Source organism: Maniola jurtina, chromosome 12 (assembly GCF_905333055.1).
Source record: "Maniola jurtina chromosome 12, ilManJurt1.1, whole genome shotgun sequence".
NCBI classification, from domain to species: Eukaryota; Metazoa; Arthropoda; class Insecta; order Lepidoptera; family Nymphalidae; genus Maniola; species Maniola jurtina.
The window spans coordinates 9,800,710-9,861,657 of record NC_060040.1 but is presented as its reverse complement, the minus strand read 5'-3'; the positions used below and the strand labels follow the sequence as shown (position 1 = coordinate 9,861,657).

Genomic DNA, 60,948 nt, shown 5'->3' with positions numbered 1-60,948 from the left:
AATATCGATATCGTCAACAGAAAATACATTGCTTGTTCGCTAGCACACATTTCACGACGATGCGTTAGCAACAGTAGTACAATAATTATATTCGTTTCGTTGAGTGTGGACAAAGACAATGTTTTAAAATAAGTACCTACCTATAGGTACTCTGTGTCAAAGAGTATGACGTATGTAATCACTATGTCTGTGCAGGGTAGATTATTGACATTGGTTAGGTTTTTGTCATTTTTATGTGGCTATAAGGTGGCTTTATTTTCTTTTATAATAATCCCATGTAATAATCTGAATATAAAAAATATATTTTGATGTTAATATTTCTTTAATGTTTCTTAATGTTTACAATTTATTTATACTTTGCTTTAATTTTAATAAATAATTTGGACGCAACTTCACGGAAAAGTGAAAATGGATCTGTTGACTATTCAAGTGACTTCGTACCTCGCGTCGTCAACGGTTGGCCGGCCAAACTGGGTGATGTTCCCTATCAGGTAAAAAAACTTCAAACCAAGAGGTCCCGGGTTGATTCTTGGTCAAATATGAGAAGATTAGATGAATTATGAGGAAAGGAATGAGAGAGCAGCTATGCACGGAGATTTTTACGTGATCAAGTCAGAAGTGAAGAGATCCGTAAAGAAACCAAAGTAATTGCATAGCCCTACGAGTTGCGAAGCTGAAGTGTTAATGAGCAGGGACACATAATAATATATAGTTTGAAAGAAAGATTGTCATTGGAATACCAAGATGTTAGAATAACAGCCTCGCATTGGAAATCGCAGCGTAGACAAACCTTCCACTAGTTACACAATGGTATGGAAGTATTTAAATTTTAAACCCATACCACTTATCGGTTTCTACACGGTATCGTACTGCAACACTAAATCGCTTGGCGGCACGGCTTTGCCGACAGGTTGGAAACTAGTCATGGGCGAAACCTCCAACAAACCAGACCAGAGACAATATAGAAAAAACCTAAACCTCCCACTTTTTTCTTTCTTTCTTCTCTCTGGGCTGGTTTTCGCACTTAAACGTTTGCGTCTGTTGTGTGTGAGTTGCTCCTCCCCGCCGAAGTCACTCCAGCCATCCAAGCTCGCTCCAGAAGCCGAGTAGACGGCCCAGGTTGCCGAGGGCTTCATGAAGTGAGGTTGGGGAGCCCAGATGGCGTTCTCGTTGTTCTGCTACGCCCGTGCATTCCAGGAGCACGTGCGTCGGTGTTTCATCGACCTCCATGCAGGCCCTGCAGAGGACTGTCGGTAACACCTATAAAGAAGAGGTTTTTGTTGAGTGGGCTATGCCCTGTTATGAGTCCCACTATATCTTCCTAAGTTTACCTTTGTTCAGGCGGAGTAGTTTGTTAGTTTGTCGTTGATCTATGTTAGGGAAAGCCTCTTTGAAGCCTCCCACTTATAAGACCCCAGCGTCGACCACTACGCCAGGGAGGTTGTCAAAATCATTATGAAAAAAAAATATCTTAAAATTAGTTCGTTTTTTGGGAAGACAGTTGGGGTTTTTACCCGACTGCGGCGAAATCAAAAGGAGGTTTATCTGTTTGATCTTAATTTTAATTGTTTGTGTTTAGATAGCATTCAAGAAACTGATCAGAAGGCCTCGCACGTACATCACTTTCTGCGGAGGCACCATCACTTCTCCAACCAAACTACTTTCAGCAGCTCATTGCTTTTCCCGCGAGGAGACAAACATTTGCCTGAAAATATTTGGTGGCGCAGTGTATGAATTATTTTCTACATTATTATAAACAAAAGAGCTGACGAACAAAGCAGTGTTATTACCTACATGAAATTAAATTTCACAGAAGGAACAAAAATCTATTGAAGTTTACTGTAATTGTACCGTTTAGATGAAGGTCTAAAATCTAAATCACGACCTTTTTGGTTGACGTGAGTTCGGATTACTTATTTTCAGTGCGCCAAAAATATTCGAATTAAAAGCAAAGCATTTTGACCTGATTTTGATTGGTACACAGTTTTGTTTGTCAGCTACTCCATTATCACCCATTATTATTATCCTTATTATCGCCCATTGCTGGACATTGGACAATCGATAAGTGTCTGACCAATGCTGCCACGGTCCACATCTTCAACTTTCATTAGGGCTTACTAAGGTATTCAACCTTTCGAATAATTGTATATTATCAACTAAGTAATAGAAAAAAAGAACCTAAATTAAGCGCAGTGTGGGAAGACCTCTACCCCGCTGGACTGAGCTCAAGAAGATAACGGGAAATGGGTGGATGAGGAAGGCAGAGGATCATGTGTGGTGGCTCGCTCTTGGGAAGGCCAACGTCCAGTGGACGTAAACAAGCTGATTGAATGATTGACTGAGCAACCTAAATTATATAAAATGTCATACTTTTAACCCCCGACCCAAAAAGAGGGGTGTTATAAGTTTGACGTGTGTATCTGTGTATCTGTCTGTGGCATCGTAACTCCTAACTTTTTTTGTTTGAAAGGTGGCTTGATCGAGAATGTTCTTAGCTATAATCCAAGAAAATCGGTTCAGCCGTTTGAAAGTTATCAGATCTTTTCTTGTTATTGTAAATCTTCACTTGTCGGGGGTGTTATAAATTTTTAATTTACACTTGTCACTTTAGAAGAAAGAGGTCTTTATCGAATATAGCTGCAGTGGCTGGCAACTTGAGAAATCTTGGTGACTACAGCGAAGTGGATACCAATGAGCAAGGCCAGTGGCGGAGATTGAAGTCAGTTGTCTATCCAGTTACATACAAGTTTCCAAAAGATGACATAGCCATTGTGGTAAATATTTAAAAGATACCTAACCACATCCATATAGATATCCTTATGTTTTCATTATACTTACCTATCTTTTTTGAATTAGAATGTTTAACAATTTTGCTGTGACAGCGAAAAATCACGAAGGTTTACATTGGGTTTGATTTCCCTTCCTTGATTCACCTTCTATGATTGTAAACCTAATTTACTTATAAGCATATTAAATTCCGGATCCAAAATTGAGAATTTGCTAAATGCCATATTTAGGTAAGGACTTACTTAGTGTACCTACCTATTTATCGTGAACCGTACGTCCAAATCCGACGTATACTTAAGCCATATTGTTTCGGCCCACCGGCAAAGCCGTACCGCCCAGCGATGTAGCGTTCCGGAACGATGCCGTGTAGAAACCAAAAGGGTATGGGTTTATTAAAAACTGCCGCACCCCTTCCAGGTTAGCCCGCTTCCATCTCTCTGCATCATCACTTACCACCTGGTGAGATTGCAGTCAACGGCGAACTTGTATCTGAATAAATAAAAAAGCCAATGATAACAGTTACCTACCCAATAATAAACTACAATAAATTATTTTATTGCAGTGGACTCGTGAACCGTTTATATTTAATAGTAACGTCAGCCCCATACCAATTGCGCGGAAGTACGTAAACTACAATGGAAAATGTCTGGTGTCTGGTTTTGGGCGGATATCTCAGAGTAAAAAGGTCATTCACAAATTCATAACATCTTAGGTACCAAACAATAGGATTATCAAAAATGTTTGGATGATTTCAGTACCTGTTTCATCAAGACTAGGGGTAACTTTTAGCCATAGAGGTGTTGAAAATATTTAGGTACAATTGAATACCTACAATTGAAAACTCAAAATTCAGGTTTTTAAATCAGATGAAAAGATAATAATAATCACACTTCACACTAATATTATAAAGGCGAAAGATTGTGTGTATGTGTGTGTGTATGTTTGTTACTCCTTCACGCAAAAACCACTAAACGGATTTGGCTGTTTGGAATGGAGATAGATAATGTCCATAGGCTACTTTTAATCCCGGAAAATCAGAGTTCCCACGGGATTTCGGAAAACCTAAATCCACGCGGGCGTCGCGAGTCGCGGGCATCGGCTAGTACAAGATAAGATGTCCGAGCAATGAAAAGGAATAATACCTATAGTGCATAGATCTACCTACCTGTTCATTTAGTTCCAGTTAGATACCTCTACCTACAGTGGCAGGTTTCGTAACGATCAGTCCGGGTATTGTGATCGTTGTACACAAACTACATAGGTACCTACTTACTTAGTTACTTACCAAGTACCAACTGATATACTTAGTTACATACTGCAACTTGCAGTTTTACGACATGACTACCATATTATTAGTAAATTGGTAGATGCCTGCCATTATGCATGCATATAGTTACTTTAGAATAATAACTGATCATATTTATTATTGCTGGATTGAACATACAGAAGCAACGCAAGAGCCGACACACAGTAGGGGGTAATTTGAATGCACCTACAATACTGATCGAACAGCAGTTCCTGGACCCTGCTTTTGATTTTGTATGAAACACTGCGTGTTCGTGGTGTGTGACCTGTGATAATATAAATTAAATGACCATATTTCTATCTTACATCCGCAGACAAGTCAGATGTGGTGTGTTGTAACGCTAGGTATACTTATCGCCTTCTGTTGTATCAACACAACACAACATAACACAACACACAAAACTATGACGTGATTGTTGCATAGTAGGTACCTCGTTTAAATCACCTCACTAATCGCTCTGAAAATTTTAACCTATCTATAAGAAAGAGTTCCTGCTTACCTAGCTTGATATAAGCGTAATTATTAACTACCCACTGTTTTTTTAGATTTCATCAGGCAAACTCCTTTTAGGGCATTTAGACCTCGTCCCTGCAAACAGATGCAACAGATTGCATAAAAAAAACATGCGGCGTTTTGTATGCACTTCTAGCGCTATGAGTGACGTTGGAAAGGTAAGAACTAATAATGTTAGTAACAAAATTATTAAGAAACATAGTTAACTACAGTTTTATAAATTACCTTGTGTAAGGTTATTTTTAAAAATTGATTTGAGTTGTCAAAAATAATATAAAATTATTAATTTATCTAATGCAGGTAGTTTGATAAAATCGATATTTGGCTCATTCGATGTCATACAATCTGTTGCTAGGCGGCCAACAAGATTGAACTTGCATAAATACGGGTGTTTCGAAGGTTTTAGTTCAGTCTCCTTCCGAGATTCGGAGCGATATCGCATATTTTCGGTATTTGGATTGTGAACTGAATAATTAGATGTTGTGATAGCAATCACGCTCTAATTAAATTATTTATTTTGGCATTAGTTTGTTTAGATTAAAACTCTCGGATAACCTTGCACATTAAACTTGTGTTTTTTTGTGTTGGTTTTGGAGAGGACATTCCAATAATTCGATAAAAATATTTAAATAATACCTGCTTTTCTGAGTGACGCCAATACTTGATTGATTTTTATAGCTTGCGAGATATTTCGACCCTCGATGATCGTAGATAATAAATTCACACCCTCTTTGGAATTTTTCATTAGTGTTCTCGTTTAGAAGGACATACGAGCAGTGACGGATTAAGACTACTTGGTGCCCTAAGCAATCCATGCCTATGGGCCCCCATATCCGTATGTCAACTAGAATCGGTCTTTAAACCTTTACCGCCTAAAAACATTAGTTTTTTGTAAAATAAGATGGTGAGATGTAACGTACTTTAGAAGTGGAGTAGTTAGGTGCGACAACAATAAAAACCAAAGCATAATTTATTTATTTATTTATTGAAATGCGCCTTGCGGCTTTCGGGGGCATTCGAATTGTCGAATGCACAAGCGGGCAGCGAGTGGGCAAGCGGGAGTGGGGTTATGACTCTAGATCGGACTCTATGTCAACTTAAAACGCGCGAATTTTCAAATTAGTCCTAGAAACTCTTTTTGGTGTGGTTTTTGGTGACGTGAGTGAGACTCGATGCCCTAAGGGCGGATTTTTTTTGTGCTTCTTCTGGTGCCCCCTCAGACGTGATGCCCTAGGCAATTGCTTAATTTGATTAAGGGTTAATCCGTCACTGCATACGAGTATGTAGGTATAGATTCTTAACTATGGAACTCGTGAAAGCAACTTTAGAGTTTAGCAAATGAAAATACCAACTGGAACCCCACTCAAGAAAGATTTTTTTTTACTTTTTTGGTATTCAGCGGAGAACCCTGAAACATTGCATAGGTACCTTACACATACCTATGTCCTCATTTCTGATTTGATCACTCCAAGCAATGTCTTTCCTTCGCTCGCTGAGTGACTCTGAGCTTTCCCACGAGGCTCATAGTTAGGGACTATGTCTCGGATCTCGTATGTTATAGTACGGAACATTAAGGACGTATTTGCACACTTGTATAGATTTTCGGTACGCTTTGTGGCTAAAATATACTAAGTAAATTGGAACTACAGATTGCTAAAAATAGATTGGTCCTTTATCTCCAGGGGTCGAGTAATTTTTTGATAAAATCATTAATTTTGATACTATAAGAACGATTTTCCTTCACCTCTTCCACGCAGAATTAACGATTTAGGGTCAAGTTTAGGTACATTTTTCTCAGTTTACGTACGGATTTTATTCTTCTAATAAATATTTTCCGTTAGCACATAATGTGCACCTCAAAATATAGGATTATTATATTAATAATAGTATAAAAATAAATAAAAACATCGTGTATAAATTTTTCACGTATTTTGCTTCAACCGCAAACCTTAATACAGTGCACTAAGGGTTATTTTGATATTGGGCGGGCAATGGTATGATTTCAAAATTATATCAGTCAGCGGCCAGCCGCCTTCGTGGGTGGTCTCTGCGTCGGTTGCTATAATTTTTTGATGTGGAAAAGATCGCTGTATGAACACAAAATAGTTCGACAAAACCCTAACTGATATTTATAGGTACTTATTCCGTAATTGTGCTGATATTTTGGCAAGGTAAGATAATAATGATAATATTATGTACCTATTATCACATTTTATGGTTAGCTGGATTTTTTTCTTGAGCATGATAGTGATCTGATAGTGAACTTCGAAGGCCGCGACAGGAACTTGAAGACTAGAAGAACTAGATGTGTCCAGTTTGGGCTCGTTTTCTTAGTCATGACGAGATCTTACCTCCGGATTTGTGGAGTGACCTGATGGTATACCTCGAAAGTCACTATTGGAACTCGGAGACGAATAGAGCTAGGTGTTTCGAGTTTGGGCTCGTTTTCTTAGTCATGACGAGATCTTACCTCCGGATTTGTGGAGTGACCTGATGGTATACCTCGAAAGTCACTATTGGAACTCGGAGACGAATAGAGCTAGGTGTTTCGAGTTTGGGCTCGTTTTCTTAGTCATGACGAGATCTTACCTCCGGATTTGTGGAGTGACCTGATGGTATACCTCGAAAGTCACTATTGGAACTCGGAGACGAATAGAGCTAGGTGTTTCGAGTTTGGGCTCATTTTCTTAGTCATGATGAGATCTTACCTCCGGATTTGTGGAGTGACCTGATGGTATACCTCGGAAGTCACTTTTGGAACTCGGAGACGAATAGAGCTAGGTGTTTCGAGTTTGGGCTCGTTTTCTTAGTCATGACGAGATCTTACCTCCGGATTTGTGGAGTGACCTGATGGTATACCTCGAAAGTCACTATTGGAACTCGGAGACGAATAGAGCTAGGTGTTTCGAGTTTGGGCTCATTTTCTTAGTCATGATGAGATCTTACCTCCGGATTTGTGGAGTGACCTGATGGTATACCTCGGAAGTCACTTTTGGAACTCGGAGACGAATAGAGCTGGGTGTTTCGAGTTTGGGCTCATTTTCTTAGTCATGACGAGATCTTACCTCCGGATTTGTGGAGTGACCTGATGGTATACCTCGAAAGTCACTATTGGAACTCGGAGACGAATAGAGCTAGGTGTTTCGAGTTTGGGCTCGTTTTCTTAGTCATGACGAGATCTTACCTCCGGATTTGTGGAGTGACCTGATGGTATACCTCGAAAGTCACTATTGGAACTCGGAGACGAATAGAGCTAGGTGTTTCGAGTTTGGGCTCGTTTTCTTAGTCATGACGAGATCTTACCTCCGGATTTGTGGAGTGACCTGATGGTATACCTCGAAAGTCACTATTGGAACTCGGAGACGAATAGAGCTAGGTGTTTCGAGTTTGGGCTCATTTTCTTAGTCATGATGAGATCTTACCTCCGGATTTGTGGAGTGACCTGATGGTATACCTCGGAAGTCACTTTTGGAACTCGGAGACGAATAGAGCTAGGTGTTTCGAGTTTGGGCTCATTTTCTTAGACATGATGAGATCTTACCTCCGGATTTGTGGAGTGACCTGATGGTATACCTCGGAAGTCACTATTGGAACTCGGAGACGAATAGAGCTAGGTGTTTCGAGTTTGGGCTCATTTTCTTAGTCATGATGAGATCTTACCTCCGGATTTGTGGAGTGACCTGATGGTATACCTCGAAAGTCACTATTGGAACTCGGAGACGAATAGAGCTAGGTGTTTCGAGTTTGGGCTCGTTTTCTTAGTCATGACGAGATCTTACCTCCGGATTTGTGGAGTGACCTGATGGTATACCTCGGAAGTCACTATTGGAACTCGGAGACGAATAGAGCTAGGTGTTTCGAGTTTGGGCTCATTTTCTTAGTCATGATGAGATCTTACCTCCGGATTTGTGGAGTGACCTGATGGTATACCTCGAAAGTCACTATTGGAACTCGGAGACGAATAGAGCTAGGTGTTTCGAGTTTGGGCTCGTTTTCTTAGTCATGACGAGATCTTACCTCCGGATTTGTGGAGTGACCTGATGGTATACCTCGAAAGTCACTATTGGAACTCGGAGACGAATAGAGCTAGGTGTTTCGAGTTTGGGCTCATTTTCTTAGTCATGATGAGATCTTACCTCCGGATTTGTGGAGTGACCTGATGGTATACCTCGGAAGTCACTATTGGAACTCGGAGACGAATAGAGCTAGGTGTTTCGAGTTTGGGCTCATTTTCTTAGTCATGATGAGATCTTACCTCCGGATTTGTGGAGTGACCTGATGGTATACCTCGGAAGTCACTATTGGAACTCGGAGACGAATAGAGCTAGGTGTTTCGAGTTTGGGCTCATTTTCTTAGTCATGATAAGATCTTACCTCCGGATTTGTGGAGTGACCTGATGGTATACCTCGGCAGTCACTATTGGAACTCGGAGATGAATAGAGCTAGCTGTTTCGAGTTCGGGCTCATTTTGTTAGTCATGATGAGATATTACCTCCGGATTTGTGGAGTGACCTGATGGTACACCTCAGAAGATCTCATCATGACTAAGAAAATGAGCCCAAACTCGAAACACCTAGCTCTATTCGTCTCCGAGTTCCAATAGTGACTTCCGAGGTATACCATCAGGTCACTCCACAAATCCGGAGGTAAGATCTCATCATGACTAAGAAAATGAGCCCAAACTCGAAACACCTAGCTCTATTCGTCTCCGAGTTCCAATAGTGACTTCCGAGGTATACCATCAGGTCACTCCACAAATCCGGAGGTAAAATCTCATCATGACTAAGAAAATGAGCCCAAACTCGAAACACCTAGCTCTATTCGTCTCCGAGTTCCAATAGTGACTTTCGAGGTATACCATCAGGTCACTCCACAAATCCGGAGGTAAGATCTCATCATGACTAAGAAAATGAGCCCAAACTCGAAACACCTAGCTCTATTCGTCTCCGAGTTCCAATAGTGACTTTCGAGGTATACCATCAGGTCACTCCACAAATCCGGAGGTAAGATCTCATCATGACTAAGAAAATGAGCCCAAACTCGAAACACCTAGCTCTATTCGTCTCCGAGTTCCAATAGTGACTTCCGAGGTATACCATCAGGTCACTCCACAAATCCGGAGGTAAGATCTCATCATGACTAAGAAAATGAGCCCAAACTCGAAACACCTAGCTCTATTCGTCTCCGAGTTCCAATAGTGACTTCCGAGGTATACCATCAGGTCACTCCACAAATCCGGAGGTAAAATCTCATCATGACTAAGAAAATGAGCCCAAACTCGAAACACCTAGCTCTATTCGTCTCCGAGTTCCAATAGTGACTTTCGAGGTATACCATCAGGTCACTCCACAAATCCGGAGGTAAGATCTCATCATGACTAAGAAAATGAGCCCAAACTCGAAACACCTAGCTCTATTCGTCTCTGAGTTCCAATAGTGACTTCCGAGGTATACCTTCAGGTCACTCCACAAATCCGGAGGTAAGATCTCATCATGACTAAGAAAATGAGCCCAAACTCGAAACACCTAGCTCTATTCGTCTCCGAGTTCCAATAGTGACTTCCGAGGTATACCATCAGGTCACTCCACAAATCCGGAGGTAAGATCTCGTCATGACTAAGAAAATGAGCCCAAACTCGAAACACCTAGCTCTATTCGTCTCCGAGTTCCAATAGTGACTTCCGAGGATACCATCAGGTGACTCCACAAATCCGGAGGTAAGATCTCATCATGACTAAGAAAATGAGTCCAAACTCGAAACACCTAGCTCTATTCGTCTCCGAGTTCCAATAGTGACTTCCAAAGTATACCATCAGGTCACTCCACAAATCCGGAGGTAAGATCTCATCATGACTAAGAAAATGAGCCCAAACTCGAAACACCTAGCTCTATTCGTCTCCGAGTTCCAATAGTGACTTCCAAAGTATACCATCAGGTCACTCCACAAATCCGGAGGTAAGATCTCATCATGACTAAGAAAATGAGCCCAAACTCGAAACACCTAGCTCTATTCGTCTCCGAGTTCCAATAGTGACTTCCGAGGTATACCATCAGGTCACTCCACAAATCCGGAGGTAAGATCTCATCATGACTAAGAAAATGAGCCCAAACTCGAAACACCTAGCTCTATTCGTCTCCGAGTTCCAATAGTGACTTCCGAGGTATACCATCAGGTCACTCCACAAATCCGGAGGTAAGATCTCATCATGACTAAGAAAATGAGCCCAAACTCGAAACACCTAGCTCTATTCGTCTCCGAGTTCCAATAGTGACTTCCGAGGATACCATCAGGTGACTCCACAAATCCGGAGGTAAGATCTCATCATGACTAAGAAAATGAGTCCAAACTCGAAACACCTAGCTCTATTCGTCTCCGAGTTCCAATAGTGACTTCCAAAGTATACCATCAGGTCACTCCACAAATCCGGAGGTAAGATCTCATCATGACTAAGAAAATGAGCCCAAACTCGAAACACCTAGCTCTATTCGTCTCCGAGTTCCAATAGTGACTTCCGAGGTATACCATCAGGTCACTCCACAAATCCGGAGGTAAGATCTCATCATTACTAAGAAAATGAGCCCAAACTCGAAACACCTAGCTCTATTCGTCTCCGAGTTCCAATAGTGACTTCCGAGGATACCATCAGGTGACTCCACAAATCCGGAGGTAAGATCTCATCATGACTAAGAAAATGAGCCCAAACTCGAAACACCTAGCTCTATTCGTCTCTGAGTTCCAGTAGTAGGTTCCAAAGTATGCAATTTCATCAAGTCGGGAGGTAATGTAATGCTATCCTTCTCAGATTATTTTAGTCATAGTAGGAGCTCATAATTTCATAAGCATGGAAATGTTGTTCATTGCCAAGAAGTCATGGTGAAATATTTCATCATCAGACCCTTAGTCTGTAGGCACTGTTCTACTTACTGTATTATTGTCAAGATACATATTTTAAAAAAAAACTGTTTAAAAAAATAGATGACCAAATATAAAATAAAATAAAAATATAAAAGTATCAAAATCAAGTCGATTCACTCATTTTGACGCAGCTGTGTGCGTGTGGGCAGTGTACTTATGTAGTAGTGCAATTTTGATACCTATTCATTTTGCAAAGGCGTCCTTAAGAGCTCATTCACACAGGCTGCGTAAGCGTAGATGTAGCGCGTACCATTGCGTTGTAATGTATGAAATTGTATGAGACATGGCATACCGCTTGCGTGGCGTGAACGTTCACGTAGACGTAATGCGTGCGTAAATATTAATTACGTCTACGGGTTCACGCGCGTTACTACGCCCGTGTCACGTGTACGTGCTGCATACGCAATTAGTGTGAATCGGCCATAAAACATCAAAAACCTAATCGCATTTTCATGATTTTAGGGAGATTCTGGTGGACCTCTTGTATGCACTAACACGGGCGATCCCAATGAAGTGGGAGGAAAAGGAATACTTGTTGGAGTGGTCAGTGGACACCGATACCATGTAGGGTCATTCTTTACAAGGGTCTCGTCCTACTACTCATACATCGAACGGGACAAATGTTCTACATACGAACTAGACATCAGATTATTGTGTTTGATCATGACAATACATAGTATCTTGTTGCTATTTTGATTGTTTTATTTACCATCTGCAGATCAGCTGAGTTTGTGGATAAACTACCTACTTTCCTAGGTTACGATCTTTGCCTATGGTTGGCAACGAAAAAAAACTAAGTTTCAAGTCATAGGCTCTTGTTTTACTAGGTTAGGTTTAACTAAAAGCCGATTCACACCAAGCACGTACACGTGACACGCGCGTGAATCCGTAGACATAACTGTACGCATTACGTCTACGCGAACGTTCACGCCACGCAAGCGGTATGCTATGTATCATACAGTTCCATACATTAGAACGCAATGGCATGCGCTACGTCTACGCTTACGCGACGCACACGCGGTCTGTGTGGCCGGCGCGTAAGGTTTATTAGGGCTTATTCCGCGATTTGCAACGGTGCCAACATGACGTCAGCTTAGGGGACAAGTTATAGTGAATAGTGAACGCGTCCCATCTTAGGCCACATCATCACTTTCCATCAGGTGTGATTGTGTTTAAAAGCTTGCCTATAATGAATAAAAGAAAAAAAAGTTAGTAGATATTAAATACATATGTGTTGGACCGTATTATATTTTATAGATTTGCTAATGCTAGCTCGAACAAATATTAACAGATATCCTAATTTTATAATATTTTAATGTACAAACTATATTAACACTACACAATATTATGGACCATACAAATCACAATACAAGCAAAAAGCAGGTAAATATTAATAATAGCAGCTTCATAGCAGTCATCTGTTATCCATTTGTGGAACAGTCCGACGCGATTGTGCAGGGAGGGAAGACCAATGTTGATGAGAGATGATACTCCGACTAGAAGACCCAGCTTTTCGTCTTCTGCCGGATCCCCTGTGCCGTGGCATATAAGACCACCACCTTCTATTTCCTGCAAAAGCATTCATATTTTTGAAGACTTTTCGTTGAATCATCATCATTTTATAATTTTATTATACTTAGTACTAAATGATGCCCACGACTGTCCGCGTGGATTTAGTTTTTTTTTTAAATCCCGTGGGAACTCTTTGGTTTTCCGAGATGACAAGTTGCCTAAGTAAGTATGCAAGCTCCGGGCTACAACTTTCATGAAAATCGGTTAAACGGATGGGCCTTTAAGAGTCCCGTGGGAACTGTTTGATCTTCCAGGATAAAAAGTAGCCCATGTCCTTCCCCGGGATGTAAGCTAACTCTGCACCAAACTTTTTGATAATCGGTTAAACTATGTTGGGCTGTGAAACGTTTTCCTTCACCATTCAAGCGAGTAATTTTTAATTGCTTAAAATGCACCATAGCTTAAGAAAAGTTTAGATAAGTTTGAGGGATGTGCCTGGAAAATCTTGACATCCTAAATAAGAGGATGAAATCTTAGCCAAAGGCACAGAATATATAATAATAAGTAATTAAATAATAATATTACTACGTACCGCAGGCTCGTTGAAGTCTTTACTATCGAACAGCGCGTCCCGTCGTCGGTCGTCCAAAGTTATCTACATAATGTACCTACTCATACTAATAAATAATAATAATTAAAGAGGAAATATTTGTTTGTAATCGATACACTTGAAAACTACTGAACCGATTTTAATAATTCTTTCACAGTTAGAAAGCGACTTTATGCATAGGTTATAAATTATGTACCTACCTATGCAAATCTAGTACCTAAATAATTAAATAGATAATAATGATATACTCGTAATTACGTACTGTGGATGAAGACATTGAAACATCATAGTCCGTGCAATAATATAACAGACAACTTCTCAGCAATTGACGTTCACACTTTCGTCTCTGGGTCAAGTAGAAATTGGCTGCGTAAAGATACCTGTCTCTGGACCAGCTCTATAAAAAGAACAAAATTTAACTTTCTTTTCCATACAAGTTTTTTTTATAAATTCGCTAAAATTGACAAACAACTACCTAACTATTTATTACATATTGATTTTCACCAGGCAGACCTAAATAGGGGCGCCAGCCAGGTAACCTCCCAGTGTGCCTGGATGATGCTGGTCCCTTTTGGATGCGTCCGAGGGGAAGAGCAGTGTTCGGGCCGGTGCGCCCCGGTCACATGGCTAATAATTTCTCTTCGGAGATATTGTTGGCTATGGCTAATGACCTGGCAGGGAGGGAGGTTTCTCCGCGTGTCCCTCTGACTAGCAGAGGGCACAGTGGACGAAGCGTAGGATGGGACACGGGCGACGTGCGCGTCCCAGGGTCGGGGGACGCACTTGTGCGTCCCGGAGGTGCGGTGGTGGGGACCGAGCAGGTCCCCGCTGGCTGGGTCGCGGTTGTTTGCTTCGGCCGTTCCCGTGACCCAGTCGCCAGGCGACGCGCAGTAGCGCCGCTGGGGTTTAGTGGGTATTCCGGTCGCCTCTCGGCCGGCGAGTCCCACATACCCTCCCTCAGCTGGCTGGCTGCCTCACGGCTGGCTGGCTAGCTTCCGGGGGGGATGCGTAAATGCATTCCCCAGCGTCAACAAAAAAAAAAGGCAGACCTAAATAAAAAAGGAAATAATATCTATTAAAAAAGCGGTGATAGCCTAGTAGTTCTAATCGGGAGGTCGAGAGTTCGATCCCGGGTACGCACCTCTAACTTTGCGTTTGTTTTAAGCAATTAAACATCACTTGCTTTAACGGTGAAGGAAAACATCCTGAGAAGACCTTCTGAGAGGACAGACGCGTGCTCAGTAGTGGGACGGTGATGAGGATCATGATCATGATGATGATGAATATCTATTACCTTAGTAGTCTTCACTGCGGTGCCAATGCAAACGCCATCAAAATCTTGATCTAATGTAGCGTATGGTATTTTGTTAACAAATTGGTTAAATATCCATGGCGTTTTTACTCTCTGCAAAATCAAAATATCTTAGATTCATAGTCGCTATTACTATATGGGCCTCAAAAAAAAAATTCAGACAATGGGCGGTGGAGAGAGCTATGCTCCGAGTTACATTACGTGATCAAATCAGAAATGAGATCCGGTAGAAGAAACACAGTACCTAACCGACATAGCTCAGCTGGTTGCAAAGGGCATTAACTTAAGAGCAGTGGCGTGCAGGTCATAGAGGTACAAAAGTACTGCCTACCCCAGTTGTAATAAATCAACACCTACTACTACTGCCTACCCTGGCTTTAAACCTGTGCACGCCACTGCTTAAGAGTAGGTACAAGTAAAACTCAGGCCGCTGTAGCAGCTGTAGGCAGCCTTTATATTTCTCAGTTCATCGGTTTCCATAAAATTGGCAAACTACACATGAAATTCTTATAAATGAAGTGTTGTTGGCTGCGCATCATAGGCTACGGTAAATATAAATACTTAGGTAGCAACAGAGTGATAAATCCTAAATGGTGGATACATGAATACCTAACCTAAATATCTACGCCAAGATATTTTTTTATATTATTAAGGCAGAATAGGAGTATCTAAGTTCCTACTTAGTCGAGGTATAAATTTTTTAAGTTGATCATGTCTTAGTAAAAATCATAAAGTTTAGTCAATAAGTTAGTAGGCTTACAACAATTGCCAAGTTGTAAGCTGGGAACCTAAACAGCTTTTGCGTGTAGAGATGATCGATCATTCGCCACTGCTGGACATCGTCGTCGTACATTAGCTGCGGAGCTTGCACGTGTAAAATTCCCGCTACAACTCTAATATCGTCAAAATTATATTTTCTCCTGAAAGTAATAATTAGTAAGTAAATTGATAGAGCCAAGGTAAAGCATACTCTATTGTAAATCATACCAACTCGTCTCGTTCCTACATACTTAATTCACGTCAAAGCTACGATTAAAAGAAAAAGAAATAGAGATTAAGAGATTAATAGCTCGTTCACACAGGCTGCGTAACCGTAGACGTAGCGCGTACCATTCTGTTATAATGTATGGAACTGTATAAAACAAGGCACACGGCTTGCGTAAAGCGTGGACGCATGCGTAACCCGGTGTGTTAGGATTTACACTCATCACTACGCACGTGTCACGTGTACGTGCTAGGTGTGAATCGGCCTTAAAGAGTAAAGAGAGAAAAAATATTTACCTATTAGATAGCCTTATGTTATAACATATCGCCATTCCTGATAATAAGCTTTGCTTTATCATATTACTCGGGCGTGGAAATGGGAACCATTCTGAGTAGTGAGTATCTACCGTTTTTCGCGACTCTAGGAACCTATTATTTCATTTAAATGGAATAGCAAGTGGATCGATGGTGATTGTCATGGAAATACTATGCATGGTAGGACTCCTGCGGTAGTGAAGTGGTGGAGGGATGACAGTTATTACAATTAGTTGATGAATCACTGAGCTCTAGCGTCACGTCCTCACACCCCTCCAATACTACAGGAACCAACTCAGTTATGCGTTATGCATTGCTTATGCAGATGGCCCTGGTTAATATCCCAAGAGAGTCTCAAGCAACGGGGATTACAGCGCCAGTAAAGTTTTCTATGGTTATCTAATGAAAAGGAAAGAGTTAACAAACCTTTTTCTATTAGTAAGGAAACAGTGCGCCGATGTTAGAACCCTCACGTGAGTTATAATACTCCCAGCACAGAAGGCCCGGTACCACAGATTCCACTTGTTAGATAACCGAAAAATAAACACCTGCAATATGATCAGTAGTAGGTATAGAATTGATTGGTTGACTTACAGACAGTCCAAGCTTCTGCTGAAAAACCGGCCAAGTGCGAGTCAGACTCGCGCACCGAGGGTTCCGTACTCGGGTATTTTTTTGCACGTTAACTCAAAAACTTATGCATAAAAATATCCAAACTTCTGCTGAAAAACCGGCCGAGTGCGAGTCAGACTCGCGTACCGAGGGTTCCGTACTCGGGTATTTTTTTTTCGACATTTTGCACGTTAAATAAAAAACTTATGCGTAAAAATAAATAAAAATCTGTTTTAGAATGCCCTGTGCATTTAAAACAGATATTTTTATTATTTTTAAATCTCTTTCACATGGTACTCCATTTGGTATCTTACTTTGAAAATTGAAAATAAGTACTTACTAATTATTTGTTCATGAACACATTTTAATTTTTTTGTGATGCAACACAAATTCAGTTTTCGGATTTTTTTCTGTACTTGTGCTATAAGAGCTACCTACCTGCCAAATTTCATGATTCTAGGTCAACGGAAAGTACCCTATTGGTTTTCTTGACAGACACGACAGGCGAACAGACGGACAGACAACGAAGTGATGCTATAAGGGTTCCATCTTTCTTTTTGGGGTATGGAACCCTAAAAAGGAGAAATGCCGTTATTATACTTACATGATGTTTTAATTCTCCAAGTTTTACCTCGCCATGGGCAGAGATCTCTTTTAATCTGACCAAAGAACGCTGTAATAAATGAAGTAGGTACCTATTTAGAACTTAATTAGGTAGATCAGACAAAAATTTTGCGAAATATTTAGATAAACCTTGGAAAACATCGTCCTAGCGAAATTTTTATGCCATAGCCAAATTCTCGTACCTAATAGGTACCTGTTATGTAATGATAAACCCAGATAAACAGATTATTCACTGATCAGATTCCTCTGCCTATGTTTGGGCACATCAAGCAAATCTCCCTTTGATCTAGTCGAGATCGTAAATTAGGTATCATTTATATAAATACCTAAGATGCCACTTTTCAAATTCAAATTCAAAATATTTTTATTCAATTAGACTTTTACAAGTTCTTTTGAATCGTCAAAAGCATCTACCACTGGTTCGGAATGCCTTTCCTACCGAGAAGAACCAGCAAGAAACTCGGCGGTTGCTCTTTTCAAAGATTTGATATACAATATTATGCCATGTATAAAAGCAATTGTATTTTGTTAATTGTAATTTTAAGTCTTACGTTACCTACATTACATAAAGTTTATAGCTATAGGTACCTACCTGTCTTTTTTCTTTTCGTGTAACGGTGTAACCAAGTTGTAAAAAATATGTTAGAGAGCTTTTAGAGAGGGAGTGCATGAAACTTTACGCGGATGAAGTTAGTAGGTAATTATAGAAAAACCTTAGAATAGAAAAACTATGAATTTCGATATTCGAAAATCCCGAAGGAACTCTTTGATTTTCCGTGTTATAAAGTAGCTCTCTGCCGCTCTCCAGGTCCTATATCCATGCAAAAAACCACGTCGATTCATTGCGACGTGATTGAAGGACAAACCAACAAACAAACACACACGCATATTTTTATAATATGAATAGTGATACCTAGGTACCTTTTCCGTAGTTGCATTAGTTACAGCTGTTGCTGAATATGATAAACTTAAAATAACAAGTAGAAGTAGAATCGCAATGCTAAACACTTTCAAATCGAACTTTCCAATTTTCCGAACGAAAATAAACACTTGGGCAAAAACGTGCCGGTTTCATAGCACCTGTTGCATTTATTTTACCATAGCCCTGAGTAAAAATTGCATAAACCATAGCAGAATAATTTAAGAATTCACTATCTAGTTATATTTTATAATATTGATGCCAACATATGATTTATGACAGAGTGATGATAGAAGCCAAAAAGAAGCAGATAGAAACTGAGTAAGTAATAGATTTTTATCTTTTCTCATAAAAATTAGCAAGAAGTTTGTATAACTAAGTGGTAGGTAGCTAATACTTACTAAACCAAAAAAAGACAAAACTACATTGTTACAAAACGGTAAATCGATCATGAACCTTTAAGCGAAGAAAAATCTATAGTAGACTTATGAAATTGATTCCTACAAAGTACAAAGTACAAGCCAATATAAAACCTTTAATCAATAGAATGTATGCAGGTACATACTACTTATGTATATACAGTACATATTATACGTAGTAGAAGGTAGTAGGCAGAATCCTAACACATGAAAGAAACATTAATTTCTAACTAACCCGGCCATTTTACTAACTAAAACCTAAGCTTAATCTGAGGCCAAGTTTTTATCTTGCCCGAGACGAAGTAAAAAATAACAATTTTTTACTTCGCTTTCTTAAACAAGGAACATACCTACTAAGTAGGTACTTGCTCATATACCTACCTACCTATAAATACTTACTCTCTAAAGCACGGTACCTACTATACGTTCTAAAGAGAGTTCAAAGGTACTACTACCTCTAAGGTAAGCACAATACAAGATCTATCTAAAGTTTTTTGTTTGTCTTTTATTATGAACTAGCTGATGCCCGCGACTTTGTTCGCGTGGATGTAATTTTTTAAAAATCCCGTGGGAACTCTTTGATTTTCCGGGATAAAAAGTAGCCTATGTGCTAATCCAGAGTATAATCTATCTCCATTCTAAACAGCCCAATCCGTCCAGTAGTTTTAGCGTGAAGGAGTAACAAACATACACACACACACACAATATTAGTGTGATATGCTGTCCATATAAGCAGACATTATAAGAACAGAAATCAACCAAGCAAAGCACGAAGCAAATGCTTTAAACCAACTTCGAATAAAAATAATAGTAAATAGTTTAACGTGCCAGATTTCATAACAACCAATACAATGAATCACAGCGTATACGTTTGCGACTTGCTACTGAAATTGTTGTACTGGTTTTACTCAGACTGGTCTTCGGTTGTTCCAACAGCAGACCAACTGCGACCAGCCAGTATGGAGCACGCGTTTGCGCTCGTCGTTTTAACACGTGAGTGTTTATTTTCAATCTTACTCCGATATACATAAAGGTGATATTACAATATTTTCGTAATAAAATACCGTTTCAACATTTTCCATTGAACCGTGTTACTGCTATGTACAAGCAAGTGTCCTGTTGGATTGTGATACTTTCACCTATTGTTTGGATGCACTGATACGTGTGTGATGTGGACATTGTTCGATTTTTTAGTGGAAACGCCAACCGTTAACATTAGCTGCCTATATTACTTAGGTATGAAGTAAATTCAAACAAGTTTTGCGTAGGTAGATACTTATATTACTTAGTTACTTGGGGAAAACAAACACAAAGATTACTTATTTTGATCACGATTGCTTGAATACATTTAAGTACCTAAGTATTTAGATATTCACTAACAGTGCGCCTAGATAGATAAACTGACACGGACCTAATTTTTCTAACCCTACATTTGTTCTATCATCAATTTTAGCAGAATTTGATAAAAAAAAAAACAAACTGGAAACGTTTTAGTTTAGATGTTAGAGGCTCTTTCCAAATGTCAGGTAAATAAATCGCAGACAAGTTTGTGACTCTGCTATAACCTTAGTTAGGTTATAGCAGAGTTACCTAGATATTTATTTACCTGTAAGTACGTATGTATCTATTGGATTCGCATCCAATAAAAAGTTTTATTAGTCTACGTAACTAATTATTTGTGTGTTAAATCTTCTATCTTTGTCTAAAAATTTAAAGTATGCCTAAAGCTAAATCTTTAAAATTTTACGGAAATAAGTATGTAGTTTTCTCTTAAGTACCATTAATACTTAGTTACTCAATAATTAAATTATAAGTAGGCAATTATAGGAAGGTATGAATGAAAGTGTTACAAACGCGTTTAACAGGGCTCTCTCCGTCACTCGTTTCATACAATCGTAGTTCCAATTTCATTTGAATATTAAGCAACCAAAGTCCATGAAATTTTGCAGACATATTCTAGAAACTAATATCTGTGTCTGTGGTGTTTTAGATTTTTCAAAAAATATGTAGTTTTAAAATTACAGGGGCTCAAAGATTTGTATAAAAATTTTTAAGACCGCCTAACTTTGAAACCGAATATTTTAACAGAAATCTGGAAAACCACAGACATAGATATTAGTTTCTAGAATATGTGTGCAAAATTTCATGGACTTTGGTTGCTTAATATTCAAATGAAATTGGAACTACGATTGTATGAAACGAGTGACGGAGAGAGCCCTCTTAACACACCACAGTTTAAAGGTAGTATTTAACAGAAAATTACTAATTTCCCGCATGTTATTCCTGTTATTATAAATACCTATCTATTTACCAATTGTTTAGTAGGTATGTACCTACCTAGGTACTTCTAGTCTAGTTGTAGCTTTATGTTGTGTAATGTTTGGACAGCTGATGATTTATAGCTTGATTAATGAACTAGGCCGTGTCCATAGACCTATGCCGTGTCCAGAACTACCAAGTTTTTTTTAAAGAAAATTAGATACGTTTATAATGATGAGTAATATTCCCCTTTCCCCTCCAACTAAGCATAAAGCTTGTGCTAGTAGTAGGTACGACATAAGTGAAACGGGTAGGGTTTGAACCGGAGACTTTTCGAACTCCACTCTTTTAACTGTTGCGCTATTGAGGCTCTAAGTTAGTAGGTACTCGTTATGTCATAAATCATAATATATGCTAGTGTAAAAGCCCGAACTAAGATTAATCTTAGAATTTTGCAGTACGAGGGCGGCACTGAAAATTTCGGGAATCAAGGAAGTGACACAACATTACTATTTAAAAATGTATTTATTGCTTTTTGAAGTATTCTCCGCGAAATTTGACACATTTTTCCATACGATGGAACCAATATTGAAGCAACCATTCCATTCGGAAGTTGGGGTCTTCAAAATGGCCGTTTTGTAGGCGTCCACAGCTTCTTCAGGTGATGAAAATCTCTGACCACGCAATGTATTATTTATTTTAGGGATAGTACAGAAATCATTAGGGCTTAGGTCGGGGCTGTACGGCGGATGGTCTAATAATTCTATGTTTTCTTGCTCTAAAAACTCTTTTGTTCTGTGCGCGGTGTGAGAACTCGCATTGTCGTGATGGAGGATGATGCGGCGGTTGCAGTTCTCTTTACGGAGTTCAGAAACTACCTGTGGCAAACAAATGCTAGTATACCATTCTCCATTAACCGTTCTTTGTCCCTCAAGAGGAATAGTCGCAACATGGCCGGTTTTGGAGACAAATGTGGCCACCATTTTTTTTGCAACACTTCGTGAACGAACAATTTTTGTTGGCTTTAACTCATTTTCGAACACCCAAACTCGTGACTGGTTTTTTGTTTCGGGTTCGTACGCGTATATCCAGGATTCGTCACCTGATACGATGTTGTATACAGCATTTGAGGATCCTGTGTGGAATCTTTCGAGAGTTCTGACGCACCAAGTAACGCGAGCCGCTTTTTGCTCTTCACAGAGCAAATGCGGTATTCATCGGGAAAACAACTTTTTTTACACCTAATTGTTCATGCAAGAATATTTGTATTTGACTCATGCCAATGTCTAAAGTTGCCTGAATTTCGCGGTATGTCACATGTCGATCTTCCTCAATCAGCTTACGCACAGCATCAACGTTTTCTTGGGTGACTGCAGTTTTTGGACGACCTTGACGGGGATCATCACTGAGCTTGACACGTCCACGTTGAAATTCAGCAAACCAGCGATAAATTGTGGTTTTGGATGGGGCTTCATCACCAAATGCAGAAATCATCCGGTCAACACACTATTTTTGTGTTAAACCACTTCGAAAGTCATAATAAATCATCGCTCTAGAATTTTCTCGAGTCAATTCCATTTTCTCAACAACTAAACAAGTTTCAGTTTGACAAGACATTGTGAAAAGACCGAGAATCTTTTTTTAAATAAATAAATGGTATTCGATTTTTAAAACCAAGGAGTTTTCAATTAAAAAGATTTTAATATGACAGGGACAGTGGAAATATTCCATTCCCGATACTTTTAGTGCAGCCTATGTAAACCTTGAGATGTCCTAAGTTTTAATGGTAATATTCGAACTCGAACTGTTTTGTGATAAGTACTTCGGACCTTTATCATTAAAATTATATAACTTAGGTTTATGAAAATTTCAGGGTTTACCGGAATTCGAGCTTTTATAGTAACACGTCTATTGCCTATTATAGTGTAGTGTTGGTAACAACACAAACATCAAGCATGCATAACGTGACAACGATCAACCATTTATATGAATGGCCAAAATTGTATAGGGGCCCGGATCTACCTAGTCCTATGGTCAATCTGAATCGTGATCATTGATTTTCATGTGATTTTCACTTGATCTAGATTAACTGTGTTACTATACCGGGAGTCAGTTTTGAAATTATGATGTTATTTAAGCAACAAGATTCGACAATGCACATGTCTTTTTACCCGACTACGGCAAAACCAAAACGAAGGGTTATGATTTTAGCAGTCTATGTCTGTATGTTTATTAGTGTGAAGTGTGATCACTGGCAATAAACACTGTTCGAAGTCTGGTCTTCAAGCACCGAAGAAATCTCGAAGCTTCCCGAACACAGTCCAGCCAAGTTGGATTCGGCAGTTAAAAGTTTGATTGGCCTCTAAAATGACAAGGATTGTTGTAGCTAGGTTCCGGCCTAAAATATTAGATACGTACCTAGTTAGGTTCTCCTTTTTTATCTTCTTTTACCATTATCTAGAGCTCTCGTATTCCTGAAAATAGGTATAGATACAACAAAGCCTAAGTACGTCATTAAACCTACGTATGTACATACTTTATATTAGATATGTGCCAGCCAACCTACCTACTTAAAATTCTTGCATAGTGATATGTACGCAAGCCTTTACTCAACAAAGTGATATTAATCTAAGCTTAGCTGTAATTGAAAATGCTTTCTAACTCTATACACTTAAGTATGCGTTTTGTACGTATCGATATTTCAAGTACCTACCTATTTCTTGTCCTATATATCTACTGAGTGCACTCTAGTATCTAAAGTGATCTCCATGCAATGGTAAAGAAGTACTGAGTTGCCATGTTTACATGTTGTTGCCATGTTTTAAAAAGAAGTTTTTTTTAAGTTATGTTTAATTTTTTAATTGAGGGTTTTTTTTAATTTAGGGTAAAATTCCTACCTAATTGGTTTTCTGCCGCTCGGTATTTTCAAGTATTTTAATTTTTAACATTGTACTAGGTATATTTGTATTTATGAACAGTCAGAATTTTCACCTATTTCTATTGATATCTCACTCGATACGATAGCAAAAAATAATTGAAAGACTCACTTTTTTAAATATGTAACATCGGTCATCCTGATTTTGTTCGTGTAAATTGTAGCCCATAGAATTGAAACGTTATTAGTCTAAACTCTAAGTTGTAGCCTATGTCACCCGGACCATAATAACGAATCGGTTGACATACATATAATTTCATCAAAATTGGCTCAGTTGTTCAGGCGCTACAGTGAAACACACATAGATACAAACATACATACATAGACTGCTAAAATCATAGCCCTTCCGTTTGATTTTGCCGTAGTCGGGTAAAATATGTTAAGTAGGTATACAACCGAATGAATAATAATAACTAATAAATCAAATAAATAAATAATGGTTTATAATTCGCTGGAATGTGGGTACAAGTAGGTGTTAACATTTAATTGAAGTTACCTTACACATAGGTGTGCAAATAATAAATAAGTGAATCTTATAGGTACGTAATATTAAAATTATTCTGGTTGATTACAAAATGTTGAAATTATGAATTTAAACATATTATGAATATAATTGCAATGTTCCGAGACAATAAAAACATAGGTACTCTGCATATTTGTAATAGGTTTCCCGTTACTTATTTCCCAATAACCAGGCCTATCGGTTCTTTCTTATGCAATCGAACTGCGTCCCTCGGTTTAATCAATGAAACGACAAAAATATTCCTGTCACCCGTCGAGGGACTTGACCTTAGGGAGAGCGATTGCAAAAAGTGGGCCTTGAAAACTTGTTTAAGTTCCGCTGCCAGTTGTGAAGACAGTAAATAAGAGAAAACAACACGTCGAATTGTTGCATGTTCCTATACTTACAGATGCTTTGTAGGAAGCCCGGGAGCATCATTCTAAAGTCAAATAAGCGCATAATATATTAAATCTTATAGTGGGAATGGGAATGACCATATTATTATACTTAGATATATACCATCCTCCATAATTATTATGATTGCTATGTCATATTATGACCTTATGTGTATAATAAATATCACTATATGCATAGGTATGCTCTTAATTAAAACAAAAGAAAAATTGTTTCTCTTCTTACTTTCAGGAGACCACGTCTACTCGTTGGTTCGATTATTCAATACTCTTCTAAACCTTACTGAACAATTTGTTTTTTCTTTTCAGTGTTACAACTATGCCGAGGCGAAATATCAGAGCCGGAATGGTTCGCCGCAAACCTCGTCAACGAACCAGGTTACACACCGAAACCCATAACGGAGATATTCACAAGTGATTCACCGGGCACCTCAAAGAATCCGGCCCTTTTTACGCAACCGACAACCGGTACAACTTCGACATTACCACCTACTCCTAGGCCTACGCCTAATATCGCAGTAGTACAGAATGGAAATCCTCCTCCTTCACAAAATGGAGGATCACCAGTTCAAAAAACTCCAGAACTAACGTCACAAGTTGTGGAAAATCCACCGAAAAATGAATTACCGAATTTCCTTATTGTTTTTGATCCAAGGGGACCAGTCAATCCAGTTCAACCGTCTGTCGTACCGCCATCGCCACCAACTTCACCTCAAACTCAGGCAACTACGCAAAACCAGCCGACCACAGCAACTTCCACATCCTCAACATCACAGTCTACGATGTCAATACCGTCAACTCAAGGAACTTTACCAACATTCCAGCCAGAAAATCCACAACAGATACTAATAAATTCATCTGCACCTGCTTTCCAGTCAGGAAGTCCGCAACCTATACTGACTAATACTAATAATATATCCCCAGCTGCTTGGCCACCTGGAACATTGGTCTTCCCACTACAGTTTCCAAGTGCCAACCCAACAGCGTTACCAATTCCGACAACTGCTAGTCCAATTTTACCTCCAGTACCACAACCTGCAGGACTTGTTAATTCCAAACCCGTATTAACAGTACGCGTCAAAGCCCCACAGGGTTCGATTACCAACATACACATAAATCCTACAACGACAGTCCGACCATCGACAACTAGACGACAAAAGTCTACCAGAAGGACCAATAATTTCGAATCATGCATGAATGCGTGTAAGGGGAAAAAGGAGCCAATTTGTAGCAGCCCGGTGGGACTGAATCCCATTAATCCAGACAGGTTGAAAGGATTCCCTTCGCTCTGTCATATGGCCTGCCACAATTCTTTCAAGAAAGAACGTGAGTATCTATTCAATAAATAGACCGGTACAATAGGAATGTTAACTATTTGAAAGTATAAGTTGAGAGCATTATTAGTAAATTAACTACTTTTACTTGGAATAAACTGTGACCAGTCTTGAAAGTTCGCTTATTCTTGAATAGTCCATAAAATAGATATTTATTTTCTCTTTATACAGTTAAAGCGTAGCATGGGCCTAACTCTGTGATTACTTAGTCTGAGCCTGAAACCTTAATTAGCAGATATAAATCCAAATTTCAAGTGTCGCCAGTTTAAACAAAATATTATGTATTTGTTTCAGAAGTGTATGAAAAAGTGACGGATGGACGATGCGGTAAGCTGCGTACGCGCATACGGCCTGTGGACAAGAAGAAACTCAACAGAGAAGAGTTGAACAAAGCACAATACACCATAGTGCATAATGCTCCAGATACTGTCGTAGAATTCTCGCCAGTAAGACAATGAGATACAATCCATTGCACAAAAGTAAAAAAAACATTGACGGATCAGTCATAACTCATAAGTCATAACATCACGCATAAACTAGTCGTGTTTACATAGACAGGAATGAATACTTGATACGTAATAATAAGTTTTTATTGATTTTGTAATACAATGTTTTTACTATTACATGCGATTGAATAAGACAATTTAATATTGATTGTTACGAAATGATAAAATCGTTGGTTCTTTAGTTCTATTACGAAATTATTTTAATTCAGTAACTAGCAATAACGGATGTTTTTTGTAACTTTTGCCCACCTTAATTTTATATAATTTATCAATTATATTATTTCTGTAATATGTAGTTGGTAGATATTTTTAAATCTGACAATATGAGCGTCATTAAACCAGAGTGCAAAAAGATTGATTCAGGGTGCAGGGTACAGTAGTTTGCGGCTGGCCCATGATACTATTTTTAACCCCCGACCCAAAAAGAGGGGTGTTATAAGTTTGACGTGTGTATCTGTCTGTGGCATCATAGCTCCTAAACTAATGAACCGATTTTAATTTAGTTTTTTTTGTTTAAAGGTGGCTTGATCGAGAGTGTTCTTAGCTATAATCCAAGAAAATCGGTTCGAAAAAAGTTATCAGCTCTTTTCTAGTTACTGTAACCTTCACTTGTCGGGGGTGTCATAAATTTTTAATTTCACACTTGTCAATGAAGTAGTCAAGCTTCGCGTACAATACTCAATTCAAGGCAGATTGCTCGCTGACTCGCTCAGTCCTCTGCGCTGTTGCGGGAGCTACCAATCGGCTGGCCCGGAATCTACTCATACAAAGCTTTTTTGCTCAATGATTCTGATACGAACTACTAAGTTGTGGAATGGCCTTTCGGCGTCCGGCCAAATATAACTTGAATACTTTCAAGGCAAGAGTAAATAGGCATCTTCTAGGTAAGCACACTCCAACTTAGACCTCATCATTGTTCTGTTTCTCAGGTATGATTGTCGTCAAGCACAAACCTATCTCACAATAAAAAAAATAGGTACTCGACTACGCGTCGCACAATCTAGCTTCCAATTTGCACCAAAATCTAAAATTTGCAATCAGCCGCAAATTATATGGCGAGACCGCGCCTTTAGACTGACGACAGTATATCTGACTTAAACAAGTGTAAATTAAAAATTTATAACACCCCCGACAAGTGAAGATTACAGTAACTAGAAAAGAGCTGATAACTTTCAAACGGCTGAACCGATTTTCTTGGATTATAGCTAAGAACACTCTCGATCAAGCCACCTTTCAAACAAAAAAAAAAACTAAATTAAAATCGGTTCATTCATTTAGGCGCTACGATGCCACAGACAGATACACAGAAACACACGTCAACCTTATAACACCCCTCTTTTTGGGTCGGGGGTTAATAAAATAAAACAGGGAAAATAAAGCGATGGAACTTGGTGAAGAGAAACCAGGTAGTGGTTTTGCAATAGGTATTAACTATTGGCTCATATGCGACATTTTGTGATAATGTAAGAGCTTTGATGAAATATGCGTTCGAAGGTTCAAAAATCCCTGTCACATTCTGAAAGGTTTGATAAGTAATCTGCGAGTTACGACAGTAAAATGAGTTTTTTCTCACGATCAAACACGAGATAATAATCGCTGCGAAGGCATGACTGCATCAGACTGCGAAAGCAATTTCGAACACTTTTCCCACAGATTTTTGAAGAATATCGTCCTTTTTAGAATAACATAGATGTTAAATTGAGTTTGTTTCATCTTCTATTCTATTTTGAATACTATTTATTCTATGCGTTTTGTATAAGGCCTATATTTAAATATTCGTGGGAAAAACAGACTTTATGACTGGGTTTACGGTGACTCTACCGCCTGGAAGATTGCATTTCCTTGAGTGAGTCTTCGAACAAAATCGATTGATAGTAAGCGAATTTTTTAATAATAAATGTGATTAATTCCGTCCAAATTGTAAGACTATATTTTTATATATTTGAGTGAATAATTTTATATGTTATTTTTAATTTTAATAATGTGTAAAAATTAAATTAAAGACTAGATAAGATTTACTAAAAATACTTTTATTGTATGTTTAATTCATTGGGTTTCAAAAAAACCTACTCCTTATTTAATATTTACAGTTATAATATAACACTTGCACTTTAAAAGGATGCAAAATGGCTAGGACCCAAAGGATTAATTAGAACAAAGAAACTGTGAAAATTTCTTTTAGAAATGACTGAATAAAGTTACTTATCTTATTATACGTGCCAAACTCTTTTGTCAACTGATCTAAGCTTTTTTTGCACATGTATAAAATCTATTATCTTCTATAATATATTAGAATGACCTAAATTGTAATAGGTTGTCTGTTTCTTTGGATGTCCATCATAAAAAATTCACTACATTGAGATGAATATAATATGAAATTCGAAAACCGATATAACATGTCTACAAATTTCATCGAAATCTGAGTACTTCCAAGATCTAAGAACTCTATCTCTCTGTTGAAAATCTCTTTTGTTGTTGCATACCAGCGTCTTTGTTGTCTTGTTGCTGATTACCATCCCCTTGTTGTTGGCCACCGAATATCATTTCTTTTACTATCTATATATCTTTTTAGTACTGCAATTTACTTGTAAATAGAAACCCTTTGAACCTTTAGTGATTGCCACCGCCTTGTCGTTGTCCACCGAACATCATTTGCTGTATTGATGGAATTCATGCTATCCATATTCTATCTAGATTTACTCCTGTAGTATTTGTATTAAGAAGTTTCTAGAACCTTTGTTGGAAGTTGCCATGTTGTTGATTGCCACCGCCTTGTTGTTGGCCACCGAGCATTTGTTGTTGCTGATGGCACTCTTGCTTTCCATATTCCCTGTCTAGATTTACTCCTGTAATTTATTTGCACACAGAATTTTCTAGAACCTTTGTTGAAAGTTGCCTTGCTGTTGATTGCCACCACCTTGTTGTTGGCCGCCGAACATCATCTGTTGTTGTTGATGGAACTCTTGCTGTCCGCCCCCACCAGTATTGTTGCCTTGATTTGGACCTATAAAGTAATATGAAAATGTAATTTAATGTTGCGAAATTTATTATCTGCTTTATTAGATACGTGTGACCTAGTTGTAACTGTTCATATCAGTCAATTGTGCTGGTTATGCAATGTTTAACCAAGTCAGCAATTGGATTTATAACCGACTTTGGATGACAGCACAAATAAGTTTGACATCCATCCATACAATTGCATCCATACCATAAATGCGAAAGTATCCGTTTGTCTGTTTGCTTTTCACGGTCCATCCGTTCAACAGATTTAAGGTGTAGTGATAGCTTGAATTTCAAAGAAGGAAAGGCTACTTTTGGTCCCGAAAAATCAAAGAGTTCGCACAGGATTTAAAAAATCTAAGTCCATATGGACCAAGTTCTGGTCATCATCTACTTGGTACAGAGATTGTAGACTAGGAGTTAAAAGTACAAACCTGACATTCTCATTCGCTTAGCGTTATTGGCTGCATGATCATGACTGTTAGCTTGTACTTGATTTTGTTGAGTCTGAAACAAAAATGATTAAACTTTTAGTTCATTATCATTTATCTCATGGAGATTGGAGACCTACTTTAAAGGCGCTAATGAAAGGTCTGCCACCAGCTCAGAAAGAGGAATCAACTAAGAAGAAACCGGCAAAGACATATAGCAGTTCCACTTTACAAAAAGTAACATTTAACAATAATTTTTACTTATATTCTATTGCTCAAGACACATGGTCGTGAGCAGTAGGAAACATTAGTAAGGTGAGCCTACATTGGGCTGTTGTTGCTGCTGAAATGTGATGACTCGCACATTCGATTTGACCGCCTTGAGCGAATTCGACGATTCGACACTACGCCAATGTGTCTTGAGCCATAGGGAACACTAGTAAAGTAAGCTTCGGCTGCTGTTGTTGCTGAAGTATGATGACTCGCACATGCAATTTGCCACCTCAGCAAATTCCACGATTCAGCACTATGCCAATGTGCTTTGAGCTGTTAGGAACATTAGCAAAGTGAGCTTACATTGGGCTGCTGTTGCTGCTGGTTCTGTCGCGCTTTGGAATCGCTCTTGTCCTCTTGATCATCGTCCGTCAAGAACTCCCTCTTTGGATATGGTATCGGACAACCGGCGAACACATCCTGAGACATTACAAACATAAATAAAAATCCATGCTAATATTATAAATGCAAAAGTGTGTCTGTCTGTCTGTCTGCTACGTTTTCACGGCCCAACCGATGAACCGATTTTAATGAAATTTGGTACAGACTTGGGATACATCCTGGGGACAGAAATAGGCTATTTAGTATCTTGGAAAATCAAAGAGTTCCTACAGGATTTAAAAAAATCGAAATCCACGCGGGCGAAGTCGCGGGCATCCCTTAGTAAGTAAATATAATAGGCATACTGACTTGAAGAAAGGAAAGGTATTCTAGGATAAATGATAACTATCTACACTTATATTATAAAGAGGTAAAGTTTGTTAGTTTGTTTGTAGGAAGTCATCTCTGGAACTACTGAACCGATTTCGAAAATTCTAACTCTTATAATTTTATTATAGCAGAGAAAAGGATAGACTACAACCAGAGTGAGGGAACTCTCAGTTTGGTCCTGAATTGACGATATGTCAAATAATAGGCAATGGGTGACGTGAAATAAAAGACAAATAGTACTTCATAGGCAACCTAGCTTCAAATATAGGTAACATTTGATTGCCAGCGACGTTGAAGCCTTAACTTTTTATTACAAGTTCCCTAACTGTCCTGAACTGCACTATAACAATGATTTATTATCACACTAATATTATAAAGGCGAAAGTTTGTGTGTATGTTTGTTACTCCTTCACGCAAAAACTACTGGACGGATTTGGCTGAAACTTAGAATAGACATAGATTATACCCTGAACACATAGGCTACTTTTTTTAAGATTTAAGAGTTCCTATGGGATTTTTAAGAAACCTAAATCAGCATGATACTACTATCATAAAAAGTCTACCTGAGTTGGTAAGGGGTCCTCAGAAAAATAAGGATCTTGCATGGCTTGTTCTGATGTTATCCTTCTGTTGGGGTCCATTAGTAACAACCTTTGTAGGAGACTGAATGCCTTGCTGTCTGGTTTGATTTTATGTCTGTCCATGTATTTGCTGAGTGAACAATTTTGGTAACTAGAATAAAGAAAAAAAATTGCGAATCAGTCCAAAAACCTCGAAACCTCTGTGTACACACATAAAAAAATAGGAATTTTAATTTGACAACTTCTATGAATTCAAAAACTCTCTAAAGAATCCCAGATAGTATGTCATAGCTGTAAAAATACTTATAATCAGACATTGGATGTTCTTCCACAGAATCACAGATATTATGATACCTTTAAAAATAATATCTTCTTTATAATATTAGATTGTTTTTAATATACAAACAAAAATGTGTTTGTCAAACTTTCACTAGAAAACCAATCAAGGTATTTAAAGCATTTATCATGCTTGCAAGGTTAAAAGTCAAGCAAATGTCTACTAACTTAGATCTCTTGAAATCTTTAACCAAAGTGGCATGCTCTGGCATTTTTCTAATGTCTTCCCAATCCTTCTCCAGAGGAAAACCCATAACATTGAATATCCTGTCCAGTTGATCGTGATGGTATGGGTTACTTGTTTTGATGTCTTCTTGGCGACAGTGAAATATTGGTTCTGATGTTAAAAGCTCTGCAAATATACAGCCTATTGCCCATATATCTGGAAAATAGGTCTATATGGTTAAACAGAATAGATCATATTAATATTTAATTCATAAAACAACCAGTTATTACTTGGTTCGATTTCATAAATATCATACAGGAAACTCTTGTTTTCTTGGGATAAAATATATCCTTCTAAATGATCAATCAATCAATCAATCAATCAATTTATTTATTTACGATATTTATTTATGATGAATTTATTTATGATACTCGCGACATCGTCCGCGTGGGTAAAGGTTTCTTAAAAATTCCGCGGGAACTCTTTGATTTGCTGGGACAAAAGGTAACCTATGCTTTAATTCAGGATATAAGCTATTTCCATTACCAACCAAATTGGTTCAGTCAATGTGTGAGGGGGAAACAAACATCCAAACTTTTACATTTATAATATAAGTAAGATAATTGCTTTTTCTATCTCTATTCTTGCCCTATCTCTTCTAATTGTTATTATTTAAAAGAATATTTAGATCCTATATTTAGATCGATATTGGAGAAAGAATATTTTTTTTATAAACAGATATATCCCACTTCTGGTGCTATTGATTTTATTTTCTTTTAAAAGATAACATTGATTCTTCACAGAGTTTCTTGCTGGTTCTTCTCGGTAGGAACAGCATTCCGAACCAGTGTAGATTATTTTGATGATTCAAAAGCACTTGTAAAAAGTTTATTTGAATAAAAATCTATTCTATTCTATTCAATTAAAATGAGCAATGTATTATTTACCTATAGCTTTAGTGTAATGTCGAGCTCCTAACAATAATTCTGGTGCTCTATACCAAAATGTGACCACAACAGGATCCAAGTCTGCAAGTGGTTTCAATGGTGCATTGAATAACCTCGCAAATCCCATGTCAGCAATCTTTACCCTGCCTCTTTCTGGCCCTTCGCCCATTACAAGAATATTGGCTGGTTTCTGTAATAAATGTATATATTTAAGAATCCTCTTTGCCATAGTTCCAAGAAGTATGTGAGAGGCTTATACGTGAGAGGATATCAATCATTTACAGAGTTAAGAATGGGACATGAAATGTTTTGAAAACACAAATCAATGTATTCTATATATTATTAATATAATAATTTCAAACACATTTGGAATTACATATTACTAAGTAGGTATGCCTTGATAAAGTTAGTTTTACAATTTTGAAGTTTCTTAAAAAACTGTACCACAAATGTACCTCACATTTGCCCTAAAATAGAAACTTTTCAAGGGTCATAACTTATGACCCTGGGGATGGGTTGAAGATCTAAGGAAAATTTATGCATTAAGAAGAAGTGCAAGAGAGAATTCAATAGAAGAAAATTATAGATAAGACTGACCTATTAAGAGTTGTAATTCCAAAGTAAATTGTGTTGTTTACAAACAATATGAAACACAGATTTGCAGTTTTAATGGCAGAAAGTGGAATACCTTGCAGAGCTCCTATTGTAAATGCAAAAGGGTTCAACCAGAGCCATTGAAACAGTTAAAAAATAAGTAACCTTAGCAATAATTGAGTAACTCACCAAATCTCTATGTAAAACCCAATTAGAATGCAAGTAGTGAATACCATCCAAGATCTGATACAGTAAGCTTTTAACCATGCCTTTAGGTACCATCACAGATTTCTTATTAGCTTTTGCTGCTCTGTGAAACTTAATTATGTGCCACAAATCATGTTCTGCATAGTCAAACAACAACCACACCTTTCTGTCTGTGTGAGAAAGGAATACTCTTATGAGGTTGATGACATTCGGGTGTTTTAGTTCTCGAAGCAGCTGTAAAGTTTATAAAGTCCATTATTTTATTAAATTACTCATAATAGTATAACTAAGTATTTGAAGTTCTATTTTATTATTGTTGAATTATTAATGTGTGACAGCATCTGGGAGCTCACTGTAGTTATTATTATTCCAATTTTAAACACCACCATTATATTATTAGCAAATAGCAGATGCCTGCCATGTAAGTTTCTGTTTTTTGAAAATCCTGTGGGAGCTCTTTAATTTTCTGAGTTAGAGTAGCTCTATACTAATCAGATGATGCTTGCCACTTTTCCAGCTGCAATAGATGCATACAGCTTACGGACTGGTTTGGACTTTAATGTTTTTGTCAATATGTAAAAGATAAATAATAAAGGTAAGGTGCTAGAACCGGGACCTCATGCTGGAAAGCGCGGCATTTGCAGACCCCCCTCACTGGTTAGGTGGACAGAGATCAAACGAGTTGCAGGGAGCCGCTGGATTCAGGCAGCGCAAGACCGTGGGGTGTGAAGTCTCAAAACATGAACAGCAGTGGAGGTCTATCGGTTGATGACGACGATGATGATGAAAAGGTAAACTAAATAGTCAACAAAAAGTGTTAATTGATATACCGCTATTTCTCTACAAGCCGACATGGAAAGGCCAGTTCCCTCGATCTGTTTCAAGGCGTAATCTTTAGTGTCCGAACCATCCTTTCGCCTGGCTTTGTAAACATGACCGTAGGTTCCTCTGCCAACTTTACAGCCTTCGTAATCGAACAAATCCTCGACCTTGGAGCGTTCGTTTTGTGTTTTCATTTTAAACTCATAATCCATCATCACTGAAGCCATTGTTTTATTTTGAAAATTATCAGCCATTTTAACAAAAACGTATAAATTATATCTCAGGATTATATTCTCTTGGTTAACAAACAGTGCGTTGTTTATAAACTTAGCGCTTGAGATAACTAACCTCACAAAATGCTCACAAAACTTTCGGCCTATAGGCTATGCATAAAATAGTAAATACCTACATTCTACTCTGCTTGCAAAGAGTATGTAAACACCAAAGAGTATGTAATCACTACTTATAATTTATGTGGTATAAATCTATATAGGTTTTTCTCTTTTTTTTTTTTTTCTTCTTTCGTCTGGCTTTACAAAGATAAGCCAATGTCAAGTTTGTAGTTATTTGTAACAAGTTAGGGAAACTATACAAGTATGGACCCCGCCTGTGCCGGCGCTCGCCGACATAGGTACGCCATCTATATAGGTACAAGTTGTTGGCACAGACCACGAATCCGGAGGTTGTTGGTCTGTGTCACAGACCACGAATCCGGTCTGTGGGTCTGTGTTTATAAGACACAGAACATAGACAGAGACCACGAATTGATTATGAATGATCATGGACGTGAATTGATAGGCAATAAAATATGGGGTTTAGTATAATCCTACTCTATGGGGTGTAGTTTGTCAGCTTTGGACAAGGAGTGCTCGATATGTATCGATATTTCACAAAATGTCGATAATACTTTTGATATATCGAATACACCCGATATTATCGAATCATCTGACATCGATAATATAATATCGAGATATTATTTCATCCGATATATTAACCCATTATAGCCTGAATTATTTTAAGTTCTCAGAATTGAGTTTTTCATTGATATGTTGTTATTATGGACCCTATTAGTCAGATCTAATCATCAGAATTTTGGTGCAAGTCTTACTTCTGGAAATAACCATGGATGCTGCATGGCACCGCTAGGCTCCTACCGTGTCTTTTCAAATGTCTCATATATTTCTTATAACTGATTGTTACCAAAATGTTCTACCACAATTTGATAAGAATTATTAAGGTATTAACACTTGTATAGTTCAAGGTCCAAAATTGATTAAAAGATCCAATATATTACATTAACATTTATATATATTTCCATAAAATTACATATTATTTGTAGGAAGCTTGTAGGTTGCAGGGTGCACAGAGCCCCACGATGCATTTATTGCACTGTAATCTAGTCTGACTGACAATACTGTAATACCCACACTTGCGACATGACTCGCTGGGTACCAATAAATGATTTTTCTGTCATAACATATGCTGTCAGACCCGATTGCCAGTACTTTTTAGATGTTTTTGCTTGGTGTTTGAAGCTGATAGACGGCCACCACGTCGTGGCGTATTTTTTAACTGAAATAGGTATGGACAGATGTAGAGCCTAGCACCACTTCACATCTAGCATTGAGTTGCCGACCAGTGGGATTATTTATGAAACTACCCTCATCTTTGTCAGATGGGATTATAGGGTCTGGAGCTTCAATTTATAGCAATTGAGGCTTGAGTTCATGGTCTTCTTCTAGTATAGCAAGTGCCTCATGTAATGTACAATCTCCAATGAAACAAAAAAGCCATTACATAAGGAATAACCAAAGAAAATACATAAATTAGATTTTTAGTATACATAATAAAAAGACAACATAATGACCTAGCGGTGCCGTACGGCATCCATATCTTTTAACATGCTATAATCCAAACAATAAAACAAAATACGACAGTTTTATGATATGAACAAGTCAATGAAAGGTTTGGCATCAAGTGTAAATGCATAAAAGTATTACATTACTCAAAATAAAAAAAATATGATCTCTTTACTGGAATGTTGCATCTATTATTGGCAGCAATTTCACATCACTGATTTACAGGTGCTCGTGCAGGTCACAAAAAGCTTATGGGACAAAACAAAGTAAATGGAGTAATGGCTATGTCCCTCTAGCATGGCATTGTCAACAAACCACTTGACTTCACCTCTTATTACAAGGACAGGGCCCGACAATTTAAACATACGAAATTGGGTGCCATATGGCACCGCTAGGCTATAATGGGTTAAGTGATCGTACTCAGTTTAAAAATATACCCTTTCAGCATATTCTGAACATATTTTTTTATTATTTGGATGAATATTTTATAGAAAATAAGTCTAACAGTAATTGTTTTAAGAAAATAAAAAGTCCACAAGTCCAAGTCCAAACCTCGAGTTGCCATCTGGTCTAAACATTGATCTTCTTACGAAGAAGAAAAAATACTTTATACGTCGTGTGGCTATTAAAAGTATTCTCCAGAATGCCTCGGTATTCTAAAGGTATTCTACACAATTTACTGAATTATACATTGATATATATATATATATATATATATATATACTATATTATACATTGATTTTAGTGTGAAAACAGAAACTCAGGTGGAAACACTGTTCGGGTATCATTATTTTTAAGCTTGACATGGACTTCGTCTGTGATGGCGTTTGCTGGCGCGCGTGCTGTGCTTGTTTGGAGTGTTTTTTTTTTGTTAAGAGTGGCTGGTTTTTGTGTTAGTTGGTGTTTTTTGGTGGTGGAACTGACTGGGAAGCGCTCCAAAGGGGCGCCGCGCGTATGTCGGCGGGCGCCGGCGCAGACGGAGTCCATACTTGTATAAATTCAATAACTTGAAAATATCACAAACTTGACATTGGCTTATCAGAGTAAAGCCAGATTTAAAGAAAAAAAAAACACTGTTCATGTTCAAATGTCAATTAACTGTCAAAAATCATGTCATATTTGTATTTGACATTTGTTCTGAATTCGTTTCTCTTTCCACAGTGGTTAAATTATGAGTTTCGTAATAAACCGAAACACGTTAATATTCTATTTATTCCTTACAAATTCTAAAGGGGACATTAAAATTGACTAATAGTAGACCTACAAGATCGCGTGTAAAATATTTGGTGAAAAGTTTGCCTCAACATGGAATACCAGGATCAGATAGATTACAATAATATTATTGATACATTGATAAACACATTCGGTGAAGTTTTAAGCAGAGATGTAATGTATAATATCATTGAAAACTTTGATGGCGACCGTAAGTACAAATTTTTTCACTACTATCAAGCTAAATAACTTGTAAGTTGTAAACATGGCCACCTGTGATGTACATTGTACACACTCACACATGAAAACAGACTGCATTTTAACTACGTACATATTCAATATGTTTGTTTGTATACATGTTGTGTACATAACATGTAGTGCGCGCCTTTTCGAGGCTATCACTGTATATTAAAGTTATCAGCACAGATAAGCCTTGTGCTACCTTGATAAAAGGTTCAGTTTCATTTGCAGGTTATATTGTGAACCTTTAATAATATTGCCCGGGATGTAAACTCTGCATTGATTTATTTGGTGACTGCACAGTATTGATTATTTAACTGTTGATAGTCAAACCAAAACAACAGTCTTTGTTCTAATTACATTGAGATAAGCTCATACTGAGCTCATATTTTGGTATGTTATTTGATATAGTTTATATGCATAACTAACATACACTTAAGTTTAAATCTAATAGGGTGTTATAATTTTGTAAAAGATATACTTGATTATCTTTAAATAGGTACTATTTAAAATGTGGAATGTGGATGTCATAATTTTGTTATGAATAGCATTAAGTAATTCTTTTTATCTTATTATAATTTATTGATAAGTAAACAATGTTTATTCTTATGTCAGAAGCTGTAGAAAGCACTCATACTGAGCATTTCCTCTGATGACATATAAATAGTGATAACTGATAAGATTGATTGTTAATAACAAAACTACAGGCAGTGCTAGCACACAACACACAAATGTTTAAAACAACTGCTTCAATCATGCTTATATAAAATAAAAAAAGTTGTTTTAAACACAAAATGTTTTGGTTCCTTTAAAAAATACCTCAAAAGGAAAAAAGAACCCTTATAGGATTACTTCGTTGGCTGTAGTGGTTGTCAAGACTCATCAAGGGAATCAAAATGGGCTTCCCATTACTGTAGAATCATAAAAATATTTGGCAGATGTCTATCAGCTATCAGACAAGTGAAGGAAAAAAAATTAAAATAAAGTTATATTTTCTTGTACAGTGATGCTTAGGTATGGAACTCTTTGTGTGCTAGTCTGACTCACACATGACCTTTTTTGTCCATTTTGACCATTATGAAGAAGGCTAGGTAGTGTAGACTCTAACTTTTTAACAATTTCCTTTGCATTTGCTACAAATTATTATTAGTCTACAGCAGGGGTGGGCAAGTAATTTTAAGTGGCTCCAAATACTGTAAAAAAAAAATTTATCGAGGTCCAGAAAAAAAATCCAAACTGTTTATTTGTTTTCTTTTTGCCACATTTAGGTAAATATGTAAGTCGCAATTGGTAACAAATTACACCAACTGACACAGTATTAAGCCAGTTTGTTACAGTTTGTTTCACAAGAGGAACAAGCAAATGCGAAAGCTATGATCCTGTACATAGAGTGCATATTATCAGTGCAGATGATTTATAATGTAAAATGTGTTAAAGTAATTCATTCATTCATTCATAGGACATATTATTAAAAATATTCAGGGGTCCAAGATTCTGCATATTTTTTAAGTAATTGTTAATTTTGTTTAAACCAATAAGAACAATAAATCCAAAAATCACTTCATTGCTATCTACTACTTTTTCTGTGTATTACGATTTCTTATTTACACTTTCTTTAATCTTTTATTTTATACTATTACCTATTTTTTTGTCAACAGTTGAAGAATCTGCAAATGCTATAATGAATATTGTAATGGACGAAAATAATGATGCAGTAACAAATGCACAGCCTGATATAAGTTCAACTGCCTTAGAGCAAGAAGTAACAGAAGCTAAGCAAATAAATACATATAATACTGGTTCAGATATAAATAATGAAACAGCCCCTGAAGTTGCTGCATGCATGCTACCTGCCTTTTCATACGCTGGCGCTTCTCTGCCAACAAAACCGCCAGCACATCAGGCTACAAAATCACCTGGCACTCCAGATAAGTCACAAAATTTTTGGACTGTAGAGCAAAAAGTAACACAAGCTAACCAAACAGATACATATAATACTGGATCAGCCATAAATAATGAAACAACCCCTGAAGTTGCCGCGTGCATGCTACCTGCCTTTTCATATGCTAGCGCTTCTCGGCCAACAAAACCGCCAGTACATCAGGTTAGAAAGTCGCCTGGCACTTCAGATAAGTCACAAAATTTTTGGACTCCGCAGCTGAAAAAGATTTTGTTACATCATGAAAATGGTGCATGCACATTGATCATTATGCGAGGTTTACCAGGAAGTGGAAAAACTTATCTAGCTAAAAAGATTATTGATGCAATTTACTACACAACACAGCAACATTACCATACACATATATTGAGTACAGATGATTATTTTATGTGCAATGGCGTATACATGTATGATAAATGGAGAATTCCAGAGGCACACGAATGGAATAAAAACAGAGCTAGAAAAGCCATGACAGAAGGACTTAGTCCTGTAATTATAGATAACACCAATATTGAAATTTGGGAAATGGAGTACTATGTGGTGCAAGGAGTTAGTAATGGATATATTATTGAAGTTGTAGAGCCAAATACACCATGGGCAAGAAATGCTTATCAACTATTCAAAAGAAACTCTCATAATGTGCCTTTGGTCGCTCTTCGAAGAAAGTTGGATTCTTTCCAGGGTGGCATAACTGGTGACTATTTAATGCATCAATTTAAATTACAATATTCACCTAATAATACTCCACCTGTTTTAAGAAAAATTCCACCATTTTCATCAAAATTATCAGAAGAGTCTGTAAATTTAGAACCCATTGAAAGTGTATGTAATGAAACCATTTCATTGAATGAAATACAGAAAAGCGATCATGAAAATACACAAAGTTGTTTGACAGAAACGACAGCCCCTGCTGCTGAAGTTTCTAGTGACACTGTAGACCACTCTGAAAAATTGGCACATTCATCTATTAATTTGGAAAAATTAGCTGAAATTGAGAAATGTTTAGAAGAAATGGAGAAAGTGGAGAAAGAGTGGGATGATGGAGATGGCTGGGATGATAATTCTCAACAAAAAAGTCAAGATAGCGCAAACTCTGATTCTGTTATTAATTCGAAACCGCAGAGAGAAAATAAGATGACAAATGCTGCTACAACTGAAAAGTTTCTAACTTCCAATGAAGTGTGTCAAGATTGGAGCAAATGTTCAATGTTTTTACCATCTTGGGGAGAAAGTAGCACGCAGGTGGAAACTTCTATGCCTGTCGTAGAGAAAAAAACAAGCAGTACTTGTATAGAATACGGCGATACAGACATGTCCACTTCAAAAAATCCTCTGAAAGTTATTATCGGTGTTCCTAGAAATATCAATGAATATCATATTGCAGTAGATAAGAAAATGCCAGAAAAGTGGATGCTTGATAAAAGTACTTCCACAAATAATGAAATATTAACTGATACTTTTAGATGTCAAAATGAAGAGCAGCATTTTGCTGCATTTAGAAAACTTTTCAAAAATATAGCCAGATCTGACTTGAGGGATATCTTTGACAATTGCTGTGGCGATGTTAACTGGGCTGTAGAAATTGTCCTCGATGGTGTAGCCAGCAATCAATTAGATATTGTTAATAATGATGATTGCTCAGATACTGAGATTGACGCACAAATTGATAACGTAGATCTGTGCCAATGTTTGTCGGCATATGATATAATACCAAATTCATCGTCGCCACCTATAATTGAGGAGAATGTAAATCCTATTGATAATGCTCCTTCATCATCAAGATTAAAAGGCAAAAAAGGAAACTCCGTTTCTGAAAATTCCATGCAATTAAAACGACAAATAGAGCAGAATGTAGTCATATCAGACAATCATTACTCAGAACATTGCTTAAAAATTAGAAAATTTCGCAGAGGTGAATGTTATAATGAGGAAGTGGAAAATGCAAATGGAGACGAAAGTAACACAACACTGATATCAGCACTGGATAGGTATATAACAGGAAGTGATTTTACAAGTACCTCACCTAATGTACAGCATTCTCCATGTCATAGCACACCAAGCACTTCAAAAGTTGAAAATGTTAACACAGAAATGTGTGATGAAGATTCATCTGCCTCAGATGAAATTGAAAAAACTGTAAATGTTAATTTGGGTAGAGAATTTATAGCCCAACTGGATGAAATGTTTGGACGTCGTAACATGGATTACCCTGCCAGTGTGATACCTAAAGTAAATATGCCGGTATCTCTTTTGAATGAAATCAATGCATTGTGGATGGAGTCGCTCATGAACCAGCTTGAAGAAGATGCTAAACAATCTGAAATTATGGTTCAACAGGATGAAGAGTTTGCTAGGTAATTTTAATTTTTTCTACAAACTTTTGAAACAATATGGACCTTTGTTTATTAAAAACGAAAATTTCATTCAGCAATAATGTGAATTATAAACCCTTCCAATGGCTGAGACTTAAAGATACATACTTAATAATATCAGAAGTTTTGTCTTTGTTTATCAGAAGCAAGCTACGTTCGAATGGTTAAGGCACAAGGATTAAAAAAAAAATGACAAGAATTTAACGTTTCTAATAATGTATTTGTTTAACAATAAACAAATGATAATATTTTGACATTTGTACTTTGAAGATGTGAGATGTGATGTAAATGCAAATAGCTGTAATTGTGGTATTTTACAGGCAATTAGCAATGAAAGAAGCAGAATTGTTACGATCAGGAAAAGAGCCCGAAGTGCCCGATTTCAAGGAGATAATGGATATGGATTTTGCTCTATCATTATACCATAAAGATGTAGCCGAGTGGCGTAACACTATGCCAGATGATTTAGCTGCTAAGCTTACAAGAGATAAGTTGTATAACTTATTCCCTGAAGTATCCAAAGATATCTTGTCTGAACTGCTTATGGCTCATGATAATAATTTTCAAGAAACTGTCGAGGTAAGTAGTTTTCTATTAAGACATTTCAAAACAGACTATAAGAGTAATATGTAATATATTAGCAAAGTTCATAGATCATCAAACATGTTGTTAATAAAACCTAATAAGATAATTTATAGTACCAATTTTTTTAAAATTTTCAGGGTCTATTGATATCTACAGGAAAGTCCGAAATCCTTGAAAGAAAGAATGGCATCAGTAAATTCGTTATGGAGAAAGAAATGGAGAGGCAAGAGAAGTTGCTCGAAGAGGAGAAGAAGGTCTCATTAATTTGTTATTTTATCATACATTCTAATATTATGAAGATTTTTATAAGTCGCATCGCCAGAATTCGTCGCATAGCAGAATATACATCAATAAAATACATACCTTATTGCTAATCACTAAGATTTTAGACACAAGAACAACATAAAGTCGTGCTATCTCGCTCATATATAGCACGTACAAAACATGATTTATAGGCAATAGCCAATAGCGGACGGACGCGCGCTATGATTAGCTGAGATATTATCGCGCCATTCAAAAATAAGATTTCTGCGCAGGTACATCGGCGTAACTCATAAAAGTGGTATTACTAAAGTCTGAACCGATGTATTGTTTGTATATTCATATATTGATGTATTTTCTGCGTCGTATTGTAGACTTTATCGGAGGTGGAATGGCCGCTGCTGCCGAAGATCGAGCAGGTGGACATGTCGGTCGTGCAGCGGTACCGTGATGAGGCTGAAAAACACTTGCAGTCGAGAAACATGTATGTATATTTCACATAAAGATCATATACTTGCGCAGAAGGCGATTTTTAATCTGTTTTGCGGTATGTGTATGTATGGTACGCGATAGGTCGAGATGGCAATCGGGGTATGATGAAGCGGGAGACGTCCCGCACACCCACGAATCACTCATGCTATCTCACACCCGGTTAGCGTGAGGCTTTGTTGGTGTGCGGGACATCCCCATCCCGATTGCCATATTTCAACCTGTCGCGTACTATAGTGTCCACACTATCTGAGCAGTGAGCAGTGCGTTGATAGATCAGTCAGTCAGTCACCTTTTCCTTTTATATCATCATCATGATCAACCCATCGCCGGCTCACTACAGAGCACAGGTCTCTTCTCGGAGTGAGAAGGGTTCTGACCATAGTCTGCTATGTTGGCCAAGTGCGAATTGGCAGACCTCCCACACCTTTGAGAACATTATGGAGAACTGTCAGGCATGCAGGTTTCCTCACGATGTTTTCGTTCACAGTTAAAGCAAGTGAAATTTAATTACTTAAAACTCCGAAAAGTTAGAGGTGCGTGCCTGAGACCGCCTTAACCAGTAGGCTATCACAGCTTATTATAATGTATTTTCCTTTTATATATTTAGATTTAATCTTTATTATTTATTTTCAGGAATTACCAGAAAGCTGAAGAATACATAAGGCGGGGTATTACACAAGTCGCCACCTATTACAATGGGATTGCTGCTTATCATAAGGAAAAATATGAATTGGCCAATAGCATGGCAGCTGCCACACTTATGCAAGTAAGTTATATCATTATCATCATCACCGATAGACCTCCACTGCTGGACATAAGTTTCTTATAGAGACTCACACGCCACGGTCTTGCGCCGCCTGAATCTAGCGGCTCCCTCTTACTCGTCCGATGTTGTCTGTCCACCTAGTGAGAGGTCCTTCAACGCTGAGCTTTCCCGTGCGAGGTCGCCATTCTAGCACCTTGGGGCCCTAACATCGATCGGTTTTTCAAACATGTACCCTGTTCATGCGACTTCGGAACCCGCTGAGCTATGTCGGCTACTCTGGTTCTACTACGGATCTCCTCATTTCTGATTTGATCACATAGAGTAACTCCAAGCATAGCTCTCCCCATTGTTTGCTGAGTGAGCTTTCTTATGAGACCCATAGTTAGCGACTATGTCTCGGTTCATATGTCATCACTGCCAACACGCACTGTTGGAAAGTTACTCAAACTCATACTCAAAATCATTTATTCAAAGTAGGTACTATTGTACACCTTTTACTAGTCAGATTTGTTAGATTTGTAAGATGTAGTAGTGATAATTAATTACGTAAGCTTAAAACTAAAGCTACTCTGGTTCTCCTTAATTATTTATCATCTCCATTTTAAAAGGTTCACGCAGCCAACGCGTCTGACAACGCAACAATAGACCTCCACTACCTGAGGGTAGGCGAAGCTAAGGAGTCCGTGGATCTGTTCATCGATACGCACATACAGAAGTTGAGAGAACTGCAGGATAGGAACAGTGTCAAGTTCCATACGCTGTTCTTCATTACCGGCAGGGGTCTTCACAGTAGCGGTCGGCCTAGGATCAAACCAGCTGTCAAGAAGAGACTAGCAGAAAGGGGTTTAACGTGAGTATACTTTTAAACATTCTCATTAGATCATCTAAGCAGTGATAGCCTAGTGCGTAAGATATCCGCCTCCTAATCGGAGGTCGGGGGTTCGATCCTGGGCACGAACGTCTAGTTTTTCGGAGTTATGTACATTTTGAGTAATATGTATCATTTACTTTAACGGTGAAGTAAAATATTGTGAGGAAACCTGCTTGCCTGAGAATTTCCATGTTTTCAAAGGTGTGTGAAGTCTGCCAATGCGCCACTATTATCCATAATTAGGCCATAATCTGCTACGCTCGCGCTGGCTTGATGGTGAGCGTGGTTGATTATGGCCTAAACCTTTCTCATTCCGAAAGGGACCCGTGCTCAGTAATGAGACTGCAATAATTGATCATCAATCATGATGCAAGAAAACCTTGTACCTTCTTTCCGATTTTTGTAACTATCATCACTTGTGACTTGACTTCGTCCGTTTAGTTCCTGTTCATCCTTTTTTTTTAAATAGAGATTTTGAAAAATCTCTATTTGGATGGGTTGGATTGCCATATACACTCCAGCAATATTTATACTTCTTGCTTTTCATATTAGCTTCATTTTTGTTTGCAGCTTTAGTGAGAGAAATCCAGGCTTGCTTACTGCTAAGGTTTGCGCTGATGACAAATTGTCGTACCAGGTCGCTTAGTGCCAAACGGATTCGCCCGAACAGGGGCGGTTGCCGGAATACTGACACTACAACAGGACGTACAGCGTCCGGTATTATACGAATTGTTTGGTGTACACGCCATATCCGTACTGCAATTGGACTATACGCCCCATCTTGAATAGGGTCGTGTATGTCGATATGTTCACAGGCCCAAGGGCGTCGATATTCTTGTACAGACACGGACCGTTAATTTAGAATACAAGTGTTTTTGATGTTCTATGTATTTCGTAGTATACAAGCATGAAATCTGCTTAAAGCTATCGCCGAGAACGGAGAAGGCTGGGGAAGATGCTATTAAGAGTACAATTTTATATTCGTCGTCAATAAATCCATAGAGTAAATTAGTCTAATTATTTGGCGGATTATTACATAGGTGCGTTGTGCTAAATATAATTTTGAAGTTTTCGGTGGCCAAATACAAAACTTTTGGCTTGCAGTATGCATAAAAGTATTCTTTTTTGGTCGAATTAAAATTATTGTGAGTGTGACAAATGAATGTTTCTTGGCTTATTGTAAACTGGATGGCGGACGCTCAAAAATTATTACTCTATAGATTTTTTATTTATTTTAATTGCCAATTTACCAATAGGGTAGTCAAAAACTCTCACATGCAGAGAAATATGTAAAAAAAACTCTGAATTTTAAAGAAAATGTATATAAATTGTTAATAGATTATAAGTACCTAGGTAGTCCATGAAAATCAAACGGCTATTCTTTACCAATTATCTTGGAACAAATGCTGTTTTTCTATTCATGAAAAATGCAAGTATATTTTAAACTGTAAATAAATGGATTAAATGTGTGATTATTTAGAGTAGGTACACTTTTTCTTTTTATGATATTACATAGCCTCCCGATTTTCAGGGCCTGTAATTTTTTTTTATGATCAGTCAAATAAAAATGTTAAGATTATAGGTATCATGTGACATAAATAAATATAGGCAAATTATATCGAATAGAAAACTTCTCTAAATGAAGGACTACAATTCTAGGACTTCTAGAAAAAAATGGTTAAAAGGGTTTAGTTATTTTACACCGTAATTTAATAACAAAGTGTACCTATTTAAGATTATATTATTACCTAATTATTTCCTATATAAGATTAAGTGTTGTTATATTTTAACCGTCTTTAAAAAATTTATGTATCCCTTTTATTTATGTTGTTTTACTACTTGCTGATGCCCGCGACTTCGTACGTGTGGATTTAGATTTGATTTTCTGGGATAAAAGTAGCCTGTGTCACTTTCCACGTCTTTAACTAAGTATCTGCCTATGTCCATGCAAAAATCACGTTGATCCATTGATTGTTCCGTTGCAGCGTAATTGAAGGACAAACTAACTAACAAATACAATTTCGCATTTATAATATGAGTAGTGGGATAAGAAATGATTGGAAACTACCATAGATAATAATAATTTTATTCTTGCATTAGCCTTAAGCATGATTTATTTTTAAACAATTATCGTGAATACAGTAATTTATAATTGCGCTTGGACGTGGCAAAGACCCGGGCCAGTCTAGCATGAATAATATAATTAATCCATACAATATATTAAATCCATACTTAATATTATAAATGCGAAAGTGTGTCTGTCTGTCTGTCTGCTACGCTTTCACGGCTCAACTGCTGAACCGATTTTGACGAAATGTACAGACTTAGGATACATTCCAGGGAAGCACATAGGCTACTTTTTATCCCGGAAAAACAAACAGTTTCCGCGGGATTCCTTAATACTCATCCGCTTGATCTATTTGTATGAAATTTGGTACTGAGGTAGCTCGCGTCCCTGTTATTGACATAGGCAACTTTTTATCCTGGAAATCAAACAGTTCCAACGGGATCCTTAAAAACCTAAATCCACGCGGACGAAGTCGCGGGTATCATAGTATTTTATAATTCAATATTTTAAATCGGATTTGGTGTAAAATAAATCGTAGAACTAAAGTTATAAGTTAGTTATAATTTAAAAGAGCTAGTTGTATACTAAGTTAATTTGCTCAATAGTTTAAACTCGAGACGATTCTATGAAGTTGTTCATGCAAACTTTTTCCATAAAAATGAGGTTCACAATTTATTTCATAATGAAATTGCTCTAAATGTTTACTGTAAAATTACAAAAAGAGTTTGCTAACTAGATATTATTAGGTAAATAAAATTTTAATTAGTTTGGTCTATAAGGGTGTGATGTCGTGATGTTTTAAAGATGTTTCAACATACTCGTAGTATGATACGAAGACTTGTAAAACGCTAAAAATAAAGAGTTCAAACTGAAGAATAAGACCTAAAAAATAATAAACCGATGTCAAAAGCACTGCTTGGCATTAATATAAAAATTATTTGATGCTTTTTGAAGTCAGGTCATTTGAAAAAATCTTATATCTATACTAATAAATAAAATTGGGAGTGTCTGTCTGTAATTTCGAAATAACTACCTCATATTAAGCTCATATGGTTATTTGAACGACACCAACACTGAATCACACGTTTTAAAATTTTTTGTCTGTCTGTCTGTCTGTCTGTTTGAAAAGGCTAATCTTCGGAACGGCTGAACCGATTTTAACGGGATTTTCACATACCAGTAGAGGATTGTAAGTAAGCTTAGACTAAGTACTATTTTAAATGTATAATGTAAGTAGCTGTAAGTGAACCTAATTAATAAAAATAAAATAAAATAAAATTGACCAGGGTGTAACATAGGCTACTTTTTTAACCGACTTTCAAGAAGGGAGTTGTGTTTTTCTACCTATGTACACCGAAATCTCCGAGATTTCTGAACCGATTTGTGTAATTTCTTTTTTAATCGTTAGAGGAACTTTGCGACATTGTTTCATAAAAAATTTGGATTCCAACTCCTCAATCCTGACGCTGCAGGGGATCTGACCAATCCAGGCGGGCGAAGCTGCGGGCATCAGCTTCATATTATAAAGTATGTCTCTGTGATATACTTATTAACAAAATGTAACGAAGTAGTTGTATAAATTCTGTTATTCTGTTATAAAATAAGTAAGTAATTACATACTTAACAAATGTTTCTACATAAAGAGATTATTATCAGATTAAACATAAAGCACAAACATTTTTCTTATAATAAGTAAAATCTCAGAGCATCATTATTTTTAAAATGAACTTTCATATCTAGAATCTCAAATATATCTATCATATTTTTGAAATTTAAAGCTAAGTATGTACTAATAACGCTCTTATAAGAACTTGCGTTCTTTTTTTTAGATAAACTATCTTTCAATTATTATTTTACCATATTTTTTATAAGGGAAAAGAAGTAATTTTAAGCAAACCTGTAAATAAAGGAAACTGGTCAAGCGAGTATCAGAACACTGATGCGGTAGGGTTCCGTAGTAATACTAGTAAAAAGGTTTCTATGAACTAAAAGCTGGAATTATACGAAACAAAGTTAGACCTTTTATATATTTTTTCTATCACTATACTTATATTATTTGCTACAAGTTTACCTAGATTAAACCAACTACACAATTTTAATAATAGTCTTTGTTTTTCTCATTCATTTCACAATATAACTTATTACTAACTTATTTACTTCATTTTTTTATGATTTAAATGCGTATAATTGTGTACAATTGTGTTGTACACAATGTATGACATAAACCAAAATAACAGGTTTAGATTTTTCACAGTATAGTGATCGACGATCGACTTCGTAGTCATTTCGTCTTTCTTTTCATGTTCAGGTTCTCAAAAAATGTACTCTAGTTTTTTTTTCATAATAATTAAACGACTGTGTAGAGCTAACAGGTTTTTTTCCTAAGGTTTAAAATTAACCGTTTTAATAGCTAAATGCTGAATGAACTGGTTATAAACTTATAACACACGGACGGGCAGATTAACGGACTGGATGAAAGTATAGGAATTTCTTGTTTTACCCTAAAAAACTAAAACGATAAATATTTAAGATTAGAACTTTCTCGTTTTAAAGTATTTGAAGATGTGTGTTAGACATTGTGGATGAAGAGGTCATAAGTAAATGTTTACTGTATTGATGTTTTTGAGTCAATTTCATGTGATTAATGTTACTAAAAATAAGTTAGTTTAAGTGATTATCTGTTTCGCAACAGAAGCTAACTTAGTTGACACTGAATAGAAATCGCGTCATGTTGATAAAAAATTCGGCAAGTAAAAAATTCGGCAGTTTTTTTTTTTGTAAAAAAAAATTTTTTAAAGTTTTTTTTTAAAAAGAATATTAGCCATGCTAATCATGATTAATACTCCCCTTTCCCCTCCAATTAAGCGTAAAGTTTGTACCAGGAGTGGGTACGACAATAGTGCAACGCGTGGGGTTTGAACCGCCGACCTTTCGGAATTCAGTCCCCTCCGTTCCCCTCCAACCGTTGAGCTATCGAGGCTCAATTTGCTATTGAATTAGTCCAGTTTAAAATCTTAAAATTTATGTTTTCTGCAATGTGAAAAAAAGAATGAATTCATAGAGTTATGTTAAGCAGACCAGCATAGGTAGGTAATATTAAAAATATATAAACATTGGAATACATTTCAAATTTCTAACCTAAAATTATATTAATTTGCCGCTCCTCCCCACTATCAGCTTTCACTATACAGACTATTGTATTTATTACCTTTATATTGATTTTTAAATTATCATGTAAAACTGTTGTTTGGAACATTTTCACTGAACCGGAACTGCGGTCCAAAAAATATAGAGGGTAGGAAATAGTTTTGTAAATTTTTTGGTACCTACTATAAAGGCTTATTTGGCCATATGCTATACTTCTTACAAATTATCAATTTACATTAAACGGGTTTTTATACACAAAGACATTAGTTTTTTACAATTTTTGTAAAATTTTAATTACTAAGTATAACCTGGGATGCAGGGTAATTTGAAATTAGGGACTGACTCGTTATTGCAAAAAAAAGAATTCTAAGTATATGTTTTCTAACGCTTTTACTTTAGTGCAAAATAATGGGCCAGTCTTTAAGCATTGTCGGTATTTGGACAAAGTATGTAAGCTAGTGCTAACGTCTATTTCATAGGAGAGCACTGTACATTGGCATCGAAACTAATTTTATAGTATTTGCCTTTTTTTATATTATAATATAGAAAAGGACGGAAAATGATTTGAAAAAACTATTTTTAGTGCACTCTACAAAAAACTGTAGGCTCACGACTTGCACCTAAAGTCACTATGTTTAACAGTTCTAAACTAAGTTTGTCTGTCCTTTCTTATTGGTTTCTTTCTCATTGGCCAGAAAAAGATGCGAATACTCTAAAAATTTGCGCTCAGGCTGAGATCTATAGGGCGCACTTTGACTTTGCTCAGACACTGTTAAAACGAGACAGCGTTATACTGCTGGCATAAATCTGTCTCGTTTTAACTGAAATTTAAGTATATCCAAAATCAAAGTGCGTAGATTTCAACCTCAGAATCAGTTCCAAAGTCTTGCGAAAGTCTGGATATAATTTTCATTTGTATCAACAAAATATTAAGATATTATTTTATCAATACATGTTACTATAGTTTTTATTATCATTGTTATTTATAAGTGCGTATTACAAAATGGTTTTGGGTGTTATCAAGGTCACAGTATGTAAAACTGACTTAAAACCAAGTCGCTTTAAGGCCGGCCGCATATAATAATTTGTTTGGCAGAAAAAATCTGACGTGTTCCGTCGCGGTTGCCGGTAGGTACTCGACCGCGACGCACATCGGCGCCACTTCGTCACTGCGCATGCAAAAATCTTTCAATTTTTTTCGTTTTAGATCGCTTTTTTTCGCAAAAAGCTGTTGCTCAGCATGTGTGCTAGTTCAAGTTATAACATTATTAACTATGTGATTTTGACGTAAAAGTAAAGCTTTATAAAAATAAACTGTAGTTTCTCCTGAAAACTTATGATTTTCCACGGAATTAGCATGTGCAGCAATGACTTGCACACTGCTTTGGCTGTGCTGCTGTGTTGCTGCAAATGTATGGAGAGCATTTGAGGTGCGCGACTGCGACGTGTGACATTTCCACAAAATATCAGTCAATCGTGCGACTCTTTATGCCGTGTATCGCCATCGCAGTCTATAGGCACTCTTCCGTAGACAGTCAAATTTTTCCAGAAAGTTGTTCCCATTGTCAGAAAGTGCTCAGGTGCGCAGAATGTCGTACGTTTTCGAATACTAAACATGAGAGATAAATTCTTCATATGGCTGGCCTGATAGTATGCGGAAAACGGAAGTATAATATAATGAGATAAAGTAACGATTTGCCTTATGTTAGTTGTAATTATTGTCAATTATGTTGCCTGTATTCATAGCAAACGTATGAGTGGCATGGTCACTTTGCTTCGCGAAAAACCTCCTTAGATATCAGCTAAATATAAATGGCATTGTACCTATATGCTTAAATCCTAAAGGATTGATTAGTGTGGATAAGTAAAAGGGCCAAAGTTTTAGAAAGTGGACGTTTCCGGTATCTTCCCCGTTTATGTTTTATTGTACGGCCGCTTATGATATTAAATTAAAAATCAATCCTATCTGTAATCCGTCGATAAGTTACCTACTTGGCAACGTTGTTATTTGCCAAAAGTTATACTATGGTGTTTTTTGACAAATAATGTTGCTAAGTAACTTATCCACAGATTGCAGATAGATTGATTATATGTTATTCATTACGGCCTTTAGTACTAGAACTATATACTAGAATATAAGCAAAAGAAGTTGTTTGAGAAACGTTTACATTTCTTGGCATTCACAACAAACATATTTTGCACAAAATATGAAGAATTTAATAATAATATTTTTTAATGTGTTTCCATTGAGAGTAAAATAAAATTCTAAAGTGATATGCCAAAAAGTATGAACTTAGATAAGTTTTATTAACAGATAGATTTTATTATATAGATTGTAGATGTTATCTACTTCTAGCGATGGTATAAATGTTTTTGTTTTTGTAATTCCTTAACCAAGTAATAGTGTAAGATTCCGTCCCAAATAGGTATGAGTGTAACGAATCACGAGGATGTCGTTAAAGTAGGTACTGCAAAAATTCTGGTCGGGATTTTGCACTCGTTGAACCGAAATTAATTATTATATCAATCCCATCTCTCGATATGTGATTTAGCAACGTTGTTATTTGTCAATAATTGTATGGTTTAATGACAAACTAGCTTACTCTCGCGACTTTGTCCGCGTGAACTACACAAATTTCAAACCCTTATTTTACCTTCTTAGGGGTTGAATTTTCAAAAATCCTATTTTCCTAAATCTCTACGTCATAATAGCTGTCTGCATGCGGCCCGATCCATCCATTGGTTTGATCTGTGCGTTGATGGATCAGTCAGTCAGCTTTTCCTTTTATATATTTAGAAGAGAACGTCACTAACCTATCGACAGCTTATGGATAGATTGATCATTTATTTCGGCCGTGAGAGACCCTTAAATAAATCTAAGTTTGAGATCTCAAAAGACGTTAATAATAATTAATTTTTCTGTTATATTTTTCATATCAATTTTTTACTCTCTTTAAGTATCAAAGTTAGATTAGGTTTTATGGTTTCATATATTTTGTACAAATCTAAAAACCTTGCAGGTAAAACTTGGTGCTTTGAATTTTTAATTAAGTAACGGCATGCATTTTATTTCTTAAGGAGTTATTGATTAACTTTTACGAGCATAGAGCAAGCAACAAAGAGTCAATTAAAGGCCTTGAAATAAAGACTAGAAATTATCTTTTTTTTTTTTTTAGTATTATACCCAATGACTTTCTAAGCAAGGACATCGCACTGGCGCGCAAAACAAGGGACCAAGTAAGTGTGCTTATACTCGGTGTAAGCACACTTTCTTCATTAGTCGCATGTTGACTGCTAAGCTGTCAAGATGCCTAAATGCGCGATCAAAAAGTGCCGAAATAATACGTTAACGACGCAGAAAAGAGATGGTGTGACTTACCACCGGTAAGTTAATTTTATTTACGTAAGATAACATGCGAAAAAGTGTAAAATACTTAGTAAAACCATTGAAAACACTAGAAATATCTAAAATTATTTACAATGTTCCCATTCCTTTCTCTCACGCACATCGGAAAGAGACAGATGGAAGGGCGCGTCACGAATGTCGGAAAAACAAAACTGTGGAGTAGCTTTTTTTTGTTCAATGTAAAATCTATTGGCCATTATTGTATCACATTTATTTTATTATCTTTTGACGACCTCCGGTGCGCAGTGGTAGCGCGGTGGATTTGTATGACGAGGGTCCCGGGTTCGATTCCCGGCTGGGCCGATTGAGATTTGCTTAATTGGTTTAGGTCGGCTGGTGGGAGGCCTTTGGCCGTGGCTACTTACCACTCTACCGCCAAGCGATTTAACGTTCCGGTACGATGCCATATAGAAACATCTATAACGGGTATGGATTTTACCCCACCCCTACAAGTTAGCCCGCTACTACCGTAGACTGTATCATCACTTTCCACCAGGTGTGATTGCAATCTAGGGCTTTTAATTTTTTTTTTTAATATAAATCATCCCACGTAAAACCATATACATATAACTAGTAGGGCGCGTGAGTTCGCGGCCCGCAAGCGGACCGCAATTTTTCTGCTCATCAAGTTGAATTTAGGGTCCTGATCATTTTTTGCCAAGAAACCACTCTTCCATCTTTTATAATCTTCGAGATAGACACCGGCGAAATTTGTATGGCCGCCATATTGAATCCGCCATTTTGATTTTATTTTTCAGCTCCCTGTCTATTGGATGAAGTTCTGAGTTATTGAAGATAGGTGGGGGGTGCTCGAACAAATGTGTTCGAGCACCCCCCACCTATCTTCAATACCCTGACCGTGCTCCTCACCGAAATCCTCAATCATCAGCTCTATCCATATTTTTCCTCCGAATCATTTTTTGTCCTCTATACGAAACTATCGGTAAAAAAAAAAACATACAAAGAGGTGATCAAATGAGTCAGTCAGTCAGTCAGTCAGTGAATCAGCACGAGCAGATATAGTATAATAGTTATATAGTATAGATATAGTATAATAGTTTCATATTTACAAAAACGAAAAATCTCTCAAAGAAATAACAAAAATTAATAGTGCTACACTACTCCATTCCATTTTTTGTTCAAGTTTGCTTCTAAAATCACCTTATTCAGCTTCGAGTGCTTATCGATTTACATTGCGGCTTAATCACTGAGGTTAGTTTACAGGACTTGAATGTTAGCGGGAATGTATAAATGGAGCAGTTGAAGCTACATAAGGTGAATTTAGAAACGTGTGCCATGTTTGGGCTCTTGTGTTGTATGCCGTGATGTGTCCATGCTTAATAAAAAGTCATTGATTATACCTATGTTTAAGTTAGGTATTATCGATGTGTAGTTGTAAGAAATAAGATTACTTTTGGTGATCGCCTGATTTACACTCACATACCGACATGTTATGTGATACAATTACCAATTTATCGATCACTTTACTAGATATCTGTGCAAAATTATTAAATAGGCATATAGGCGGTGTGCCCAAACGCGCCACGCGTTTTTTATTTTGTTTTCAGAGGCCAGTTACCAGTCATGGTCTGAAATGTTAAAGAAATATTAAAATACTACTTTAAGCTGTGGCAGTAGGGCTTCGGTGTACCAATATCAACCGTATGCCAAAGTACATAAAGTTAAGTTTATGTTGGTAACAGAAAGACTGTTTGACTTTACTCCGTCTGTATGCGTTATTTCAATTTTTCAGAGCTTTGTGTGCAACACCATTGTCTTAAAGTTACCATTAAGTTTTTGAGAGCGTTAGCTAACGTCGCGTCGGGGCGTCATATTTTTGTTTACTTATAAGTTACTTGTAACAAAGTAAAAAACGTGTTGAGTAATTAATTAAAACTTGTACCTAAGTATTTGTAGATCCCAAGGATTCAATGTTTTTATGTAAATTACTAGGTACACAATTATTAGTATTTATGTATATTTACTAATTGTCAATTAAAAGACAAATAAAATTGATGTTGTCCTTTTAAAATCCTTTTTTTTTAACCATAAAAAATCCATAAAAATCTACTGCCTTAGCAGAAAACTAAAGATACGTCAGGGGACATTTTGGGAATGTTGTAAAAGCTTGTGCCGTAATAATTATTATATTACCATCAATCAATCAATCAACAAAAATTAGCATCTAAGTAAATGAAAATTATATATAGAATTATTAGCTTAAAGGTCATCATCATCACCAAACCAACCTATCGCCTCCTAACCTCAGAATGAGAATAAGGGTTTGGCCGTAGTCGACCACACTGGCCAAGTGCGTATTGGCAGACCTCACACACCTTTGAGAGCTCTCAGGCATGCAGGTTTTCTCTGCTTAAAACGCATGTTCCTGTGTAGTTAACTCTGAAAACTTAGAGGTGCGTTCCCGGGATCAAAACCCCGATCCCCTGTAACGTTTTAACCACTAGATAGATAGGTAGTTTAAATGTAGATTAAAGTGTCAGCCTTTCGCTTTTCAATAGCATTCGTTTTATTATTAGCTTTTGAATAATTGGCCTCAATTTATTTCGGCTGGTGTGGCGATGTTACGAAATTCATAGATAAGCGTAGTGCTGGTAAGATAAGATTCTAGGTATATGCAATAACTATCTATAACTAGAAGAGGTAGTCACTTTCAGCATAAAGAACCGGTCAAAAACTTATGAAATTTCAATACATTAGTTTGGCACAAGACAGCTTTATATCAGGATAGGTACACCTGTAGGATATTGTATTCCCTCAAAACTACAGTATAAGGGTATCCAGGGGCGAATGAACAAAAGAGGTGACGACGTGATATACATATTAGTTCCTCTGATGCTACAGAACTGTTCAAGGCGGCTATTGTGCTTGCTAGCTAAGAATGTTAAAAATCGGTCAAGTGTGAATCAGGCTCACACATGAAGGGTTCCGTACCATGGCACAAAATAACATCTTTTAATTTTCGTGGGGTAATATTGTTTATTTTTTATTTTTGTTATAGTGGCAATAGAAATAAATACACACTCTGTAAAATGTTCAACTTTACCTAGTAGGACGGTTCATAAGTTACAGCCTAATGACAGACAGACGTATGAACAGCGGAGTCTTACTATTTTGTGTAGATATTAAGTTTCCACTTAAAATGCCAGAGTTACCGATGTTTTTACTAAGAAAATCTTTAAAGATAATATTGTTTAGATCCTACTAAGGTACCTGCCTACTTATAAATTTTGTTGCATGGATTCTATTATGAATTAATACACAATTATTATTTCATAAGCGTAACGACTAAGATGTATGTAAATTACTTGCACTGTATCAGACAAAGCACAACTGATATTTAAAAAATACCGGTCGAACTACTTACTTACTTTTAAGGCTATAGTAACTGTTGACATTAATTAGTTACGGTCCAGTTTTGGAGCTCGGTTGGTTTTAAAATAAACCTTAATTTTTATGAGGTTTTACCTAAAACACCTAGTTACATATAGAAGAGATATCAAGGGCGTTTGACGTAGAATTCCTTACCTAATCCTAATAAAAAAGGCACGTCTAAATAATATGACAAATAATTATGGTCCTTTGAACCGGATCACTGTTCATGACAGTTAGGGAACTTCTAACAAGACGTCACAGCGTTGACGCCACTAGCAGGCGTCAAATGTTAGTACATTTGACGCAGGTAGCTAATTATAGCCCTATTTTTCTATGATTTCACGTCACCATAGCCTAATAAGTATTTGTCAAATCGTCGATTCAGGATTAAACCGAGAGTTGCCTCACTCTAGTGTTCACTCTGACTGGATTGAAAGGAGTTTTGCATTTGACGTCACTGGCGTAATATCTGTCGAATCGAATAAAGCGAAATCTTTGCGCTATTATTGTATTCATAATAATAATCGTTTATTTTGCTAGCACAATCCAACAGCAATAACCATTTGCCTTATTATACTTGTAGTTATAGGGATTTAGTATTTTTCAAACACTCAATGTATAGCGTGCTAAACTCGGGGTCAAAGCCCGGCTTACGACGCGACATTGACCCCGTGGCCCCTTCTTACGAAACTTTTGTATAGGTAAAGTCCTTTCATATGATACCCCACTTGGTATAGCAATCTTACTTTGAAAGTTGAAAATAGGTACCAACTAATTAATTATTTTTTGTTCAATGACCACATTTTTTTTGTGATGTAGTTAACCACATCCACGGTTTTCGGATATTTCCTATGAGACCTACCTACCTGCCAAATTTCATGATTCAAGTCAACAGGAAGTACCCTATAGGTTTCTTAATAGACACGACAGACAGACAGACAACGAAGTGATCCTGTAAGGGTTCCTTTTTCCTTTTGAGGTACGGAACCCTAAAAATATCTATTGAACTGTTTCTACGTGACAAGACAATTATACCTACACGTGTGTGTAAAAAATAGGTAGGTAGGTATCTATTTACTTCCCAGCCTTTGGTCAATGACCTTTAGGTACAAGGCAACCAGACGTCCTAATCAATGAGTTGCATATCCCATAGAGATGCAGACACTAACTCGCAAGCACCCAAAGAGCATATTTAACGAAGATTTAACGTACCTATGATAGTAATCAGATCTTCACCAAACTAAAATGAGACCACCTCGTAAGTATTACCTACCAAACAAAAAAAAAACCGGCCAAGTGCGAGTCAGACTCGCGCACCGAGGGTTCCGTACTCGGGTATTTTTTCCGACATTTTGCACGGTAAATCAAAAACTATTATGCATAAAAATAAATAAAAATCAGTTTATTTATTTATTTTTATGCTGTACAGGTAAAGCCCTTTCATATGATTCCCCACTCGGTATAGTTAGTTACCTTGCTTTCAAAATTGAAATTATTATGAACATGTTTTATTTATTTTTTGTGATGAAACCACGAACCAAATTCACGGTTTTCGGATTTATTCCTTTACTTGCGCCATTAAACCTATATCTACCTGCCGGACAGACAGACAACAAAGCGATATAATATAGTATAAGGGTTCCGTTTTTCCTTTTGAGGTACGGAATCCTAAAAATGGAACAAGAGTGATTGTAAGCGAGCTTGACGCCTAGAGAGAACAACGGAAAGTTTTTTCGCATTTAAATGTGAAAATTTTTGTATTGCCTTTGAGCTTTTACGTTTAGGTAGGCCGTTTAAACTGAACTTAATACTTTTAAAAGCTGCAAACTGAGGTTGCGAACAATACACTAGGTTCACCATCATCATTGTCAAACGTTAGTCGTCCACACTCCACATGTGCTGGTCACAGTCAAAATTCAAAATATTTTTATTCAATTAAACTTTTACAAGTGCTTTTGAATCGTCAAAATAATCTTCCACTGGTTCGGAATGCCGTTCCTACCGAGAAGAACCAGCAAGAAACTCGGCAGTTGCTCTTTTCAAGTATTTCAATTTACAATAATATGCCATAGTCTTGCGCCGCCTGAATCCAGCGGCTCCCTGCGACTCGTTTGATATATTTTTTCCACCTAGTGGGGGTTTTCTAACACTGCGCTTTCCAGTGCGAGGTCCCCATTCCAGCATCTTGGGACCTAAAACGTCTAATTATTTTGCCCTGCCCATTGCCAGAGTCTCTTTACATGGTCAAATCTGAAAAGTGGAAATCCGTAGAAACAGAGAACCGATATCAACGGGTTGCGAAGCTGAAATGATTATTCATGTAGGTATAAAATAATAATAAGATATAATTTTATTGTTATTACCATTTAGGTACTTCATTTCAACATCATCATCATGATTAATGCATCACCAGGCCACTACTAAGCACGTCGTGTCCCCTCGAAAAGAAGGGGTTAGGTCATAGTCCACACGCCGCACTGGCCCAGTGCCAATTGACCGACTTTACACAATACCTTTAAGAACATTACAGAGATTTTTTTTTATTCACTATAGGTAAGCGCTTGACCATAATCACACTTGATGGAAAGTGATGACGTGGTCTAAGTGGGACACGTTTACCTAGAAGGTGCCTATTCACTCTTGTTTTAAAGATACCCGGATTGTAATTGGTATGAAACACAGATCGCAGAAGAGTAAAATACCGTGAAAGCGTAAATATTTAATTGCTTAAATAATTAATTGATTTGCGGATTTTTGAATTCTAGATCTAACTTCCCACCTCCCAAATAGCTGAAGGATTGGCTACTTCATATACTTAGATAATTATACCTATTTATTGCTCTTGTATCTATCCTTTCTTACTTAGGTAAGCTTTGTGACGAATTAAAGAGGTAATATTATGAAGTCTATCATTTTATACCTTACCTTAGCAAAGCATTTCTTCGTTAATGGATAAATACCTAGCTACTGTTACTACTAAATTATACGTAAAATAAATTATACTCATAATATATATTATTTATTCTAAAGAAAGGTTGTTAATACCAAAAGTGCAGCTCCATTCAGCCTTAGGATATTTGTAATTAACTGCAGATTAAATAACAAGCACAACCTAAAAGTCAAGGATATTAAAACTAGCTTTATGTTGACGACCGTAAGAGAAAGATATTTTTGATTGAATTTATTGGCATAGGTACAATATTAAAGTGCGTAGGTACTGACGTAGACAAAATAAATAAGTACAATTATAGTTTATTCGTGTGTACCTCTCTCTACCTACCTCGCCAACAAATACTTTTCGGTCGGAGTAATTATATTGCGAAATCTGTATTCATAATTATTTACTTAATATAATTAGGGTTCCGTACGTCAAAAGGAAAAACGGAAACCTTATAGGATCACTTTGTTGTCTGTCTGTCTGTCTGTCCATCTGTCCGTCTGTCGTGTCTGTCAAAAAAACCTATGGGTTAGGTACTACCCATTGACCCAAA

The 60,948-nt window shown here is 37.0% G+C and overlaps 5 protein-coding genes across 7 annotated transcripts; 3 read left to right on the top strand and 2 right to left on the bottom strand.

The window, feature by feature from the left end:
• The first annotated feature begins 246 nt into the window (after window positions 1-246).
• Window positions 247-12,218, top strand: LOC123870015 (ovochymase-1-like). Its single transcript, XM_045913169.1, has 6 exons — window positions 247-491; window positions 1,580-1,728; window positions 2,612-2,774; window positions 3,350-3,472; window positions 4,639-4,764; window positions 11,985-12,218. The coding sequence occupies exons 1-6, from the start codon at window positions 336-338 to the stop codon at window positions 12,216-12,218; spliced, it is 951 nt and encodes a 316-aa protein (XP_045769125.1). The 5' UTR covers window positions 247-335.
• A 602-nt stretch (window positions 12,219-12,820) lies between these two features.
• Window positions 12,821-18,688, bottom strand: LOC123870538. The gene is made up of 7 exons (XM_045913886.1): window positions 18,413-18,688; window positions 17,472-17,540; window positions 16,682-16,803; window positions 15,717-15,876; window positions 14,939-15,049; window positions 13,907-14,041; window positions 12,821-13,091 (listed from the first exon to the last, which is right to left on the bottom strand). The coding sequence occupies exons 4-7, from the start codon at window positions 15,807-15,809 to the stop codon at window positions 12,858-12,860; spliced, it is 573 nt and encodes a 190-aa protein (XP_045769842.1). The 5' UTR covers window positions 15,810-15,876; window positions 16,682-16,803; window positions 17,472-17,540; window positions 18,413-18,688; the 3' UTR covers window positions 12,821-12,857.
• A 977-nt stretch (window positions 18,689-19,665) lies between these two features.
• LOC123870537 (mucin-2-like) lies at window positions 19,666-27,877 on the top strand. 2 transcript variants are annotated; one of them, XM_045913885.1, is made up of 3 exons: window positions 19,666-19,822; window positions 25,248-26,264; window positions 26,570-27,877. In XM_045913885.1, the coding sequence occupies exons 1-3, from the start codon at window positions 19,681-19,683 to the stop codon at window positions 26,728-26,730; spliced, it is 1,320 nt and encodes a 439-aa protein (XP_045769841.1). In that variant the 5' UTR covers window positions 19,666-19,680; the 3' UTR covers window positions 26,731-27,877. The 2 variants fall into 2 exon arrangements, with proteins under 2 accessions (XP_045769841.1, XP_045769840.1); XM_045913884.1 differs by having other exon boundaries at window positions 26,567-27,877.
• Window positions 27,878-28,497: 620 nt separating this feature from the next.
• On the bottom strand, window positions 28,498-35,249 carry LOC123870535 (cyclin-dependent kinase 8). Its single transcript, XM_045913883.1, has 8 exons — window positions 34,855-35,249; window positions 34,007-34,258; window positions 33,224-33,413; window positions 32,279-32,492; window positions 31,757-31,925; window positions 30,786-30,902; window positions 30,213-30,285; window positions 28,498-29,782 (listed from the first exon to the last, which is right to left on the bottom strand). The coding sequence occupies exons 1-8, from the start codon at window positions 35,098-35,100 to the stop codon at window positions 29,652-29,654; spliced, it is 1,392 nt and encodes a 463-aa protein (XP_045769839.1). The 5' UTR covers window positions 35,101-35,249; the 3' UTR covers window positions 28,498-29,651.
• Window positions 35,250-37,828: 2,579 nt separating this feature from the next.
• On the top strand, window positions 37,829-46,890 carry LOC123870534 (NEDD4-binding protein 2). 2 transcript variants are annotated; one of them, XM_045913882.1, is made up of 9 exons: window positions 37,999-38,128; window positions 38,389-38,550; window positions 39,816-42,450; window positions 42,789-43,047; window positions 43,191-43,307; window positions 43,689-43,798; window positions 44,440-44,572; window positions 45,181-45,422; window positions 46,014-46,890. In XM_045913882.1, the coding sequence occupies exons 3-9, from the start codon at window positions 39,839-39,841 to the stop codon at window positions 46,087-46,089; spliced, it is 3,549 nt and encodes a 1,182-aa protein (XP_045769838.1). In that variant the 5' UTR covers window positions 37,999-38,128; window positions 38,389-38,550; window positions 39,816-39,838; the 3' UTR covers window positions 46,090-46,890. The 2 variants fall into 2 exon arrangements, with proteins under 2 accessions (XP_045769837.1, XP_045769838.1); XM_045913881.1 differs by lacking the exon at window positions 38,389-38,550 and having other exon boundaries at window positions 37,829-38,128.
• The last annotated feature ends 14,058 nt before the right edge of the window (window positions 46,891-60,948 follow it).

Excerpts from the sequence above, each read along its gene's own strand:
- LOC123870015 (XM_045913169.1), top strand. The coding sequence starts at position 336 with ATGTTTACAATTTATTTATACTTTGCTTTAATTTTAATAAATAATTTG. Across the intron at positions 1,729-2,611 it reads AAAATATTTGGTGGCGCAGT|AAGAAAGAGGTCTTTATCGA; the intron begins GTATGAATTATT and ends TTGTCACTTTAG. Across the intron at positions 3,473-4,638 it reads GGATATCTCAGAGTAAAAAG|ATTTCATCAGGCAAACTCCT; the intron begins GTCATTCACAAA and ends CTGTTTTTTTAG.
- LOC123870538 (XM_045913886.1), bottom strand. The coding sequence starts at position 15,809 with ATGTACGACGACGATGTCCAGCAGTGGCGAATGATCGATCATCTCTAC. Across the intron at positions 14,042-14,938 it reads CCGCAGTGAAGACTACTAAG|AGCTGGTCCAGAGACAGGTA; the intron begins GTAATAGATATT and ends TTCTTTTTATAG. Across the intron at positions 13,092-13,906 it reads TTTCAATGTCTTCATCCACA|GAAATAGAAGGTGGTGGTCT; the intron begins GTACGTAATTAC and ends ATGCTTTTGCAG.
- LOC123870537 (XM_045913884.1), top strand. The coding sequence starts at position 19,681 with ATGAATCACAGCGTATACGTTTGCGACTTGCTACTGAAATTGTTGTAC. Across the intron at positions 19,823-25,247 it reads TGCGCTCGTCGTTTTAACAC|TGTTACAACTATGCCGAGGC; the intron begins GTGAGTGTTTAT and ends TTTTCTTTTCAG. Across the intron at positions 26,265-26,566 it reads CAATTCTTTCAAGAAAGAAC|AAGTGTATGAAAAAGTGACG; the intron begins GTGAGTATCTAT and ends TATTTGTTTCAG.
- LOC123870535 (XM_045913883.1), bottom strand. The coding sequence starts at position 35,100 with ATGGCTGATAATTTTCAAAATAAAACAATGGCTTCAGTGATGATGGAT. Across the intron at positions 34,259-34,854 it reads CGGCTTGTAGAGAAATAGCG|CTGCTTCGAGAACTAAAACA; the intron begins GTATATCAATTA and ends TAAACTTTACAG. Across the intron at positions 29,783-30,212 it reads TAAGCGAATGAGAATGTCAG|GTCCAAATCAAGGCAACAAT; the intron begins GTTTGTACTTTT and ends ATTACTTTATAG.
- LOC123870534 (XM_045913881.1), top strand. The coding sequence starts at position 38,011 with ATGGAATACCAGGATCAGATAGATTACAATAATATTATTGATACATTG. Across the intron at positions 43,048-43,190 it reads ATTTTCAAGAAACTGTCGAG|GGTCTATTGATATCTACAGG; the intron begins GTAAGTAGTTTT and ends TAAAATTTTCAG. Across the intron at positions 43,799-44,439 it reads CACTTGCAGTCGAGAAACAT|GAATTACCAGAAAGCTGAAG; the intron begins GTATGTATATTT and ends ATTTATTTTCAG.